Source organism: Delphinus delphis, chromosome 9 (genome assembly GCF_949987515.2).
Source record: "Delphinus delphis chromosome 9, mDelDel1.2, whole genome shotgun sequence".
NCBI lineage: Eukaryota > Metazoa > Chordata > Mammalia > Artiodactyla > Delphinidae > Delphinus > Delphinus delphis.
This window is the reverse complement of record NC_082691.1, coordinates 100,049,727-100,110,674: the sequence shown is the minus strand read 5'-3', so window position 1 is coordinate 100,110,674 and position 60,948 is coordinate 100,049,727. Positions and strand designations below refer to the sequence as shown.

General features: G+C 46.9%; 2 protein-coding genes and 1 pseudogene across 3 annotated transcripts; all 3 read left to right on the top strand.

The window, feature by feature from the left end:
• The first annotated feature begins 3,207 nt into the window (after nucleotides 1-3,207).
• ZNF786 (zinc finger protein 786) lies at nucleotides 3,208-26,289 on the top strand. 2 transcript variants are annotated; one of them, XR_009520694.1, is made up of 5 exons: nucleotides 3,208-3,330; nucleotides 12,161-12,287; nucleotides 16,501-16,653; nucleotides 18,063-20,012; nucleotides 26,064-26,289. XR_009520694.1 is itself a non-coding variant. In XM_060021060.1 (4 exons), the coding sequence occupies exons 1-4, from the start codon at nucleotides 3,313-3,315 to the stop codon at nucleotides 19,883-19,885; spliced, it is 2,121 nt and encodes a 706-aa protein (XP_059877043.1). In that variant the 5' UTR covers nucleotides 3,208-3,312; the 3' UTR covers nucleotides 19,886-20,574. The 2 variants fall into 2 exon arrangements, 1 of the variants encoding a protein (XP_059877043.1); XM_060021060.1 differs by lacking the exon at nucleotides 26,064-26,289 and having other exon boundaries at nucleotides 18,063-20,574.
• Nucleotides 26,290-31,840: 5,551 nt separating this feature from the next.
• LOC132430572 (activator of 90 kDa heat shock protein ATPase homolog 2-like) lies at nucleotides 31,841-32,664 on the top strand (annotated as a pseudogene).
• A 7,746-nt stretch (nucleotides 32,665-40,410) lies between these two features.
• Nucleotides 40,411-59,892, top strand: PDIA4 (protein disulfide isomerase family A member 4). Its single transcript, XM_060021059.1, has 10 exons — nucleotides 40,411-40,813; nucleotides 46,568-46,751; nucleotides 47,949-48,154; nucleotides 49,902-50,040; nucleotides 51,004-51,209; nucleotides 51,334-51,492; nucleotides 54,240-54,391; nucleotides 56,346-56,502; nucleotides 56,799-57,032; nucleotides 57,979-59,892. The coding sequence occupies exons 1-10, from the start codon at nucleotides 40,726-40,728 to the stop codon at nucleotides 58,392-58,394; spliced, it is 1,941 nt and encodes a 646-aa protein (XP_059877042.1). The 5' UTR covers nucleotides 40,411-40,725; the 3' UTR covers nucleotides 58,395-59,892.
• The last annotated feature ends 1,056 nt before the right edge of the window (nucleotides 59,893-60,948 follow it).

Genomic DNA, 60,948 nt, shown 5'->3' with positions numbered 1-60,948 from the left:
TTTGTAGACTTTTGGATGATAGCCATTCTGACAGGTGTGAGGTGATATCTCATTGTGGTTTTGATTTGCCTATCTCATAATTAGCGATGTTGAGCATCTCCAGATCTTCTGTCCATTGATGTAAGTGGGGTGTTAAAATCCCTTACTATTATTGTATTACTGTCAGTTTCTCCCTCTATGTCTGTTAATATTTGCTTTATATATTTAGGTGCTCCTGTATTGGGTGCATATATGTTAACAAGTGTCATATCCTCTTCTTGTATTGATCCCTTTATCATCATATAATACCCTTCTTTGTCTTTTGTTACAGACTTGGTTTGAAAGTATATTTTTTCTGATATTGGTATTGCTACCCCTGCTTTCTTGTCATTTCCATTTGCTTGAAATATCTTTTTCCATCTCCTCACTTTCAGTCTGTGTGTTTCTTTAGCTTTGAGGTTAGTCTCTTGTAAGCAGCATATAGATGGGTCTTGTTATTTTTGTCCAATCAGCTACCCGATGTCTTTTGATTGGAGCATTTAGTCCATTGACATTTAAAGTAATTATTGATAAGTATGTACTTATTGCCATTTGTTACTTGTTTTACAGTTGCTTTTGTAGTTCTCTGTTCTTCCGTTCTCCGTTTAGTTTCTTCCCTTGTGGTTTGATGATTTTCTTTAGTGGTATGCTTGTGTCCCATTCTCTCTCCTTTTTTGTGTAACTATTGTAGGTTTTCGATTTGTGGTTACACAGGAGCCATATATGTTTACCTATAATAATATCTACTTGTTTTAACCAGGTAGTCATTTAAGTTCAAACACATTCTAAAAGATCTTCACTTTTCCTCGCCTCCCCCACATCTTGTGTTTTTGATGTCATCTTCTACTACTTCATGTTTATCCCTTTACTGATTATTGTAGTTATAGTCAATTTTACAATTTTTTGTCTTTTAATCTTCATACTAGCTTAAGTGGTTGATCCTCAGCCTATACCATATATTTGTCTTTACTGGTGGGATTTTTCCTTTCCTCTAGATTATTGCTTCTTGTAATAGACTCTTCTTTTCCACTTAAAGAGGACCCTTTAACATTTCTTTTAGGGTAGGTTTAGTGCTGATGAACTCAGTTTTTGCTTGTCTGAGAAGTTCTTTAACTTTCTTTCAATTCTAAAGGATAATCTTGCTGGGTAGAGTATGCTAGGTTGCAGGGTTTTCCCTTTCAGCAAAGTTTTAAATTTTAATTTAATTTAATGTATTGGTCTATCCTTTGCACTTTGTACTTTTTGTATCTTAAGACTGTGTGTATAAAAATATTCAAGCAATATTATTTATGGCCACAAAATTTTTAAACTGCCGCTAAATACTTCACACTACCCTACCTGTTATGGGCTTAATTGTTTCCAAAAATTGTTTATTTGAAAAATAAAAATTTATTTGACTGCACCAGGTCTTAGTTGCAGCACACGGGATCTTTGCTTCAGCATGTGGGATCTTTTAGTTGTGGTATGAGGAATCTTTCTGGTTGTGGCACTTGGGATCTAGTTCCTTGACCAGGAATCAAGCCTGAGGCCCCCTGCATTGGGAGCGCAGTCTTAGCCACTGGACCACCAGGGAAGTCCCCCAAAATTCATTTGTTGAAGTCCTGACCCCCCAGTACCTCAGAATGTGACTATATTTAGAGATAGGGCCTTTAAAAAGGTAATTAAGGTAAAACAAGGTGTTATGGGTCAGCCCTAATCCAATGTGACAGGTGTCCTTATAAGAGGAGATTGGGACCGAGAACACCCAGACTGAGGGACAACCATGGAAGGACACAGGGAGAAGCGCAGCCATCTGCAAGCCGAGGAGAGAGTCCTCAGAGGAAACAAACACTGCTGACACCTTGATCTTGGAATTCTGGCCTCCAGAACTGTGAGAAAATTAATTTCTGTTGTTTAACCCGCGGTTAAACAGTCCATGGTACTTTGGTATGGCAGCCCTAGCAGATTAATACACTACCTTAAATTGCAGCCATTTAAAAGTATAATTATGAGATTATGAGAAATATGGAAAACCTTGGTATGGTAAGTGAAAGATAAAAAGACAAAAAATTATGTGTGTCTCAGAACCATATAAAAAGAACATGTCTGTGGACAGAGACTGGAAGTCTATATGAAGCAAAATCGAGCATTTACATTAGAATACCAGAATTATGGACAACTTTCACTTCTTTTAAAATTTGCTTTATTGTTGCTAAATTGTATATATACAGTATTGTTCCTTAAGAAAACCTTTAAGTTAGGGATAGCAATTACATATATCTAAGCAGTTCAACCATACTGGCTGCTTAAGAGTGAAAGGCAGAGTAAATTTAAGATCCATTTCAGGGCTTCCCTGGTGGCGCAGTGGTTAAGAGTCCGCCTGCCGATGCAGGGGACACGGTTCTGTGCCCCGGTCCGGGAGGATCCGACGTGCCGCGGAGCGGCTGGGCCCGTGAGCCATGGCCGCTGAGCCTGCGCGTCCGGAGCCTGTGCTCTGCAACGGGAGGGGCCACAACAGTGAGAGGCCCGCGTAACCGCAAAAAAAAAAAAAGATCCATTTCATATTTAGGTTATAGACCATTTCTTGAATTTTATAGACTGTGAGTCATGTTCCTAATGTAAGTCCATGGGGCCAGCGATGTCATGACTCTGCCTGACTTCCTGAGGATGAATACCCAGCCTCCTCACCCTCGGCAGGACCATTCTGAGGGATGATCTACACCCTCTGAGTCCCCAGCAGAATGGACTCCCAGTTGCCGACGGGGAGACCTGCTCGTTAATGCTTAATGCCCCTTGATTTCTCACCTCCCTGACTTGGTTCCTGAGATCACCTCACAGATGACGCCTTGAACCTAATCCTTGACTGGGGTTGGCTTTGGGGAGGAATCAAACCCCTGTACTCCCTCTCATTGTTTCTATCTCAGTTAATAGCGAGTATACTATCCATCCATTTGCAGTTGACGCTGCATTTCCCCCTCTTTCCGTCTGCATCTCCGTCTCCCTCCTCTGGGTCCCCCAAGAGAGTGCGAGGATCGGTCACCCCCGGACGGCTGCGGCTGGCGACTGACACCGGTCTGCACGGCGCGGGCTGCCACTGCAGACAGCGCTCGCTCCTCCAGGCCGCAGGGGGACGCTGTGGGGCAGAGCGGCCGCGAGTCCCAGCGTGCACCGCGCCTGCGCTGGGCCTGCAGGTCGGCGAGGAGCGGCGGGGTGGGAGGCCGCAGTTGCCGCTGCCGCACGGAAGGTGCCGCGGGCAGCCGGGACTCCTGGCTTGGCTGTAACCCGGTCTGGGGCCAGGTGGGACCGCGAGGGCCCATGGCCGAGCCGGCTCCGGTAAGAGGGGCTCCCCGCGCGGACGCCCGGCTCGGGGATCTGGGCGGGTCCTCGGGTTCCGGCTCGGCGGGCCGGCATCCTGGGGTCCTCCCGGGGCGGAGGCGGACGGGTGGGGCGGGGTCTGAGGGTCGCGCTTAGCGCCTGCTGTGAGGTCTGGACCCTGAACTGAGCCGGTGAACGCCGCCCCTTGGGCTCGTCCGTGTCCAAAGCCCTAAACAAAGCCGATCGTGGAACTGGCGGAGTCTGGGCCGGGGGCGCCTGTGCGTGAGACGGGCGGATGAGAGAGAGGATCGAAGTTGGTCTGGGGCCGGCAATGCGTGTTAACTAGTTCAGCCAGTTTTACATTATAGTTACTGAATTTAGAACAAGTGTTTGAAAAGATTTAAGATTCTGAATGGTTGAAATGATGGTTGGCAGGGACTTAAATGGCAGAATTTAACGCTAACGTGTTGAAGTTTGTGTTGAGTGTAAGAAGGAAGGAGGACACGTTGGAAGGAAGAAGATATAAAAACCTAAGTAGGGTACACACTATTTGATTATTTAGTGTTTTGTTGAAATTGAGGTTTTATGTTTTTCTCTATAAGCTTACATAATGAGCATTTTTTCAGATTACTAAATGAATTCATGAGATCATTACTTTTAAGATACCGTTAACAATCTCAACAAAAACCATAATTCCTAGGACTAAATATATAAAAGATATGTAACACCTTTTTTTTTTTTTTTTTTTTTTTGCGGTACGCGGGCCTCTCACTGTTGTGGCCTCTCCCGTTGCGGAGCACAGGCTCCGGACGCGCAGGCTCAGCGGCCATAGCTCACGGGCCCAGCCGCTCCGCAGCATGTGGGATCTTCCCGGACCGGGGCACGAACCCGTGTCCCCTGCATCGTCAGGCGGACTCTCAACCACTGCGCCACCAGGGAAGCCCCTGTAACACCTTTATAGCAAAAATTATTAATAACAGGCATACCTTGGGGATATTTTGGGTTTGGTTTCAGACTGCTGCAATAAAGCAAGTATCACAGTAAAGGAAGTCACGATTTTTTTGGTTTCTCAGTGCATATAAAAGTTATGTTTATACTGTACTGTAGTGTGTTAAGTGTGCAGTAGCATTAAGTCTTAAAAAACAATGTACAAACCTTAATTAAAAATACTCTGGCTAAAATTGCTAATCATTGTCTGAGCCTGGAGCAAGTTGTAATCTTTCTGCTTGGTGGAGGGTCTTGGCTCCTTGTTGATGGTTGCTGACTGATCAGCGTGGTGGTTACTGAAGGTTGGCATGTGGCAATTTCTTAAAATAAGACAACAGTGCAGTTTGCTGCATCAGTTGACTCTTCAGGAGTCATTTCTCTGTAGCATGCAATGCTGTTTAATAGCATTTTACCCACAGTAGCACTTCTTTCAAATTTGGAGTCAGTCCTCTTGAGCCCTGCCACTGCTTTATCAACCAAGTTTATGTAATATTCTAAATCCTTTGTTGTCATTTCAACAATCTAAATGGCATCAGCAGGAGTAGATTCCATCTGGATAAACCACTGTCTTTGCTCATCCATAAGAAGCAACTCCTCATCTGTTAAAGTTTTATCATGGGGTTAACAGCAATTCAGTCACACCCTCAAGGCTCCACTTCGAATTCTAGTTCTCTTGCTGTTTCCACCACATCTGCAGTTACTTCCTCCACTGAAGTCTTGAACCCCTCAAAGTCATCCATGAAGGTTGGAATCAACTTCCAAACTCCTGTTAACATTGATATTTCAGCTTCTTCCCATGAATCATGAATGTTCTTCGTGGCATCTAGAAGGATAAATCCTTTCCAATAGATTTGCAATTTACTTTGCCCAGATCCATCAGAGGAATCACTATGTATAGCAACTATAGTCTTATGAAAGGTATTTCTTAAATAATAAGACTTAAAAGTCGAAATTACTCCTTGATCCATAGGCTGCAAAATGGATATTGTGTTAGCAGGCATGAAAACAACATTAATCTTATATATCTCCTTCAGAGCTCTTGGGTGACCAAGTGCATTGTCATTGAGCAGTAATATTTTGAAAGGAATCTTTTTTCCTGAGCAGTAGGTCTCAATAGTGGGCTTAAAATATTTGGTAAATCATGTTGTAAACAGCTGTGCTGTCACCCAGGCTTTGATGTTCCATTTCTAGAGCACAGGCAGAGTTGATTTAGCATAATTGTTAAGGGCCCTAGGATTTTTGGAATGGTAAATGAACAGGGGTTTCAACTTATAGTCCCCAGCTGCATTTAGCTCCCAACAGAGACTCAGCTTGTCCTTTGAAACTTTGAAGCCAGGCATTGATTTTCCTCTCTAGCTATGAAAGTCCTAGAAGATATCTTTCTCCAATATTAGGCTGTTTTGTCTATATTGAAAATCTGTTGTTTAGTATAGCCACCTTCATTAATTATCTTCGCTAGGTCTGGAGAACTTGCTGCAGCTTCTACACCATCACTTGCTGATGCACCTTGCACATTTATGTTTAGGGGACGGCTTCTTTCCTTCGGCCTCATAAACTGTGCTCTGCTGGCTTCACACTTTTCTTCTGCAGCTTCCTCACACGTCTCAGGCTTCATAGCATTGAAAAGAGTTAGGACCTTGCTCTGCATTAGGCTTTGGCTTAAGGCGATGTTGTGGCTGGTTTAATCTTCTCTCTAGACCACTAAAACTTGCTTTGTATCAGCAGTAAGGCTGTTTTACTTTCTTATCATTTGTGTGTTCACCGAGTAGCGCTTTAATTTCCTTCAAGAACTTTTCCTTTGCATTCACAACTTGGCTAACTGACACAAGAGGCCTCGCTTTTCAGCCTGTCTCAGCTTTCCATGTGCCTTCCTCACTAAGCTTAATCATTTCTAGCTTTTGATTTAAAGTGAGAGATGTGTGACTCTTCCTTTCACTTGAACACTTAATAATGTAGGGTTATTAAGCGGCCTAATTTCAGTATTGTTCTATCTCAGGGAATAAAGAGGCCCGAGGAGAGGGAGAGAGATGGACCAGTCCGTGGGGCAGTCAGAACACACACATTTTTTTTAATAACTTTTTTTTGATAAATGTATTTATTTTTGGCTGTGTTGGGTCTTTGTTGCTGCGCGCGGGCTTTCTCTAGTTGCAGCGAGCAGGCTTTCTCTAGTTGCAGCGAGCAGGCTTTCTCTAGTTGCAGCGAGCAGGGGCTACTCTTGGTTGCAGTGTGCGGGCTTCTCATTAAGGTGGCTTCTCTTGTTGCGGAGCACGGGCTCTAGGTGCGTGGGCTTCAGTAGTTGCAGCACGTGGGCTCAGTAGTTGTGGCTCACGGGCTCTAGAGCACAGGCTCAGTAGTTGTGGCACACAGGCTTAGTTGCCCCACAGCATGTGGGATCTTCCCGGACCAGGGCTTGAACCCATGTCCCCTGCATTGGCAGGTGGACTCTTAACCACTGTGCCACCAGGGAAGTCCCAAAACACATACATGGATTGATTAAGTTTGCCGTCTTATATGGGCACGGCTCATGGCACCCAAACAATTAAAATGGTAACATCAGGGCTTCCCTGGTAGCGCAGTGGTTAAGAATCCGCATGCCAATGCAGGGGACATGGGTTTGAGCCCTGGTCTGGGAAGATACCACATGCCGTGGAGCAGCTAAGCCCGTGCGCCACAACTACTGATCCTGCGCTCTAGAGCCTGCGAGCCACAACCACTGAGCCCACATGCCGCAGCTACTGAAGCCCGCACACCTAGAGCCCGTGCTCCGCCACAAGAGAAGCCACGGCAATGAGAAGCCTGTGCACCGCAACGAAGATTAGCCCCCGCTCGCCACAACTAGAGAAAGCCCGCGCACAGCAATGAAGACCCAACACAGTCAAAAAAAAAAAAACGGTGACATCAAAGATCACTGATCACAAATCACCATAACAAATACAATAATAATGAAAAAGTTTGAAATATTGTGAGAATTACTAAAGAGTGACACACAGACATGAAGTGAGCAAATGCTGTTGGAAAAATGGCACCAATAGGCTTGTTCGACACAGGGTTGCCACAGACCTTCAGTTTGTAACAAATGCAGTACCTGCATTTTTTACAAAGCACAAAGCACAGTAAGATGAGATATGCCTGTAAACAGGAGGTAAATCATGCCCATAAATGGGAAGACTAAATATAATAAAGATGATACTTTCCTTCCAAGTTAATATATAAATTTACTGCAACTTCATCAAAATGGCAGTAAGATTTTTGTAAATTATATAAACGGATTCTAAATTTCGTTTGGAAAAATAAAGGTCAAAATATGATGCCGAAAAGAAGAATAACGGGGACTTGCCCTAGCAGATAATAAAATTTACAGTAAATCCATAGAATTAATACAGTACTGTTTTGTGCAGGGGTAGACACATGGAGCAGAAGAAACCCAAAGAGGACCCCAGAGCAGAGTACTGAGTTGAATAGTGTCTCCCCCAATACATGTACTTCCCCGAACCTCAGATTGTGACCTAAATAGGAGTAGGGTTGCTGCAGATGAAATTCGTTATGATGAGATCATACTGGAGTAGGACAGGTTCTTAATCCATCATGAGTGGTGTCTTTATAAGAAGAGGAGCAGAGTCACAGAGACCCAGACACACAAAGGGAGAAGGCCCTGTGACAGTGGAGGCAGAGATGGAACTATGCAGCTGCAAGCTGAGAAATGCCACATATCAACAACCACCACCAGAAGCAAAGGGAAAGGCATGGAACAGATTCTCCCCTAAAGGCTTCAGAGAGAGCATAGCTCTGCTGACACTTTGATTTCAGATTTCTAACTACCAGAACTATGAGAGAATAAATATTTAATGTTTTAAGCCGCCAAGTTTGTGGTACTTTGTGACAGCAGCCCTAGGAATCTAATTCGGAGAACTTCAGAAGTGGTGTTGGGACAACTGACTTTTCCATTTGGAAAAAAACATTAAGGTAGATCATTGCTGTATACCATAAAAAAATTACGTTCCAGATAAATTAAAAATCTAAACATGAAAAGTAAAACTTCAGTCTTTTGGAAGGAAATGTAGGATATCTTCATAATCTTAGCGTAGAAGAAAATTTCTTAAACCACAAAGGGCAAAATGAACTAAGAAAAGATTGATATATTGCATTACAATTGAAAATTTATATACAATATAAATATAAGACAGCTTAAGTAAAAATAAAAGCTAAGAGATACACTAGGAGAAAGTATTTGTAAACTAATGTAGTCAACAGTTAATACACAAATTATATAAAGAAATCTTAGAAATGAAAGGACAAATAACCCAGTAAAAATACAGGCAAAGGATATGAACAGGCAGTTCATAGAACTAAAAGCAAATGGTCAATGGATAAAAGCATGAATTAAAAATTGTGACATTCAGACAATGGAACACTATACAAAATTAAAATAAATCAGTTCTATGTATATCAAGATGGACAGATCTCAAAATGTTGCATGAAAAATGCAAGTTGCAGTATAATAAAGCATTTGTGTATAAAAGACAAAGCAATACTATATATTATTTATAGATACATATGTATATTAAAAACATGAGCTGAAAACGTACCACATGCATCAACATGGTTGTGTCTCAGAAGGGAGGTGAATAGGACCGAGTGTAAGAATAAGATTGAAGTGGGGACCGAGGGGGCTTTGAGTTTTATCTGTCAAATTCAATTTCTTGAGAAGGAAATCTGAAGAAAAAATGTTAAATTTGTTAAATCAGTGGTAAATACTCAGATGCTTGCTATAATGTACTCTGTAATTTTTTGGATCTTTCACACTTCTGAAGATTAAAGAAATAAACAGTGAAGCCTTTTTGAGCATTTTTGGAAAACATTTTAAAAGTAATGAATTCTGCCATCATACATCATATGCATTTCTAAAAATCACAGTGCAATGCAAAATCATGCAGTAAAAACCACAGAGCTTATGGGAGAAATGGGGTTAGGTACACAACACTCAAAAAGCTTGTCAGTGACAAGTTAAAAAGAAAAGATAGAAACAATAAAAACAGCACAGTTTTATGCATGTTAAATGATTAAGAAATAATTACCTTAAAAACAATCTGAAATTTGCCTGTGGAAGTGGGTGTAAGAAGGGATGGAGCTTTTGAGTTATTGTGAAGTAGTGGAAGGGACATTATCTGAAATTAGATGGAAAGTTGTAACACCAGGTGTGAATAGGTAGGGCTCACCACAGGGTAATCTGAGGCAGCTGGTGCTTGAAGGGTATGCATGTGTGTGCTTTGTATATTCCTATTCAGTTCAGTTCTCATAGTAGCAACCAGAACTCTAAAATCCCTAGGAATGAATCTGTCAAGAATTATTTAAGATCTATATGAAGAAAACAATAAATTTTACTAAAGAAAATAAAAAAATCTAGATAAATATATGTTTCTGGATGGGAAGATCCCATAATTTAGAGACCCACTTCTCTCAAAATTAATTCATATACTTAGTATATTCCTATCAGAATCCCAATAGAATTTATATAAATTTGACAAAATATTTCTCCTGTTTATTTAGAAGAGAAAATAGACAAGGAAGGTCAAGACAGTTTCCTTTAAAAAAGTGATCAAGGTGGTGGTAGATGGCCATATCCTCTTAAATAGCAAATCATTTGATAAAACTATAAGAATTAAACAGTCCAGTATTGGAGCAAGAATAGACAAAACCACCAGTGGAACAAAAATATAACCAAGTATAAATGGAAAACTAGTTTATGAAAAAGCGATCCCAACACAATGGTAAAAGAATTGTCAGTAAGTTTTGTGACAATTTAATATCTCTTTGGAAAAAGAATTATGTGCCTTATTGTTATAATATACCAGAATATCTTTTATAATTTTAGAATAGGGAAAGTCTTCCAAATCAAGGTACTAAACCCTGAAGCCACAAAAGAGGTTCTAGTAAGTACAACAGTATGAGATAAAAGCAGTGCACGTACGTTGAAAAGAGATGGGGAAATTATCTGAGAACTATGATTGGTTCCACCAAAACCTTAATACTATTAGAATTGATAAACAAATATGGTACATTAATTGGATATAAAATAAGTTTACAAAAATCAGTTTCTTAAAAATACTAGTAGTAATGATTTGAAGTGGCAGAGGTGGTCCCATTTATAATTGTTGGGAAAACTACACAATACCAGAAATAAAGTTCATAAAAAAGATTCAGAACATTTATGAAGAAAATCATTAAGTTTATTAAAGGATAGGAAGCAAGATCAAATGAGTGGTAGAACATGTTCCTAGATGAGCTCAACCTTTCCTAAATACACATATAAATTTAATTAAAATTGAATCCCAATGTACTTTTTTTTTAAACTGGACAAAATTATTTTAGAATTTGTAAGGAAGAATGAATGTTCCAGAAATTAACAGCAGTAGCTTGACAAAGAATGGGTGTGTGGGGGGGGGCACTTATTGCATAGGTACTGTAATCAGATATGTATAGATAGTGTAACAATATATAGATTCACATACATGTGAAAATCTAATATATGCAAAGGTGAAGGTCAGGATTTCAATCTAAGGAGAAAGAGTGGTGCATTTATTAGTGTTCTGTGATTGGCTGTCCATATGTACATAAATAAAGATACCAATATCATCTGTAGAATTAAGCTGCAAATCTAATTGTGAAAAAAATTCAGTAGAATATTTGTATAATTTTTTGATTGTGACAAATACAAAAAATGAAAGTAAAAGCTGGAAACAATATGGAAAAGACTCAGGTTTTAACTAAATAAAAGGGTCAAAATGTTCTCTTTGGCAGAAGAGAAAGTCAAAATACAAATGATAAACTAGAAGAAAATGTTTGTTAACTAGTCAAAGGATTATTAACCCTAATGTAAGAAAGTTAATTCAAATTATAGGAGCCCACTAAAACGTTGAGCAAAGGATGTCAACAGGCATGCACAAAGATAAGTGGAACCCCCCCTCCCCGCCAAATATGAAAATGTTGCTAAGCCTCACAAATGAATGCAAATTAAAATAATGAAGTACAGGGGACTTCCCTGGTGGTCCAGTGATTAAGACTCCGCGTTCCCAATGCAGGGGGCACAGGTTCAATCCCTGGTGGGGGAACTAAGATCCCGCATGGCTCACAGAGAAGCCTAAAAATAAATAAATAAATAAAACAATGAAATAGAATATTTTACCTATCATGTTGGCCAATAAACAAACAAACAAATAAGGTTTCAGAACATCCTGTGCTGGCAAAGGTGTAAAGAAATGTCTCTTATTAGCAAGGGTAAAAGTGCTGGATTCTTTTTGGAAGGCAATCTAGTGGTATCTCGTAAACTGAAGATGTTTCTATCCTTTGATTTAGTAGTCCTCCTTTTTATTTAGCCTTTTCCTGCAGAAGTAAAACCACTAATATATAAGGAAGCATATCAGAGCACTGTTGGTAATTTATAAAGGAAATGGAAACAATATATGTGTCATCAGTGGAGTATGTGTACCCATGGAATATAATGCAATTAACAAAAAACCGATTTTGCCTATGTAAATTGACCTGGAAAGATGACATGTTAAGTGAAAGAAGTTACACAGTGATTTGTTCCCATTTTTGTTTTAAAAAAGAAGAAGAAAAATGAAAGAGGTCCATGCTATACATATGCATATGTAGTTGGAACAGGCATAGAGAAACAAGTGGAAGGGGGTGGCCATGGTCACCAACAGAACCACATGATGGGAGTCAGGGAAGGAGCAGTTCCCAAGGAAGAAGCTGCCTAACGGACAAAAACACTGTCCACTGCGAAACTCTTAAATTGATGAAAAGGAACTGGAGTTTTGAAGCAATTATGACTGCATGTGTATTATGCCTATAATTTCAGTTACCTCTGACTTTTGAGGATGTGGCCGTTTATTTCTCCGAGCAAGAATGGCGGGATCTAGAGCCATGGCAGAAGGAGCTTTACAAGCAAGTAATGAGAACCAATTATGAGATTCTTGTTTCTCTAGGTAAGAAGTGTTTAACTGTGGCTGAGGCATGGAACTGGGTCCTGTTAGGGGTTTCAGTCACTCCATACTCCTGTTTGTCAGGTAGCCAGATTGCTCAGAAAATAACTCAGAAAGGCATTTTTATGCAGAGTCTTTTGTTAATATCTGTAAGCATTGCTAATCCTTACTCAAGGGTAGATGTTGCTACATGAGAATATTTGTGACAGCATGTAATGTAAGGTGGTCAGAGATGACGGAATATATGTCAGGCTTTTAATCATGATATACTTCCAGGTTGCCATGATTTTTCAACATGGATACATACCTTGCCTATATCCATAAAGTACCCTGTATATCTTTAACCTAGGATGTTCCTACCTGTCAACTTTTACAGTGGTGTCCATATACCTCAAAAAAGCTAATGTTATTTTTCCCTGCAATGAGATTTTGGAAGGCTATACATAGGTGTTTACCCGCAGTTGTTTCTGCATGGTTACGGTAATGGTGTTCTTTTTAGTCTTTTTGCTTACTTAGTCTTTGTATTTTACTATTAAATATGGTTTTTAAAAAATCAGTCTGTTTGGAGAAGCATCAAAATGAATGATAAGTCTTTTGCCTCACCCCTCACTCAGTTAATTCCCCAAAGGCAACCATGTTAATCATTTCTGTTTTAGCTTTTACTGCAGTTTACTACAGTCTATTGTACTTACACCTGTATTTCTTGGTTATTGAGTTTAACTCCTTACTGTGAAAAATGAGGGTTTCACGTACTTATACTATCCCTCTTCTATCTCCTTTCTCCCCCTTCTTCCGAAATTTTGATAGTTTTTTAAAAATTTTTTTAACTTTAAAAAAAAATTTTATTATCTATGTTACAAATATTTCTTTCCAATTTGTTCCATACACACACACACACACACACACACACACACACACACACACACACACACACACACACATACACAGATACACACACACACATATATTTGTTGTTTTATCTTTTGGCCACACTGCGTGACTTGTGAGATCCCAGTTCCCCAACCAGGGATCAAACCCATGCCTCCTGCATTGGCAGTGTGGAGTCTTAACCACTGGACTGCCAGGGAAGCCCCTGATAGTTTTTTAATGCCTCTGTTGGCCACCTTTATAATTTAAATAATAAACTTCTAGATCATGTTTCATGAACTTTACATTATATCTCTTTATCTTTCAGTCTACGAAGGTAATTAGTTCTCCTATATTCCCTCCACTTCTCTTGCCAGCGTCTGACATAATTAAGATTTCCAGTTTCTATACAGTGTTTCTGAAACATTAATACAAGATATTACATTATTTTCATTGTTAGTGAAGAACCAATTAAAGTAATTGAATCAATAGAGAAAAGAAAAATAATCTTGTGACATGAACCCTGTGCCACCCAAAAAGAATGTTCCAAGCATCAAGATCAAATGGATGTGGACTTCTATGGTGGCGCAGTGGTTAAGATTCCGCCTGCCGGTGCAGGGGCCATGGGTTTGATCCCTGGTCTGGGAAGATCCCATATGTCGTGGAGCAACTAAGCCTGTGCTTCACAACTACTGAGCCTGCGCTCTAGAGCCCACGAGCCACAACTACTGAGCCCACGTGCCACAACTAGTGAAGCCCATGCTCCTAGAGCCCGTGCTCCACAACAAGAGAAGCCACTGCAATGAGAAGCCCACACACCACAGTGAAGAGTAGTCCCTGCTCGACACAACTAGAGAAAGCCCACGCGCAGCAATGAAGAAACAACAAAAGATCAAATGGATGTGAAGTGGTGTATCAATGTGGGTTTGGTTTGCATTTCCTTAATGGTTAATCATGTTGAGCATCTTTTCATTTGTGTATCTTCTTTGAAGAAATGTCTATTCAAGTACTTTGCCCATTTTTATAGTGGGCTATTTGTCTTTTGTTGTTGGGTTATAAGTGTTCTCTATTTGTTCTGAATACTGAACCCTTATCAGATATATGATTTGCAGATATTTTCTCCGTTTCTTGGGTTACCTGTTCCCTTTTTTTTTTTTTTTTTTTTTTTTGGTGGTACACGGGCCTCTCACTGCTGTGGCCTCTCCCGTTGCGGAGCACAGGCTCCGAACGCGCAGGTTCAGTGGCCACGGCTCATGGGCCCAGCCGCTCCGCGGCATGTGGGATCCTCCTGGACCAGGGCACGAACCCATGTCCCCTGCATCTGCAGGTGGACTCAACCACTGCGCCACCAGCGAAGCCCCCTGTTCCCTTTTTGATGGAGTCCTTTGAAGCACAAAAGTTTTAAGTTTTGATGAATTCCCATTTATTTTTTCTTTCGTTGCTTGAGCTTTTGGTGTCATATCTAAGAAGCCATTGCCTAATTCAGTGTCACAAAGATCCACTCCTATGTTTTCTTCTAAGAGTTTTATAGTTTTAGTGCGTATATTTAGGTCTTTGATCCTTTTTTTTCCTTCTCTGATCCGTTTTGAGTTAATTTTTTCACACTGTGTGATATAGGGATCCAGCCTCTTTTGCATATGGATATCCAGTTGTCCCTACACCATTTGTTGAAAAGACTATTCTTTCCCCCATTGAATTATCTTGGCACCGTTTTGGAAAACCAATTAACAGTAAATGTCAGAGTTTATTTCTGGATTCTCAAGTCTGTTCCATGGATCTATATATGTCTAGTCTTATGCCAGTACCACACTGTTTTAATTACCATTGCTTTAGGATCAGTTTGTCAATTTCTGCAAAAAAAAAAAAAAGGCAGATGGGGTTTGGGGAATATGGTCATCTTAACAGTACTGTCTTCCAATTCATGAACATGGGATATCATTTCATTTATTTAGTACTTTTTTTTTTAGGACTTTTAAAATTACTTTGAACAACATTTTATGATTTGTATTGTGTAAGTCTTATGTTTCTTTTATTAAATTTTTTCCTAAGTATTTTACTCTTTTTGATGTTCTTGTAAATGGACTTGCTTTCTTAATTTTTTTTTGAAAAATTGTTTTATTTTAAAAGATGCTGAGAGTTCAACCCAGATGAAGACTGAGAATAGGTGTATGGATTTATTTTTTTAATTAATTTTTATTGGAGTATAGTTGCTTTGCAATGTTGTGTTAGTTTCTGCTGTACAGCAAAGTGAATCAGTTATACGTATACATATATCCCCTCTTTTTTAGATTTCCTTCCCATTTAGGTCACCACAGAACACTGAGTAGAGTTCCCTGTGTTATACAGTAGGTTCTCATTAGTTATCTATTTTATATATAGTAGTGTATATATGTCAATCCAAATCTCCCAGTTCATCTCACCTCCCCTTCCCCACTTGGTATCCACATGTTTGTTCTCTACATCTGTGTCTCTATTTCTGCTTTGCAAGTAAGTTTATCTGTACCTTTTTTCTAGATTCCACATATAAGCGATATTATATGATATTTGTTTTAGGTGTATGGATTTAAATAAAATACAGTGATTTCTTTTTTCATGAGAGCAGCCTTGGAATTCTTTTGGGGTTGAAGTCAGATTTCAGAGGGCTAATGTATATGTCACTCTGACATTTTATCCCTAAAATCCCTCAGCATTGCCCAGCTTATCCTCTTTCTCTGATTTGGACCATCTACTATAATCTCCTTTTAGCAATCCATGAAGCATACTTTTGGTTCTTTTAAATATATATATTACTGAAAGAAAGTTTTACTTGAAAATACACAGCGTAAACAGTTTTTACAGGGAAATGGGTATCTTGTAATATTTTAATTCGTTCATTTCATTCATTGCAACCCCCTTCTATTCTAGCAGAACTCAACTGTATTTTAGGTTGCGATTAGCACTGTCACTGGAAGTAGTTCTCAGAATATTTTAGCTGAAGCTCCAGTTCTTATTTTCATATACCCCCTATTCCCAAGATATCTCCGGTTGTCTCAGGGGTTGTCCCACAATTCTCAAAGCACAATACTGGTGAGTTTTAAGAAACCTGTGACAAAATGCAGCATTGCTAGATATATTGGGACCAAGACAAAATCAAACACAGAGTCATCTAACAGGTCCAGGTAGATTAGGAACCCACTGTTATAATGTGTGGGCAGTTCTGCTTTTCTTTGTGTAAACCTATAATCTATTTTTAAAAATCTCTTCTCATACATTTTCCCAGGAGTAAATTTGAGAATTTAAAAACAGCTCATTGTGCTTTAAATTTAGTGCTCAAGGAAACCGAACTACCCTGTTTGACTTTTCTGTACAGATGATGGACTTCCCAAACCAGAACTAATATCCTGGCTTGAACAGGGGAGAGAACTCTTCAGGATCTGGGGAGAATCACAGAAATCAGGAAACATAATTTGCACCTCTGCTGATTTGCATTTGGATCCAGTTATTGAGGGACAGCTGTTTATGGGTGAGTATTAAGAAATCAGGGCCCTGTCCTTAAGACATCCCATTCAGGTTTCTTAGCTCCAATTCTCTGACCTTGACTTCCTGTTTGACTGGACTGAGGCTTAACACCTGGTATATTCTAGAGAAAGGCAGTAAAGCATAGTTGTTAGGATTGTGGGTTCTGGATCCTGAGTCTGGATCTTGCCTTTTCCAGGTGACCTTGGGCAAGTTATTCAACCTCATAGTATTTCAGTTTCCTGACCTATAAAGTGAAGATAATAAAAGTACCTACATTATAGGATTAAATGGGTTAATGTATGTAAACTGTCACAATGATACCTGGCAGCACAGTAAGAGTTCAGCAAATATGAGGTATTCTTAGTAGTGGGGGGAGGAATAGAGCCTCCTCTTTTGTTTCTTGTCATGATGGGAGAGTCTGAGATTTTTGGATTCTTAAGGGTCAGTATTAAAGTATGGAAAGAGAAAGTCAAATGGGAGCATCATTCCAAGAAATGTTGTCAGTAGTTTATTTAATTTTTAGCTGCTGCTTTCAGGAGAGTAAAAGAGTTTTTCTTCACAAATTATTTCACTTTTCACTGTCTGTTAGCAATTCTTCCAAGAAACCTTTTTACAAGGCTGGTAGGAATAGAGATGAGGAGGGAGGAACATCTGGTCTTAGGACAGCTCCTGGAGTATATGGAATCATAGTGTTAGCCAGGGCCTGTCAGTAACACTGCCGTCATTATTTTATCTTTTTTTAAGTCTTTATTGAATTTGTTACAATACTGCTTCTGTTTTATGTTTTGGTTTTTTGGCGAGGAGGCATGTGAGATCTTAGCTCCCTAACCAGGGATTGAACCTGCACCCCCTGCACTGGAAGGTGAAGTCTTAACCACTGGACTGCAGGGAAGTCCCTGTCATTATTTTTTGACTCCAGGAATGTCTGCGCATCCAAATGGGACAAGTCTGGTGGCCCTGAGGTCATAATAATGGTGAACATTTACAGGGAACATGCAGTGTGCCAGGCCCACGCTAAGCCCTTTACCCACGTTAACTCATACAGTTCTCACAACGATCTTATGTATTGTTTCCATTTCTACAGGAGAAGGAACTGAAGCCAGAGATGAGTTTGACAAAGCTTACACAGTGGACAAATGGGATTCGAACCCAGTCTGATTCCAAAGCTTAGGCCCTACATTTGTGACTTACATGTTCTCTTTTCAATATTATTCTAAGATAGGTCTGTTCAGTTTAGTTTCAGCAGACTCGCACCAAACTCCTGGTCATGAAGCTGACCCCACTGAAAGGAGCTGCCGGTTTAGTTCAGTGGAAGCTGGGCTTCCAGGCCACCTCAGGTCACTGCTACGGCCACATAAGCCTTGGTCTTGTCACAGGATGGGATACTGACTGAAGTTTTCTTTTCAATTTCAGGAAGCCAGCAAGCTGTGAAACCAGGAGAAGGCCACTGCCATTTCCAAGTAGATGCTCTTCAGAGCCAGCGTTCCTCTGAACCCTTATTAGGAAAAACTGAAGATGTTTCCTTCAGGCCTGACCAAGTCGTCGCCCTCCTGAATCCACAAAGACATGATACTCGGGCTCTAGTTCCAGTAGTACACAGCTCCAGGGAACCCACCCAAAGAGACACAACCGTAAGTCCCAGGACCCTAGGTCCCCCAGGCTTCCAGGAAACCTCTGGGGAGGGCCTCCAGCACCCTTGCCCTGTCTGTGGGGAAGGCTTTTGGAAAAACCTCTCAGAGCAGCACCAGGGGCGCCACTCGAAGGACCTGCTACACAGGGCCTGGAATCAATTCCGCAAACAAACCGAGGCACAACAGCCGCTGAGCATCCCTCGGGGACAGAGGCACTTCCGCTGTCCAGAATGTGGGCGAGGCTTCCGCCGGAAGTCGTGTTTGCTTAGACCCCTGTCAATCCACCCTGATGAGAGCCAGCTGCTGGGCAGCGAGTGTGAAGTGTACGCCCACCACCTGCGCGCGGGGCCGAGGCCTTCCCAGTGCCCCGGCTGCGACGAGCGAGGCCCCCGGGGCCCTCCCGGCGCGGAGAAGCCAGGCTCCCGGAGAGAGGGTGCCGGGGCCGCCTCCGAGCAGGCTGAGCTCCCGCGCTCGGGAGAAAAGCCGGGCCTGATCCCGGCTGGCGAGGAGCGCCCGGAGGCTCTCGAGCCCGGCCCCGGCACGGAGAGGCCGGCCTCCTGCGGCCCGTGCGGCCGGCGCTCCTCCCCGCAGTGCGGGCTTCCAGACCACACCCACGTGCACAGCGCAGAGCGGCCCTTCCGGTGCGCCGAGTGCGGCCAGGCCTCCCGCCAGCACGGGCGGCTGCGGCTCCACCGGCGGCTGCAGTCAGAGGAGCAGCCTTTTGCGTGCCCGGAGTGCGGCCTGGGCTTCCGGCTGAGGAGGCACGGCGGCGAGAGGACGCTCTCCTGCGGCGAGTGCGGCCGCGACTTCGCCCACCCGTGCAAGCTGCGCGAGCACCTGCGGGTTCACAGCGGAGAGCGGCCCTTCGGGTGCCCTGAGTGCGGCAAGAGCTTCCGCCTAAAGGGCATCCTGAAGGCGCACGAGCGCACGCACAGCCGCGAGCGGCCCTTCCAGTGCGCGGAGTGCGGCAAGGGCTTCACGCGGCCATCCAAGCTGGCCGAGCACTTCCGCGTGCACAGCGGCGAGCGGCCCTTCGGCTGCCCCGACTGCAGCCGCCGTTTCCGTCTCAAGGGGCAGCTGCGGAGCCACCAGCGCCTGCACACGGGCGAGAGGCCCTTCCCGTGCCCCGACTGCGGCAAGAGCTACCGCGTGAAGGCCGACATGAAGGCGCACCGGCTGCTGCACGGCGGCCGGATGCCCTTCTCCTGCGAGTGTGGCAAAGGCTTCGCCAAGCAGTCCAAGCTCGTGGAGCACATCAGGACGCACACAGGCGAGAAGCCCTTTCAGTGTCCCCAGTGCGACAAGAGCTTCCGCTTGAAGGCGCAGCTGCTCAGCCACCAGGGCCTGCACACCGGTGAGAGGCCTTTCCGCTGCCCCGAGTGCAATAAAAACTTCCGGGAAAGGGGCCACATGCTTCGGCACCAGCGCATCCACAGTCCCGACAGGCCGTTCGCCTGTGCAGACTGCGGCAAGGGCTTCATTTATAAGTCGAAACTCGCCGAACACATCAGAGTGCACACGAAGTCCTGTCGTGCCCCCAGTGAGCCTGATGTTAAGCAGAGGCTCAGCCAACTGTTTGCGATGATTGAGGCCGACTGGAGTTGAGGCCGAGGAGGGTGCCCTGCGGTGCTCGAGGCCGACTGGAGTTGAGGCCGAGTAGGGCGCCCAAAGCGGTCAGCAGAGTCGGTATTGCCAGGGAGTCCACAGCCAGCGCAGCCAAACCCAAAATCTGGTAAGACAGATGGAAGGAACAGGGGCCCTTTTTTGAGCAAGAATGTAATACAGGTTAGGCATGTGAGAAACCACAAAGATTCTCATTTAAAACATCACCAGCTGTGTTTTCTATCCATTGATAGAAAACAGTGGATAGAAACAGATAGGTTTGTTCTTCCCACCATCTGAATGGGTCATTTTCCCCAATGTGCTAATAAGCTAACTCTGAAATCCCAGCTTGAATTTAGACAGCAGGAAATCCCTCCAGTACTGTTCTCAAAGCTAAAAGGATGGGGTGACTGTTAAATGTCAACTCTTCTTTTTTTCATAGTATGATGATAAGCAGGGGGTTTAACCCAGCGACTTTTGTTGCAGGCCTGATATGATAGGATTTGGTTTTGACTTATTTGTAGCTAATAGCAACAAAATGAGTTCTCCGACTCATGGTTTGTCTATGTGAATGCTGAAGTTTCACAGCAGGTTTCATAGTGATTATGCATGGTTACCCTTAAGGAAAAGCTGATAATTCAAGCAAAATTTGATTAATCTGGGTTGAAGAAAATAAAACCAAAGGTGCTAAGTTGTATGGGAGTAGAGTTTTGTTTTTTTAAATTGAAGTATAGTCGATTTACAATGTGTTAGTTTCAGGTGTACAGCAAAGTGATTCAGTTATACATACATATATACCTATTTTATTTTCAGATTTTTTTCCCATACAGGTTATTATAAAATATGAGTATAGTTCCTTGTGCTATACAGTAGGTCCTTGTTGATTATCTATTTTATATATAGTATCCCAAACTCCTGATTTATCCCACCCCACGGAGAGGGGGTAGCTAGAGTTTAGATAAGAGATTGGGACAGGAGGTAGATTTGGGAGTTCCAGAACACAGGTGCTGTTTGCAGCTGAGAGAGTGAGTGAGATTCCCAAGAGTGACTTTCTAGGCAGATGACTAAAGTCTGAGTTAAGACAAAATAACAAAGCTAAACAGCTTTATTAGGGAGCCTGACAGGCAACAACAGTTTCATGTAGAGAGTTTTCAAGGAAACGTTCAAAGTAAACATAATACAAATAGAAGTCGAGGAAAATACCCCATTTGTTACACTAGGTGAAGGCTGTGTGAGCACACAATGTTTATACCCCAGGGACAGAGTTGTACTCCATCCAGAGAATTCCTGACTTTCAGAGGGTTTATGTTTCATTTAAAAGAATGGCTGACCTGAAATTCTAGGGATGATAGAAAATGAGATGTCAGTAAACTGTAATAGACATTACTATAAAGCAATAGTTCAAGATGATTTTCTCTGGAACACTAGCTCCAAGTAAATAAGTTAAACAGTTCCCCCCTACACACACACAGAGTCTGTGACTCTCAAGAGGAAAACATAATGTATAGCATATTCTGAATATATTTGACCTTGGTATTCCTTTCTGTCTTTTTTTTTCCCCAAAAAAAACCCCACTATGATCTTGTGGACATCAGTAGAGTTCTACAGGACTCATTCTGGAAAATATTACTGAAGAATAGTCCTGGCTCCAGCCAAGTAGCCCTTAGTCTAAGACAGAATATCAGGGGATGAACGCCCTCAGTTTTAGGTGACAAAACAGAACTTTAAGTCAGAATAAATCTTTAAGTGGTTTTAGAGCACCCTTTGTCTCATGTGATAGGACACTAACAGAGGTGACTGATGATATTAAGAGGTGATATGATTTAGGCAGGTTTATAATCATTAGACACACATGGCTATGTCTGCTGTGTTCACGAGGCAGTTGACCTTACAGTGCGTGAGGAAAGAAGGAGCCGTGGCCCCTGCTGCAGACTAGGGCCTATGGTGAGGGAGCAGGAGGGCGAGGAGGAGCAGGGTCCGTAGTGGGGGAGGGGGAGGAGAAGGGGGCCTGTGCTGGGGGAGGGGAGGAGGAGGATGTGGCAATGAATCATGTAGAGGCTTTGAGGGAGACTGAAGGCTAGGGCCTCTAGCTCGGTGTTCTCACATATTTCCTGTTATAATTGGAGGATCTCAGAGATAGTAAAAGATCCAGAGTGTTTGAATTTTGTTAGAAACTGGAAGGGTTTTGGAGGAAGTTGAGAAAAAGGGCACAACCCAACTAAACCCCAGTACCCTAGGCTGCCCACGCTACAAATGAAAAAGATACCAGAGTGGTGTTTAACAAGTAGAGGGATTTCTGGGAAGGAAGGTATTATAAGCACAGGTTCCTAAAACTTCTCTTCCTTTCCTGCCCAAAATTCCTAAAAAAAAAATATCACTGCTGAGATATCCTGGTGAAATCCCTGAACTTCCAAAAATAAGAAGGAAAAAAAAAAAGTATCCTGTCACCTACAAAGGAATAAGAACTCTGATTGGCGCAACAGTGAAGATCATATTAAAGGGACAGAATGGTTTAAAAAAAAATCCATTTAAGTCAAGAAGACAAGGTCTCTGCTGAGCCATTATTTAACATTATAGAATACATCATATTACTGTGTACCTGGAACATCCAAGAGAATCAGCTAGGTAACTACTACAAGTAAGAAAAATGACCCTATTCACAAAAGTCCAGTTACTGTCTTGATTCAAGATAGGAATTAAGCACACGCTTATGTTTGTCTTCTGCCTCTCAGTATCCCATTGAAATTATAGTAAAGGGATTTTTCTTCAAAGGCTGTAAATCCACAATAAAGAACAGAATTCCGAGGAGACCATCACCAGATGAGAAATTTCAATAGATTTCAGAAAGTTATTAAAGAATGGTATCTAATGAAGAGGATCACAGGACTGAGCTGAGGGGACTATTGATTTGCTCAGAAGAAGCTCAGCCTGGGGAGCCAGGCAGGATGGAGTCTGGAAACCAGGGCATTAACTGAAAGTCTATTACAGTGAATAGTCCAGCCCCACTCCATCCCTACTACTACCAACACCAGAAGCAGGAAGTGTGTCTGGCAGCTAGGTATTTACCTTGTAAGGGAAAAAAGGAAAGGAACAAAGCATCTGGGGATAACTAGAACTATATGGATATTGTCTGAGATAAAAGCCCTCCTCATTCTAGCATGACTCCTAAGCAATCAGTCACGTTGGAGTAAACTGTCATACAAGACCCACCCATGGACACAAAGATCCTAATTGACTTGTCTACTGTTGCATTCTCAAATATGGACAGGCAAGATTATCAAACATTTGGAAAAAACTTTTACATGAAAGAGAAAGACCAAGACAAGCAAGAAAAAAAGTACGTCAGACAAACCATAGCTAATTCAGGAAATAAAAGCTATATTTTAAAATCTCTAATAAAAATATTCAGAAAAATATAACGCTTACTATAAAACAAGAACATAATGTTATGAAAAAGGAAGCATCTGAAAAGCAAATTCTAGGAAGTTTAAAAAAAAGTGACTGCTAAAATAAAAACATCTCAGGAATTCCCTGGCAGTCCTGTGGCTAGGACTCGGCACTTTCACTGCCAGGGCCCCGGGGTTCAACCCCTGGTCAGGGAATTAAGATCCCGCAAGCTGTGCAGCACAGCCCAAATAAAAAACCCAAAATAAAACAAAACAAAATCTCATAGTAGTATTAAAGAAATCTCAGAGAAAACAGAACCAAGTTTCAACACATAGAAAATAAGAGTAAATGGGAGAAAATGAATTGTGCAAATACTAGCCTCTGCCCATTTTTCTATAGAAAAAAATGCATATCTATACATATTATCTTAATCATACATACATATATGACATAAAGGTAGGAGGGGAAGAGAGTGGGAGAAAGAAGCAAATAAAGGGGGGAAAGTACACCAAAAAGCCCCTCATGTGTGATTATGCATCTATATAAAAATGTATGTGATTACAAGGAAACTCTGAAATTTTAAAAAGTAGTAATATAAAAATAAAATACAAAACTCAGTCCTAAAGGAGGGCTGGACACTCCTTTTAATTCTTTTTAGAATTTTAGAGTTTTAAAATTCCAGTCTCTAATATTACAGAGAAGGAAACCAAAGCCACAGTGTCTCATCCACAATCTCATACCTAGTTAATGGCAGGGCTGAGACCGTGCGGGTCTTCTGAGTCCAGGGCAGGGATCCTTCCATCACACTTAATTGGAAATCCAGGAAATGCATGTTCTGTGGATAAGAAATACTAACTGCTTAAACAAACAAAACCAGCACAGTTACCTAAACCAGGGAAGGAAGATTACAGAGAAAAAGAACAGAGAAAACCACAAGTATTCAGTGTAAAAAATCACATAGGCAAAGGGAGATTATTAGCAGCATCTTGGAAAAGACCAAAAGATTAATGAAAGGATTCTTTTTTAAAATAGGGAAGAAAAGCCATCGGAATGAATGGAAACCCTTTATGATTTTAGGGACAAAGAGATTATTTAGGAATAAAATAGAATCTTCTTTCTGACTGAACGTAATTCACTACTTCACTCTTGACCAAGATAGCTTCTGGGGGGAGGTTTCCATCACCCTAAAATGTGAAGCTTGGAGTTATTAACTAAAAATCCAGAAACTTTTAGTTATAATTGACAAAGGGGAGTTTATCACCAGAAGTTTTAAAATAAGTTAGGAACAAACCAATCACTCTCATGGAAACTAGAGGGCTTTTTATCTGTGACCCCACTCTATGAGAATAACACCCCCCCCCCCGAAACCAGTATGATTATATCCTGATGAGAGTCACCTGGTAAAAAGTACAGAAAAGGATGTACTCACCAAACACTTAAAATAAGTTGTTGAGGGAGAGGCAACAGTTTCTATTATGCCTGTGTGGTGTATCAAGGGAATAAAAGGATAGCTTCTCACCACATCCACTTGGATGTCTAATAGACTTCTCAAATTCAACATTTCCAAAACCAAACTTATAATTTTCCTCCCTTATCCTGTTCCTTCTGTAGTCCTTTCCATCTCAGCAAATGGAAACTCCACCTTCTAGTTTCTTAGGTAAAAAATCTTGATACTTTCTTTGACTTCTCTCTCTCTCAAAAATCTCACCTAATCCATCAACATGTCCTGAGAGTTCCATCTTCAAAATAAATCTAGACTCTTAAGTCTTCTTACCACCTCCTCTAAGACAACCTGGCTCAAGCTGCCATCACCTGGTGCCTGATTATTTCAATAGCCTCCTCACTGATCTTCCTGTTTCCACCATTGCCTACCCACAGTCTGTTCTCCAGAGAGCAGCCAGAGTGATCCTTTAAAAATAAAAGTCAGGTCATGTCATTTTCCTGGTCAAAACCCCCAATAATTTGAGGGTCAACAGATTTGAAGAAGCAGAAGAGACCAAAAAGGAGAGAACAGTGAGGTGAGAGGGATCCCATGAGAACATGGTGTCTCACTAGCCAAGCAAGGAGAGTATTCCAAGAAGCAGGTCTGCTGCTAAGGAGTACAATGAGAACAGGGAAGTGGCCAGTAGAATTGGCAACATTGAGATAAATGTTAACCTAATCAAGAACAGTTTCATTGGGAGCCGTTGGGGCAGAAAGGCAAAACTTGGTTGATTGGTGCAGGAGTGTGAATAAGGAATTGGAGACAGGCTACACAGAAAACTCAAGTTTGAAAGAAGTTTGGTCATGAAGGGGAAAAGAGAATTTGGCAGTAGCAGGAAAAGTTATTGATAATGGAGCATGTTTGCATGCTAATGGAGGAGGATTCTGAAAGAGGAGGAAATTGATGTCGAGAGGAAAGATAATAGAGGAAGTGGAGGAATTGGCTTTTGATGAGGGAGGGACATTTTTCCCACAGTAACTGGAGGATAGGAAAAGAGGAGGAGAGGGACTCTGTCCCTTTGAACCACTACCGTCTCCCTTTTAGTGTGCACTGTGCATCTGCATTACGTAGACATTAACTATATCCCCTTAGAAGACACAGGAATGCCTACTCGCCAAAAAAACCTCACCCAATTTCCTCCTGGCACCAGCAGGTTAACTCCTTAGGAGTTAATGTTCCTTTCTCAATCCTGTAAGAGGTCACAATAACCCACTACTTGCCTCGTTGGACTATGTAAACTGTCAATACGGTACTTTGATATATAACCCTTTGTCTCAAAAATCTATATAACTGTGCTTTGCCTTCTGATAGGTGGAACAGCCTTCAGAACTTTCTGCAAGATGGCTCTAATAACAATTCCCACATCTTTATGAGATTGACTATTAAGTTTTTTCACTGTCGAGAAGTTTGGTGTACCAAAAATTCAGGCAGAAAAAGGCAACCTTACACATGATCCAATTCCCTGATTTATATGCCCATCAATTTTAGGTCCAACCTTGTGTAACCCCCAAAAGAGGAAGGGGCGGGATTTCCCTAGTGGTCCAGTGGTAAGGAATACGCCTTCCAATGCAGGGGACTCGGGTTCGATCCCTGGTCGGGGAACTGGGATCCCACATGCCAGGGGGCAACGAATACTCCGCACCATAACTACTGAGCTCGCGTGCCTCAACTAGAGAGCCCGCGTGCCACAACTACAGAGCCCACACGCCCTGGAGCCAGCGTGCCACAACTAGAGAAGAGAAAACCCACAGGCCACAACTAGAGAGGAGACCGCGCACCATAACGAAGAGCCCACATGCCTCAACGAGAGGCCACATGCCCCAACAAAGATCCCGTGTGCCACACCTAAGATGTGACGTAGCCATTAAAAAAAACCAAGGGGTCGGGGGGAGCAGAGTTTAAATTGCACTCCTCCCAGAGCCTGGGAGATATGGACCGGACGCGCAGCGCTATGACCTGCCTCTGGAGACTCTTGGCTCCTCCTGCCTGCAGGCGGCGCGGTAGGAGCCCAGTCCCCGCGCCAGAAAGACAACGTTCCCAGGGTGCTTTGCGTGTCCCCATGGCAACGGCCCCCGCGGAGCGGGGCTGACCGGCGCAGGCGCCACCCCCGAGCGGTCGGTAAGATCGTTTGGTCGTCCGCCGCGGCACCAGCGCGGCATTTGAAAATGGTACCCCGCGCCCAACCGAGGCCTGGAATCCGGCCGGGGACCATCCCGGGGGCGGGCTCAGCGGCCGCGCCCCGGGTCTCGGGCTACGCAGACTCTGCAAGTGTCAGCGGTGACATCTCGGCCCGGCAGAAGGGGCGGTCCGCGGTGGCAGGAAGAAAAGCCTGCTCGGGCGGGAGCCGGGCCTGGAGGAGACGCGGTCCGGGATCCTCGGACTGACTGTGAAATCTGCAGCCCTAGCCCAGCAGTCTAACCCGAGCTCGCGCGTTGGAGTCCAGAGGGGGCCGTGCAGGGAAATCCGTGCTTTCAGCCGTGGTTACTAAGTTCCTCGAAGCAGGGACTGATTTTTTTTTTTTTTTTTTAATCTTTGTTACCCATGCAGTGTGTTTCCACAGTGGGCGCTCTACAAACACTTGTTGAATCAATGAATTAACGAATGAAAGAGATGTACACATAGCCACTGATTTTACAGTCAGCCCAGGGCTTTCTGAGTGTTGCTGTTTCTCTGAAGCTCAGCTTGTGTGCTGGGAGTACTGTTAGTAAGGTACAGAGTGGAAGAAAGAACAGGGAATTACGGCTGAGAAAAGGAAAGGAGTCCCATAGGGGAACATAGAGTATAATACTAAATTGCAATGATAGGGACTGTCACTTCAACATGTAGTTTTTTAGAAAATGATGATGACGGTTGCAACTCTTATTTTAGTTTCAAGTCTTTCAGAGATTCTCAGGGGTGACAGTAACTCAGTTTCCTGATACTTAGCTTAAATTGAAACAATGTTTCCCAAGAAATATGACAATTAATTTCTTACTGCCTTTTCCCTAACACACACACACAAAATGGTATTCAGAATAAAATCTTTAGGGATCATAATCCAACTCCCTCACTTTATAGATGAGTAAAGTGAGTTACAGAGAGGTTGAAGTGACTTGCTCCAGGTCATATAGCTAGTGACTGAGAATACAGCCTAGGTTTCTTGAGTTCCAGTTCTATGCTCTCCCTCCTTTCTTTCAACATATTTATTGGAACTTCTTCAAAAAATATTAATACAGTATTGTTTCTCTTGGGTTGTGGCTGCTTAATCAAGCTTCTGTTTTACATTTTCCAAGTCATCAGGAAGCTATAGGGCATTTTCCTTATTCCCCTTTGTCATCTTCTACAGAAAGTGGTTTGTTTTTCTGGTGCAAATGGTCTTGAAAAAGATCACTGATGATTTATCATTTCTTTCTGACATTTGTAACATGATCTTGGGGCAAATAGTTTTCAGTTTAAATTTCATTTCAGTGGAGTCGAACTACCAATTGTAGAAGTCTCTGTAAATGCAACTTTCTGTATTTCTTAAAAACACATGAATGGGTTTAAAGATATCTCACAGGAAATGCTGAAGACAGTTCTATGCATACTTTATCACACAGTATTTTAACACATTTAAATGAATATGTCCTATGGTAGGTAGTTACGTGACTGTGTCTTATGCTATGTGCTCAAATGGCTTTTTATTTTATTTTTATTTTTGACAGCGTCACGTGGCTTGTAGGATCTTAATTCCCCACCCATGGATAGAACCTGGGCCCCTGGCAGTGAGAGAGCTGAGTCCTAACCACCGGACTGCCAGGGAATTCCCTCAAATGTCCTTTTAATTGAATCAAACTCTTTGTTTCAGGTCAAGTTTCTCCAGTTAGAAATGAGTGTCTGTGGCAGTTCCAATGACTGACTTCTTTATGAGTTCCCCCCATCCCCCCACTGTTCCTGTAAAACAAGGGCCTGTACATTCAGTATTCCACCTTTATCAGGGTATAAATTCGCTTTGTTTGCAGCAACTGTTGTTTTGGAAAGAGGACCAGCAAAACCATCACAAGCTCTTCTTGGAATTGTATCATCCAAACCTTGCCCATTTTACATATTGAAAAGTCTGGCTTTTCAAGATCCGTGTCGTAACTTCTCGCGTGATACGAACAAAGGTAGAGAAGGCTTTTAAACATTACTGATGAGAAGTGTGAAGCCATCCTGAGACAGAAGGAAATGCGTTTGGGGGTCCAGATGGCAGTGCCCTTTGATGACGTGGTCATCTGTTTCTGAGCCCAGGAGTAGGAGAATCCGGATAAGCGTCAGAACGAACGCTCGTGGTGCATGCTTTACATGCATGGGATGAGGCGTATGCATGAGGCTGCTCTCTCTAGGCATGAGACGTTTTTGTTGAAAATTTGAGAGTGATTCATGAAATCAAAGGCTAAGCAAGTCTCAGCAGGTCATCCATACTTTCTGTTTGCTACTTGGTCAGCCTTTAACGAGACAGCAAACTTGATGTACCCATCCAGCGTCTTTTAAAGTCACAGATACTTATATTTAAGTCACTTTTGCAGTTGGAGATTCAGCATTCAGTGAGTCGTCCACATAGTGGTGAAAGCGTCACTGGATAGAAAATCATGCCCTTAGAGTTTTCATGCTGACAGTGCTGATGTTGAAAGGTAGTAGAAAATGCCACCTATGAGAGAAGAAAACTACCTGTACTTGTGCCATTTGAAAATTATGTCATAACTTCCTTATTCTATGAGAATGACTTACACAGGGGAAAAAAACACCCTCCTTCCTGATGGATATGAATGAGGAAGGATGCAGCCCTAAGAAATGCTGAACCAGCACATGGAAGCGAAACCTTGTCCTGGTAACATTGTTTGAACCCCGCATTAAGTGGTCCCTGAACTTATCCTACCCGACTCTTCACGTATGTGAACCAGTAACATTTTCTTACTGTTTAAAATGTTTTGGAATTGCATTTCCTCTTACAAAACAGAGTCCTAAGAGACACAGAAATTGTTAACAGAATGAGGGTTTGTGAGTAACAGATCCTAAGGCATGAAATTGGCTGCACAGAAAAAGAATGGGGGAGGAGTGATGATTGTCCGGGCTGAGAAGGTGACAGTCTTTGTTAGGTAGTAACTGTCACCTCTTCTGTCTTGGGACTCAGACCGTGTACATACTAATATGAAGCATTAGGGACTTGGTAGGGAGAAAAAAATTCAGATGTTGCTGCTTGCTTGTTTTCAGCCCTCAATATGTTTCTAAAAAAAAAAAGAGACAGTCTTAGGCTGTCAAGACCTTGATACTTTTCAAGGTTACAGGGCAGTTATTTTGTAGAATGTCCCTCAATCCGGCTGTACCTGATGTGTCTTCATGAGTAGGCTCAGTTTATTTGCCTTCAGAGGGTTAGCCAAGATGTGATGCTGTGTTTATCTCACTGCATCTTATCGGGTGGCGCATGATTTCAATTCGTTCCATTACTGAGGATGTTCATGGTGATCACTTAAGGTAGTGTCTGCCAGACTTCCCCCCTCTGTAATTAACAAGTAGTTCATGATTTTGTGGGAAGGTACTTTGAAGTCATGTAAATATCCCATTCCTCATCAAATTTTCCATTCGTTTAGCCACATATTTTATATCTGTATGGACTCATAATAGTTTCCTATTTTTATTCCTATTTTGTCCAGTGGGTTATAATTCTATCAGTATTTATTTTGAGGCTCTCATTGTCCTAAATTTGGCCAGAGGAAGCCCCCTTACACAGGCTTCTGTGTCCTTTTGACTTGTTCTCATCATTCTTGAGCAACTTCCTTGCTATCTCTGTCACAGGTGTGTCTTCTATTTACCCTGTTCCAGCACTGCAGTTGATCATTTCTCCCAGGACCCCTGGTTCCTTGTAACGGAGAGTGGGTTAGAAGCCAAGATCCGGCACTAGTTGTGCCCATTGCTATTTGAGGATTGCTACTCCCAGACCCTCTCAGTGGACAGAGCTAGGACATACATACATATAACACGTACACATGTTTACATTTACACTTATTTCCACATCTATTTTTACGAATGATTCCACACCAATACCACTACCACACCAGTGTCCGTTCTAGTTTTGTCCCTTCCCGTATCGGTAATTCTCATCTCCAAGAGTGAGCTTTGCTCCCATTATCTGTAATATATTTATTTATCTGATCAGTCCTCCTGTGAGTAAGCCACCTCATGGGGCCACTGCCACCCCTTCCCCCCCCGAGCAGAGCCCCAGTGGGGCTCTGACATCCTGCTCTGGGCCACCCCGCCCCCTCCCATCCCCACCTGCTGTAGATGCTTACCTTACTCAGCTCTACTTAATGATTTTGGAACTGAATTGTTCAGGAAAGGAAGGGAGGAGAAAGAGGAAGGAAAAGAAAGAGGAGAAGGGAAGCAAAAGGTGGTGACACTATTAATGGAAATGGTTTAGTTGACAAAATGAATCAGTGTAGAAGTGAAAAAGATCAACAGAGGTGATAAATTTAATATGTGAGCGGATATAGGACTGAAATCAACCCCCAAACTGAATCTAGTACAGATCTGAAAGTCATTTAAATAAAAGTGATTCTAATGCTATAAAATTAGGAGTAATTTACTAAGATCATAAACATCAACAGCCAATTGCAGATGGCCGTGGGCTGGGGTTTGGAAAGCACACCCAACCCAAGGGCAGCACCAGGAGGAAGGGCAGTCCCAGTCATTCAGCAAACGACGATGTGGCCGAGTATTGTCCCTGCCCTCGAGAAGCTCACAGTCAAATGGAGAGAAAGATGAATAATGGGCAGATAGAGGAAAGTGGAATAAGCGCCAGGCGAGAGGGAAAGCAGACGCGTGAGGACAGCACCCAGGAAGGGCACTTAACCCACATTCAAGGGGTCAGGGAAGTTGTCCCAGAGAAACGACACCTCAACTCAGTCTTGACCAATGAGAAGCAGGTTGCACCTGTCCAAGAGGTAAACTTGAAGTTGATTAAAGTGCAGGTTAGACAGTCTAATGAGAACCAAGGAGGAAAGCAATGCATATTTTCGATGAAAGGGCTTCATGTGTGGTTTATGATAGAAGGAAGATTCCAGTCATTGGAAGGAGGTAATTAAGACTAACACATGTTGAGAACATCCAGCCCTTGGATGATAGGAGATGTTGCCCACAGTCCTACAGAGGGAAGCCAGGAGGGGAACAAGAGGAGAAGCAGGTTCAGGGACGTGGCAGTGAGCCAGGGCTTGACAGAGCGGGATGCCACCAGCTGGTCCAAGGGGAAGCTCTGTGAGCTCCTGGCGGGCACCACTGTGGAGAATGAGGCTGCCGGTTGCGAGATCAGTGAGCTGAGGCAGGTGGAAGGTGAGGCTTCCTGCAGCCGCGGCAAAGGAAAGCTGATTTTCCTCTATGAGTGGAACATCACATTGGGCTGGAAAGGTGTAATTAAAGAAGCTGGTGCGAAGCACAAGGGGTTGATTGAAATACCCAACCTGTCTTAAGAAAATGAAGTAGATGACACTGAAGTGAACGTGAGTAAGAAGAAAGGAGATGGGGATATACTTGAAAGATCTTATGAAAACTGCAGACACCGCCAAGGTCAGGGAAGCCCTTGGAGATTACCTGAAGGCACTTAAGTCGGAATTCACAATGGGAATGATTTTACAAACCAAAGCTATGGCAACCCAGGAATTGACTGTTAAAAGGAAACTGAGTGAGAATACCTTGCAGATTCAGGCCTCCTCTCCAGTGGCACTGGGTGTAAGGATTCCCACTATGGCACTGCACATGACGGGACTGTTTGACACAGCTATCGAGCAGCTGTACAGAATCTTCACTGTGAAAGATTTGGTACAAAAATTTTCTAAATCTCCTGCTGTATTAGAAGCTGAAAAGGGAGGGAAACTCCAAATGTTTGATGGGAACATCACCGGTAAATATATAGAATTGTTAACAAATAAAAAGGTCATCCTGAAATGGAGATGCAGGAACTGGCCAGAACACTAGGCACTAGTTGCACTGACTTTTGTGCCTACTCTAGGGCAGACGGAACTACAATTGGACCGTGAAGGAGCTCCTGCCTGTGAAGAAGAGAAACTCAAATTCTGTTGGCGGAAGCAGCATTTTGAAGAAATAAAAGGTTTACTGCAGCTGAGAAGATTTTATAAGGGCATTACTTTTTGTAAGCAGAAAAACATTTGGTAACATTTGGTAACAAGTGGTAACATTTACCACTTCCCTCTATCATTCCTTTAAAAAAAGAAAACAAATACTCTTAATTTATACTGGATTAAATCCATGAATTTATAACAGAATAGAAAAAAGAACACTAACACGTGGGACAGCTCTAGCCCTCCAGCCGCCCCCCTCCTGGACCATGTGCCAGGTTCCCCACTGTCTTCGGGCATCTGCTTCCTAAACTACAACCAGTCACCTGCTCTGCTGTTTTCTTGGACCATGTTGTCCAGGCCCTTAGAGAGCAGTTGGAACAGCCTTTTGGTTCTGAGCAGCCCAGCCCTATCGTTTGGGTTAGATGCCGATGAGAACTCTTCCCTGCAATATTCCTGACGTCGTTTCTCCTGGAGTACTGTTTCTACTACTACCAGAAAACAGACACCTCACTGGGCTTTTTAGTCATGTGAGAAGTATGGTAAGATGGGTGCCCCAGTTCCAAGTAAAGCTTACAGTGCTGGAGTGTGGATGGTTTTATTTCCCCTTCCTGGCATTGAAGGGTCCTCAGGTTTTTTGGGTTTTGTTTTGATTTTCTCTCTCCCAGTGTCTTGTGCCTTTAGTGAAATATGGGAACTTTGGCGCCCCTGGACGTGCTTTCAGACACAAAGCTGAAGGCAACCAATCCACCGCATTGTGACCTTTCGAGGTGAGAAAACACACTGTTCCCAAACCAGGCTCAATATCCCAGGTTGAAATGGGACAAGAGCTGCTCACTCTTCCAGGACAGAGGGGAAAGGGAGAAGACAGAAAGGGCAGTTACCCCCGTGCCGGGAGGCTTGGATTTGAAGAGCATCAAAGTGTGGCTGTTTTAGGGTAAGAAAGAGTTGGAGCACTGACATTTGAGTGTGTGCACTGAGATTACATGAATTGCTTTTCTTAAGTCTTCTTGTCATAGTGGCAGCATGTAGAATTCTGTGATTCCAGCCTGTAAGATGAGGCCTTTCTTTTTTTTGTTTTGTTTTGTTTTTTGTGACGCGGGCCTCTCACTGTTGTGGCCTCTCCCATTGCGGAGCACAGGCTCCGGACGCGCAGGCTCAGCGGCCATGGCTCACGGGCCCAGCCGCTCCGCGGCATGTGGGATCTTCCCGGACCGGGGCACGAACCTGTGTCCCCTGCATCGGCAGGCGGACTCTCAACCACTGCGCCACCAGGGAAGCCCTAAACTCTTTTTGACAATAAAAAAAACCTTTTTAGGTACCTCATGGAAAGTGCATATTATTCTCTGTTGATAAATCTAATATATATTGTTGTTGTTCCTTGTCTTCTTGTTCTCTCTTCCATGAAATTCTTCTCATTGCAGCAAGGTGATCACTCTTACTTCTCTTGTATCCTCTGACAATCCCTAAAATGTTGCTTTCCAAACTTTCATCCTCTACTTTCTTCTCACTCAACATCCTCTCCATGGGTGATTTCATCCACTCACACCTCACTTACCCATCACATACTGGCATTTCTCCTAAGCTCAAAACCCACGTTTACATCTGCCTACTGTAGCTCTCTTCTTGGATGCTTCACAGGCATCATAAACTCAACACACCCCAAACTGAAATCATTCCCGGCTTCACTCCTCCTCTCGTCCCTGCCTGACAGTAACATGTTCCTCCTTATCTGTTCCCCATCTCATTGAAAGGCACTACCAGCTGCCCTGCTGACCCTTCATTCCTCTTCCCCATATGTCTTGGTCAATCACCAATTTGTACACTGATTCTAGTTCCTTATTATTACTTTAATATTCCTACGTTGCTTCATCCCCGCTACCACCACCACCTCTCACCTGGATTAGCACGAGACCATCTCCTCACGGATAGACCATCTCCTATCCAGTGTTCCTGACTCCAGTCAACTTCCACTGCCACATGCCCACCAGAGTGATCTTTATAAAATGCAAATAATTCCATGCCACTCCCCCACTTAAGATTTTTCACTGACTTCTTATTGCCCTCAGGCTAAAGGCTTTTATTTTCTGGACCCCTGCCTCCAGCTTCATCCCTGTTGCACCTCCTCCCACTATATCTCAGGTTTACTAAATAACCTGCCTTTCTCCAAATTCTCCATGTTTCGGTTATTTGCATGGGCCTCGCTTACATAGAATATCTCTCACTATAGATTCAAGCTATATTATGTTTTCCATCCTTCATGTTCCAATTCTTTGCATGGACTTCCCTATATCCACCGTCTCCACCTGTCTAATTCAAGATATAAAGCCACACTTAGGGGGAAGTTTATACCTACATTAGAAGATAAGAAAGGTCACAAATCAATTACCTCAGCTTCCATTTTAAGAAACTAGGGGAAAAAAGAGTAAGTGAAACCTAAAGTAATCAGAAGGGACATCCCTGGTGGCACAGTGGTTAAGAATCCACTTGCCAATGCAGGGGACACGTGTTCGAGCCCTGATACGGGAAGATCCACATGCTGCAGAGCAACTGAGCCCGTGCGCCACAACCACTGAGCCTGTGCTCTAGAGCCTGCGAGCCACATCTACTGAGCCTGTGTGCTGCAACTACTGAAGCCTGCGTGCCTAGAGCCTGTGCTCTGCAACAGGAGAAGCCACCGCAATGAGAAGCCCATGCACCGCAAGGAAGAGTAGCCCCCGGGGCTTCCCTGTTGGCGCAGTGGTTGAGGGTCTGCCTGCCGATGCAGGGGACGTGGGTTCGTGCCCAGTCTGGGAGGATCCCACATGCCGTGGAGCGACTGGGCCCGTGAGCCATGGCCGCTGGGCCTGCGCGTCCGGAGCCTGTGCTCCGCAACGGGAGGGGCCACAACAGTGAGAGGCCCACGTACCAAAAGAAAAAAAAAAAAAAAAAAAAGAGTAGCCCCCACTCGCAGCAACTAGAGAAAGCCTGCATGCAGCAACGAAGACCCAATGCAGCCTAAATAAATAAAATTTATTTTTAAAAATTTATCAATATCAGCAGTAAGAGAAGTGACCTCACTACAGATTCTACAGTTATTTAAAACATAAAAAAGAATATTATTAACAACTTTATGACAATAAATTTGACAACTTATGTGAAATGGACAAATACCCACTAATTACCAAAGCTCCCTTGAGAAGAAATAAACTGAATAGCCTTAGTATTTATTAAAGAAATTGAATTTATAGTTAAGATCTTTCCCACAAAGAAAATTTCACTAGAGAACTTTACCAATTCTCTAGTGAATTGGTAAACTATTCCAGAAAACTGAGAAAGAGAGAATACTTCCCAACTCATTCTGTGAGGCCAGCATTACTGATTTATCAAAGCCAGATAAAAATATAACAAGAAAATTAAAGACCAATATTTTTATACATAGATATATAAACTTAATAAAATTTTGGTAAATCAAATCCAACAATATATAAAAATAATAATACATCATGACCAAGTGCAGGTTGTCTCAGGAATGCAAGGTTGGTTTAACTTTTGAAAACCAATCAATATATTAATCTATATGAACAAACTAAAAAAGAAAAACAATATGATGTATTCATGATTTAAAAAAAAAATCTCTCAGAAAACTATGAATTAGAAGGGAACCTCCTCAACCTCAAAAGTGCATCTGCTACAAACCTATAGCTAACATCAAATAATGGGAAAGACTGAATTCTTCCCCTGATATCTAGAACAAAGCAAGGATATCTTCTCTCACTACTTCTCTTCAGCATTGTACTGGAGATTCTGGCCAGTGAAATAAGGAAAGTAAAAGAAATGAAAGGCATCCGTAACGAAAAGGAAGTAGACTGTCTATTTGCAGATGACATGATTTATGTAGGAGATCCAATGGAATCTAAACAAAGCTACGAAAACTGCTGTGAGTTTAGTAAGGTTGCAGGAGACAAGGTCAATATACAAAAATCAATTGTATTCTACATACTTTCAATGAACAATAGGAATTTGAAATTTCTAATTTCAAGTGAAATTTAAAGATTCACTTAAAATAGCATAAAATAGGGACTTCCTTGGTGGTCCAGTGGTAAAGAATCCACCTTACAATTCAGGGGACACACGTTTGACCCCTGGTTGGGGGAACTAAGATCCCACATGCCACGGGGCAACTAAGCCCGCACAAGCCACAACTACTGAGTTCGTGTGCCTCAACAAGAGAAGAGAAAACCTGCAAACCCCAACTGGAGAGAAGCCCGCCCACTACAATGAAGAGCCCACGCACCACAATGAAAAATCCCGTGTGCCTCAGTGAAGATCCTGTGTGCCACAGCTAAGAACCAACGCAGCCAAAAATAAATTAAATAAATATATAATAAATAAATCTTTAAAAAAATAGCAAAAATATATGCAAGATTGCACACTGAAAATCACTAGTCACATAGTAGGTACACAATAAATACTGAATGAGTAAAAAGTTGGTAGGGTCTAAACTCAAGGCTGTGAGGTCTGACTCCAGAGCCTCTACTCTTAACCTTTCACAGCAAACACAGTAAATATTTTTTTGTTTCTAATATAAAGGTATTCTGTCTTTAAGTTTTACTATTTAATTTCCACAAGGGCATTGGTCTCTTTAGTAACAGCTACCAAATGTCTGGAACCTAGCATTTGGTGACAATACTACTAACATAACATCAGTTTGAGTCTTAAAACATCTTCTTAAGAATTCGTTCACCATAGAACAATGAGAAATGGTGGCCAAGACCACTGGCTTAACAAACAAACAAAATGGCTGTGCAGGTTACCTATATTTGCAAACTTGGAAAGAATGTCTTATCACAGACAATCTCCTGCAAAAATGCTGGCTTAGTCTTACTCTCAATGTTTGGCCACACTTGTAGTGTGAACATTTTGCTGTTTTGAATCACATCAAAGGCAGTAAATACTCCAAGCTATTGGAAGATTCAATAAAAGTTGCAGTAGCTGAATATCATTACATCCTAAAAGGTAAGGATAGAGTCTGAGTACCATGTCTCAGCTACGAACAGGATGGAGTTAACGAATATGGTAGGCATTCTCAGGCAGCTGCCTGAGCAGCTAAAGGAGGTCTGAGTGTGTGCATGGGACCTCATTTCAGTCTCTCATCTTCATGAGTCAAGGTGGACCCTTCAAGGGAGAGCTCAATTCCTTCAGAAGACAATGTAAGAGCGTGAGAAAATGAGTATGATGATTTTAAGTTAAAAATGTAAGCTAGAAAAGTACATGCAGATTGTATCTCTGGCTACAGTAGCGTTTGCCTGAAGAGGCAGAGATTTCTGAAAACGAATCCCTTTATTTCCGAAAACTTCAGCTTTTCTTTCCCCTTTCTACTGAAAGGGGACTATATCAGAACCATGGGAAAGATAGTCAGGACCATTCCTGAGTTCTCCAGCACATAAAAGAAATGGTTTCATCCCACAGGGTTTAATTCCCCCAAAAGATTGATCATAAGCCTCATGCATTCAGGGCATGCAGATGTGCAGCTGCCTGGTTTCAGTTTACAGTTTTCTGACCATATATTGTTGGCTTGTGAAAACTGACGTAAGTGCCAAGATTGGTAATGATATTGTCACAGATCCACCTGGAGACTATATAATGGGGAAGATTATTTCCCCGTAGGCCTCTTCTCTAGAGAGTGCTATTTGGGAGAAGAGGGAAGCACATGCTCAAATTGATCTATAAACATAACCTAACAGTGTTAAATGGCAGGCCTGAGGACAAGCCAGGGGCCAGTTCTGTGTCTTAAAGGCAGCCTCCTATGTTCACAACTAGTTATAAAGATCTTGGAGATAATCACAAAAATCTCTCTCTCCATTCTGACCCTGAACACAGTGGTCTGCAGCCTACTTGTACCCATATAACCAAACCTGGTGATATTTGGGGATAAAGAAAAAGTGAGGAGCTTTTCAACTTGATAAACTAATGTTTTGCTGTTGAATGAACTGTTCATTCATTGTTCATTGCTCTAAATGTTTTTTAAAAAGAAAATATTACTTTAATTTCACAAGTAATATGTTACTGATTTCATATATATGTGTTTGTATACATACATATATACTGCATTTTGAGAGGTTTCCTCTCATACCTTGGATCAACAAAGGGTCTTAGTGAAATTGATTGTATTTGTCCCACTTCTGGGCAAATGGTATTCTCAATCCTCAGTTTAATAAGGATTCAGAGGAAACTACCAAGAAAGATAAAAATTTTGGCTGGGCACACTATCTTTCTGAAGAGTTTCTTTTTTTTTTTCTGTGGTACGCGGGCCTCTCACTGTTATGGCCTCTCCCATTGTGGAGCACAGGCTCCGGACGCGCAGGCTCAGCGGTCATGGCTCACGGGCGCAGCCGCTCCGCAGCATGTGGGATCTTCCCGGACCGGGGCACGAACCTGTGTCCCCTACATCGGCAGGCGGACTCTCAACCACTGCGCCACCAGGGAAGCCTCCTGAAGAGTTTCTTAAAATGGTATTCAACTGTTTGATATTCTACATTCAGAGCATTCTGATAAATCACTTAGTGCATACTCATCCTGTCGTTACAGTTAATTGAATAATGTCTTCCTGCCCTACAAAATTGAGGGGAGTATCATCAGATTCAGTAGTTCAATAGAAATTTATTAAATTTAATAAATCAAATAAAAAACTTTCTAATTACTAAAGCCTGTGAGTAGTTAGCTTTCTTTCTTCCTGACAATCTGTATACACAGAAAAATACTTCTGGACCCTCGAGTTTTGTTAATTTGACCTATTTGTCTTCCGTAACTCTTCAGGCATACGAATCCACAGGTGTTAAAGAAATCTCAAACCCTAAAACACATCACGGCTTGACGTACAAAAATCATTATCTATCTTAATCTAGTTTTTTTCCTCCTAAATTGTCAAGAGGGAAGACCTCAAGCCTACATTTAGACTTGTGTAAACCTATAGATTTTGCGTAAAATCAGGAGAAACTGATAACATGAAGCAAAGTTTAGACACGCACCTGATGGCCTGCTCATAGATGAAACCCTAGAGAGAAGCTTCCCCAAATCCTAGTTCTAGATTCACTTTTACTGCATGCGACCCCCGTCCCTAGGCCAATTTGTGTTTTAATCCAGCAAAGAAATGCCAACTTTCATTCGCGCAGGCATAAACCAAAAAGACCACGAACATGAAGCCGACTCCGGAGTCCCGTTCTCTCTCTTTCCCACCAACAGACTAGTTCGGGCCTCTCCGCCGCTTCGCTCTTGAGCCCTCCCCCCCACCCCGCCGTCCCCCAGAGTTGCGCACACGTACCCTCTCACCAACGTTCTGCTAAGGACACGTGTTCTTCCTGCCCAGATCAGCAGCCTGGAGCCCCGCCCGCCTCGCATTTCCAAGGCCCCGCCTACCGCTCCACCGGCCAATTGCTCCCGAGCCGTAGCCCGACCCCGCCCCTCCGGCCCCTGCCCGCCGCTTTTGTTCTCCCCCGCTCCCTCTCTCAGCCTGTGCGCTCCAGGCAAACCGAGTGGCAGCCGCTGATTGGAGGCCGCGGCGCAGCCAATCAGAAGGGGGCACCTCACGGTAGCGCTCTGATCTTTAAACGCCGGAGCCGCGGGGCCTGCGGAGGAGGCCAGGGAGGAGGATCTGCGCTGAGGACTGTGCTGGGGACTGTGTTGGGGAGCTAGGACGCGCACTTTGGCGCTCGGACGCGCACTTCGACGCACGCGGCCCCCGCCCCAGGTCGGGCTGGGATTGGCCGGTCCGCGGCTTCCCCGCCCGCAGTCAATTGCCGGCTAGGTCTTCCGGGGGGGGGGAGTTTCTTTCCTTACTTCTCGTTTCTTTTCGCGAGACCGGAGCCAGAGGTTTGGGATCGCCCAGTGGCCGTCGGCGCGAGGAGGCCGAGCTCCGCATCGCCGCGATGAGGCCCCGGGAAGCCTGGCTGCTCGTTCTGCTCTTAGCCCTGGCGCAGCTGCTGGCAGCGGCGAGCGCAGAGGGCCCGGATGAAGGTGAGCGGCGGCGGGCCGGGCCTGTGGGCGGGGTCGCCGCGCGGACCGCCGACGTGCTGCAGTTTGAGGGCGGTAGCGGGGGACAGCATCGCTTGGGAGATCCGGGAGAGGAGGGCGGCGAAGCGGCCGGGGCTGCCACTGAGGCTTGAACGCGGACAGGATGTAAAGTGCCTTCTTTGCATGCTGGCTCCTTCGCCGTGATTCTGCTCAGGTTTTCCTCGAGTCCAGGCTGACTTCCCGCTCCTGGGAACGGGAGCTTGGGAACTGGTTCAGCATTTGAGGCTAACACGTCCAGGGAGTGTGAAGGGAGAGGGGCCTCTGGTTTCAAAACAGATTTTAGAGAAGGGGCGAGGGCACGAAGCCCCAAGTGGGAGCTCTCGGGACAACCGTGGGCAGCAAGCATTTTTCGTCTCAAAACTGTGGTTTGTAGATTTGTATATAAGTAACTCAAGGGTTCTGGTTTGAGGGAGAAAGGAATGGCTTGGTTTGCATCTTTTGGAAACCGGAGATAGCATTCCTTTTGCGAGCATTTATTCAGCACCTACTGTGTGTTCCGGTCACTGCGCTGGGTTGTGGGAGTTAAGGATGAGTGTGGCCCCTGCCCATAAAGCGCCCGCTCTGGGAGGAAGGTTCGCAGCTACTAGTCATCACTCCTGCATTTTTCTTTGAAGTCGGCTAGCTAAAAAATGGTGTAAGAGAACTTGGAAAATTGGAAAGTTTTAGTCAAGAAAAGAGTGCTAATTCCTAGAGAACAGGGCATCGCATTACTGGTCTTAAACTTCTTCCTCTCTGGCCTTTCTCTAGGTGACTAGAGTTTTTTCCTGTTGAGTTTGTTCCAATATAAATAAACCCCTTTTTCTAACGTTAGTGTGTAAAGGAACTGTGAACTTTATACTCTTTTAAACAGCTTGAGTAACTTTTATGCAAGTCAATGATTCAAGAGTCTTTACCCACATAGAAAGGGAGGTTAAAAACCAACGCTTGGTGAGAAGAACACCTACCTGCCAACAGGAACTAGAGAGTAGTGTCACCTACAAGTGTCTTAGGACCTTTATCCAAATCACCTGGTGCTTATTTAAATACAGAGTCCCAAAATACACCCAAGCGGACTGCAGCAGTGGGCCCTCGAATCTGCATGTTAAACATTTCATTGATTCATGGGCAAGGTAAACTTTGGGAGGTACCTTAAAGTTTGAGGACCAGTGGAGATGGAGGGTAGTTTTTGGAACGTAGCCAAAGAGCAAACTAGCTTTGTCTTGGTTCTGATCCAGTGATTCTATTTTGCGGGGATTCTTAAGAGGCCTGGAAGGGTGGCAAACATGGGTGGACACCAAGGGCTATTAGGAAGAGTGAATCTGTCATTTTGGTCACAGGTCGCTAATGCACTGGAGACCCTGGGAAGTAGCCGCCTCTGGGGTGAGCCCGGGAATCTCTGCAGTTGGGTAGGGGGGGGCTTCTAGTAGTTACCTTGACTCTTTCCCATCCCTGGATCTTCACGTTCAGCTTCTATCACAGATAACCCATCCCGTGGATTTATTTTAGGGCCACACTTGCCTCTACCCCAGATGGTCCCTGTCCTTAGGGGGTTTTCCCTAAGGAAAACCTTTTTTTTTTTTTTTTTTTTTTTTTGCCTCACTGCTGGGCATGCAGGTTCTTAGTTATTTTATTACTTATTTATTTATTTGGCTGCACCGGGTCTTAGTTGCAGCATGCAGGATCTTCGTTGTGGCCTGTGAGCTCTTGTAGTTGCGGCATGTGGACTCTTAGTTGCGGCATGCGGGTTGGAGCCCGGGGCCCCCTGCTATTGGGAGTGCAGAGTCTTAACCGCTGGACCACCAGGGAAGTCCCTTGCTTGCTTTCATTTAGGATTGGTTTAGATTTTAAAGTAAGTGGAAATTCACTTGGGTACAGTGCTGGGGAACTGTCCAGTTGCCCCTCTCTTTTCCTTTCTGGAAAGTAATTATCAAACGAGTCCGTGTAAAACTTGGGGCATCCTGGGAAGAAAATCCTATGTGTCACCATGGCATAGCAGCTGAGCGGTCAGGACCCTCCACTCAGTAGCCTTGTGCCTTTGGGCAGGTGACTAAAGCTCTCTGTTTCTTCCTCTGTAAAGTGCATGTAGTGTGTTTCCCTCGGGGGATGAGAGAGTGTGCTTAAGTGCCCAGCATGGTGCCTGGCGCATAAAACATATCAGTTAAATGATGTTATATCTGATAACAAATTTCTCTTTTTCTATTCAGTATTGACCTAATGGTAAGATTTACCCAACTTTTATGGGCACCTCCCTGGTGGGGGCTGGAAGACCGGCCAGCTGAGGAGGCAGATGAGGACATGCTATAAGGAGCCGCTGGTGTCCAGCCTGGGCAGGATCCAGTGTTGTCAGATGTACTGGTGGGAGTGGGCAGGGGTTGCAGTGACCTGGTTAGAGGAGGGGCCTACATTTCAGGAGTGGCCTTACTGGGTGAGCTAAGCAGGCTGTGGAGATGATGCAAGAGGCTTCACTGACTACACGCAGGGGAGGATGGCACCCTTCCAGAAGGTGCTGGAAGGCTTTGGATATATTTCTATCCTAGAATGTCCAACTTTAAAAGTGAAGCCCAGTGAAGAGTGGTCTCCCCATTAAACTGAGATATTTTCCTTGTCCGGATGTGTGGGGTTTTAGTCCATGGGAATATAGAGCCAGCACCTTCTCCAGCTGCAGAGGAGTCAACCCTGGGGATTGTCTGCAACTTGGGGAGGAATGGAAAGGGGAGCCACGCCTTAATGCTATTGAGGATCCTTAATTATGTAGGGAATGTTCTGCCATTTTGTTTATCCTTAAAAATATAAACTCAAAGTCAATTTTTAAAAAAGTGTCAAGAAATGAATTCACTGTTTGGAGCTCTGTCCCAGGATAACTCATGGACCCCCATTTAATTGTGAGAGCCCCATTACCAATAGTGCTCTCAGACCACTTCGGGCTGGGTGTAGGTAGGAAGGCATCTTTGCTTTTCCATTTTGTAAAATTCACCTTATCCCTGTGCATTGAGCAGATAGCCGAGTCCCTCTTCCTCCCTGAGCTGTGTTTCCTAGCTTGAAGAGAGGATTAAGTTCTCCCGAGCCTTCTTTCCACCCTTCCTCCAGTCTTTCCGTCTGCCCGCAAGTAAACTTGATTCTTGGACTGAGCTGAGCAGCCAGGCGGTGAGAGTGGAGATGCACTGCCTGGGGCATCTACCTAACTGCCCACAGCAGGGCTTCTGGGCCGTGGGAGCACCCAGATCGGGGGCAAGGCGTGTGGTGCTTCCTAGGTCCCCGACAGGAGCAGAGAACTTGCATGACATCCCCACATTAAGCCCCCGGGTTTGCAGCCCTGATGTGGGTCATTTTGGGTGGGACTTTCAAGTGAGGGGCGGTCAGACTAGCCTTTTGAAAGCCACTGTGACAAGGTTCTGCAGGCCGACATGGGTCAGCTAGTACTTATCCTGCAAGTTTGTTGTAGGCAGTGTTCCTGTACCGGGAGCCCCTAGCCAGCCGGCGTAAACCCGGAGGTTCTCAAGCGTTACGTCCTAGGATTCCCGAGGACCTGGGTGTATCGTGTTGGCTGCCAGTCACCAGTGGAAGGGGATTCAGTGTGACGTGAGTGTAAAGAAACGAGCTGAGGCCACAGCCCTGAGAGGTGGCGTTGGGGTTGAGCCCAGGTTGTCTTCCTCTGGGTCCTGCCCCCTCCACGTCCAGGGAGCCTGGTTCTCATTGCTCTCCCCAAGCCTCCTGCTGACAGTGCTGGGGGCCTGGGGCTTCTGCAGGCCTGACCACCACGCAGGGTCCCTGATGAGGAGCAGGGAAGTGGCGAGGTGGCTGGGGAGCTCGGGGAGGGCGGGAGGAAGACTGCGGGCAGGGCCGGTAACCTGCCCCAAGAAACATGGGAGTCTGCTGGGTATGTACTCCTCAAATTGGTGGGTGTTCTTTTTGGATTTTAGAGCCGTTTCTCCTGCCTGCGCAATGGAGTTACTTCTGCCTTAAGTTGGGGGGGGGATGTGAAAGGAAAAAGCAGTGGGTGTTTGAAGGGACAATGTGGAGGAAAGTGGGGCTTAGCGGGGTGGGGTGGGTTTTTGATTTACTTTTGACAATTAGTGTGCAGATTGGTAGATTTTAATGATACCGAGCAAAGCTGCCACCCTGCCCAGACCAGTTCCTGGCTTTTCTGAGCACCTGCAGAGCCAGCACTGGATCAGTTCAGGGGTGGCTAAGATTGGTCAAGTCCCAGGGGTTCCCGGATCGCGAGGGCAGGTTTTCGAGCCCTGACCTCAGTCCCGCTGTCGGTGTTGGTTTCTCTCCTGGGAAGCATCTCCAAAAATAAATAATTGGCTCTGAAACATTCTGCCTTTGGAGTTGATGAAATCGTGCTGGCTGCAGTTCTGTTTGCTGGCGTGGTAGCAGCTGGGGAACCTGGGTAACGAGAACTGCCGTTCAGGATTTCTGGTACCTGTAGTTCAGCAACAAATTCAGTTGAACCTTGATAATAAGATGTGCTCATATGCTTGCGTTCTGGAAAGAGTACTTTGCTTCCAGGCAGGGCGTCCTACAAAGGTACGAACAGGAAACAAGTGCTGGTTCTCAGCTTTTCATTCTGGAGGATGGAATCCTAATCCATTTCTGAAAGGGGTGGCATTTTTACCTCATACACATAAAAAACAGCCCCACGGGTGTTACAGTCCTTCAGCAAAAGGCTGAAATGTGAAGGGAGGAGTGTGGGGCATCATATTTTACTTACAAAGTCAGCCCGAGTAACCTCCAGGGTGGAAAAGTTGAGACCAGTACTTGTTTCCTGTTTGTACTGATCTGGGGACCAGGCAGTCAGTCATTCATTGGGCAGGGGTGGGGGGGGATTAGATGCAGTCCTTCCTGCCTGTGGAAGCAGAGAGGGTGAGGAAGAGGAACACGTGTGTGAAAGTTAGCCTGGCCCTTGAGCACAGACGTGGGGGGCCCACGAAGTGAGGAGCCTGAGGCGCACAGCGTGCATATGGGTCAGGAGCCTTGCGCGGGGCAGCCCAAGGGGTGCATCAGGTCTGTGCCTGGGGAGCAGGACGGCGGGTTCTCTGTACCTGGGCTGGAGGCCTGCAGAGCAGGGCCGGGGAGGGAGTGCTCCGTCTGGAGAGGGGGCTGGTCCTGCCCTGCGAGTCCTGCTGCAGTTTTTAGACTTTAAATTCTAGACCTGTAGTCAGTTTTCAGCCGTCTTTTAGTCATGACCTCCCTTTAAGTGGAATCTTAAGTGGCCACCCGATATGCAAATTCCTGGGGTCGGGGAGGCCCCCAGGGACCACGCAGGACTCGTGACCATTTTGAGGGTTTTGGGTTCTAGGGAGATTTTTTTTTTTTCTTTTTAAGTAAAGTTACGTATTTATTTATTTTTGGCTGCGTTGGGTCTTCGTTGCTGCGCATGGGCTTTCCTCTAGTTGTGGCGAACGGGGGCTACTCTTTGTTGCGGTGCGCAAGCTTCTCATTGCAGTGGCTTCTCTTGTTGCGGAGCACGGGCTCTAGGCACGCGGTCTTCAGTAGTTGCGGCACGCAGGCTCTAGAGCGCAGGCTCAGTAGTTGGGCGCACGGGCTTAGTTGCTCCGCGGCCTGTGGGATCTTCCCGGACCAGGGCTCGAACCCGTGTCCCTTGCATTGGCAGGCGGATTCTTAACCACTGTGCCACCAGGGAAGTCCCTCTAGGAAGATTTTTAAGGAGGAGGGTCACCATTTTCCTAACCAGTCTGGGTATTTTCTGCACAGATTCTTCTAAGAAAGAGGATGCCATTGAGGAGGAAGACGAGGAGGAGGAAGATGACGAGGACGAGGACGACGGCGATGACTTGGAAGTTAAGGAAGAAAACGGTGTCTCAGTCCTAAATGACGCGAACTTTGATAACTTTGTGGCTGACAAAGACACGGTGCTGCTGGAGTTCTACGCTCCATGGTGAGGACCCACGCTCCACCCCCCTCAGCCAGATGGACCAGGGGTTCCTCTGTGTCCCAGGCTGGACCCCTCAGAGTCATCCGGACGCCGCAGGGTGGGAGTGTCCGGGTGCAGGAACCCAGACTCCTGGTTCGGGAGCGCCAGGGGCTCAGCATTCTGCCAATTTGCATTGAGCGTCCGACGAGCCAGCCCTCACAGACCGCGGACCCCGCTCGTTTCAGATCCAGTGCTTAAAAATGTGAACACGTCCTCTGCTAGTTACAGCTGGGGGCGGCTAACGAGCTGTGATGACACAGAGACCTGCGTGGGTGACAGGCGCATCCCTCGTTACAGATTCCGCCCTCCACCCCCTCCTCCTGCCCGGAGTCTGGTGGCTGCCCAGTGCAGCCCCTGGGGCCTCCCATAGGAAAGGTGCATGGGCCCTGGGGGAGCAGCCCCTCTTTTCCCATCTTTCACCCTCACGGGGCAGCCAGTCATAACTCTTGGGCTCCTTCCCCCCACCTCTCTTTTGCTGTTTTTTCCATCTCACAATCCCGTCTTCTTTTTCCCCTTTCTCCTGCCCTCCTTGGTTCACTTCGGAGGCAAAGTAGTCAAGACGTTCTCACGTTGTTTGTCTCGCACAGTGTGAGATGCTTTGTAAAAGTATCTAAACAGCCCTTAGGACAGGCCTCTGAGGTTACATTGTTCCTGGTTTATAGATCAGCCGTTCTCAGACACTTTGTTCTCTCAGGACCCCTTAACACTTAATAATTGAGGACCTCAAATAGCTTGTTATGTGGATCATGTTTATCAGTAGTTACCGTATCGGGAATTAAAACTGAGAAATAGAAAAGGCCATCTTTAAATAACAGTAGCCCTCTTACATGTTCACATCAGAATGCTGACATCATCGTCGATCACGTAGCCTCTGGAAAACCCTGCCGTATGCTTCTGAGAGGAGTGGAAAAGACGGCATCTTTCAGGAAGAGTTTTCTCCTCACACTGGGGTGTAGATGTTGAAAGCATGTTCCCTCAGCAGAGCTGAGTTTCGAACCTGGATCTGTTTGACTTTCAGCTGCCTTGGCCTCCCCTGTTTTGTGTTTCTTGTTAACTGCAAACATTTTTGGTCCCAGTGTCCCCGTTTGTGTGCGTGTTGCTGGATTTAAGTCTCCATGGATACAGTTAACCTGCTTCTTCTTCCGGAAATCTAATTCTCAGGTGCGGGCATTGCAAGCAGTTTGCTCCAGAATATGAAAAAATCGCCACTACCTTGAGGGAGAATGACCCTCCCATTGCTGTCGCCAAGATCGACGCGACCTCGGCATCGGCGCTGGCCAGCAGGTTTGACGTGAGTGGCTATCCCACCATCAAGATCCTTAAGAAGGGGCAGGCCATCGACTACGAGGGCTCCAGGACCCAGGAAGGTGAGCGGCTTCTGAGCTGCTGGTGGAAGTCGGGGACAGGGCTCCCTCCCCCTGGAAGGGAAAGTGGAGGGGGTGATGGGAGGGGAATTTGGATATTAGAAAGGAAGCCAAGCTGAGTGGACGGGGAGTGATCCCTGATGGAATGTTCGCGGAAACTTGGATCAACGTAAACTTGTCCTTGCATGGGAGGGGATATCTTCTTCCATTGGCGACCATGAAACTCAAGGTCTGGAGCTGGTGTGTTATAGGTCATGGGTCTTGGTAGTGCGCTGGAGCGGTGCTTCTGAATGTCTAGCTTGTATCCGACTCACGGGGGGTGGGATGGGGTGGGGTGGGGTTGAGGGGGCTCATTTAGACAGACTGTCGAGCCCCAGCCCAGAGCTTCTGATTCACTAAGTTTCAGGTCTAGCCCAATAACCTGCGTTTCTTGCGAGCTCTAAGGGCTTGCCGAGCGTGCAGGTCCAGAGCCCCACGTTGGAACCACTGGTGTGCGGAGCCAGACAGTGTTTCTAAAACCAGGCCCGACGGGTCCCTGCCTGGCTCACATCAGACACTAAATAAGTTTCGTTAAATGAATGAGAAAATAACATTGTGGTAGCCTTTAGCGTATCTCTTAATCACTTAAGAAGAAAGATTGCTTTGTGCTGCATTTTCCATTCCCAGTATAGCGTAGTAGAAATAGCACCGAATAGGTTTGGGGTCTTCATTGCCATCACGTAGCCCTGTGTCCCCCACAAGGGCCTCCCTTGCTGGGCCTTGGGCTCCTCATCACGGAGTGTGAGGTCACGTGGACTTGATCTCAAGGTTCCCTTTGAATTGGTACGAGAGTCTGTCCTGTGACAGACTTGTGTATTTGGAGGTCTGCGCTTGACACCTGCCAGCTAGGGACGTGGCCCAGTTTGGAGTCTTGAGAGCAGAGTTTGCCTCAGTGGCCTCCCCAGGCGCCAGCCCTCCCAGTGCGTCTTAATAATAATGGGGCTCGCCTGCGTTGATGGCCCCAGGGCCTCGGCTCTGCCTACACCGGCAGGTGCTGCTGTGCGCGCTTCAGTCTGAAAGCTCGTGCTTTGCGGCAGTGGGTCTCAGACCTGGCTCCTTGGTAGATTCTATGGCAAAAAAGGAGAGAAAAAGTTTGCAGCCACTGCTCCTAAGAACCCCTTGGAAAGTGCTTTGCGAGAATATATTCAGTGTCCCAGGCCTGGCGTTGAATCCATCTCCGGGGAAGCAGGCCACAGAAGGGCCGTTCGCAGTCTGCAGCCTGAGCGGCGTGGGAGCTGCTGCTTCTCTTTTCATTTTCCTCCAGTTTGGTTACGTTTTATGATGCGTGTAACATGCCAGTGCTAGATGTGCGTGTCTAAATACATATGTATTTGTACGAGTTAAGAGGATGCCCCCAAAACTATTAATAGGCATGTGTGGTCAAACACTGGGAGATGACCTCTCGGGGTTCAAGTGCAGTTAGAACCCTGGCGTGTTAGGAACGGAAGTCTCATTCGTCGGGTTGGGCTTGGACTGTCTCGAGCAGTCCGCAGCGGGTGCATGTGGCAGGGGACCCATGACGGACAGCTGCTGGAAACAGTGGGCCTCTGGTTCTTAACTGTGCAGAGTGGCCCTGGCTGTAGATGTGACTGGATTTCAGGAAATCACATGGATCCTGTTCTGTGGCCCCGCTCTCTCTCTTCGCCCCTCACCACCTGCCACCCCTGGAGCGGGGGCCTGCATGTGCTCAGTCTTGTGTTGTTTCTTCCAGAAATTGTGGCCAAGGTCAAAGAGATCTCCCAGCCCAACTGGACACCTCCACCAGAAGTCACACTCGTGCTGACCAAAGATAACTTCGATGAGGTGGTGAATGACTCAGGCATCATTCTGGTGGAGTTTTATGCCCCGTGGTAAGATGGTGTCTATCACCTGTTATCGGATACTGGTCAGGCCCGTCCTGTGTTCGGTACAGGCACGGGCCGGGGGTGGCAGAGACAGACTCCCGCACGTGAGGCAGGGCTAGCCGAAGAGCAGGCGGGTGCAAAGTCCCCGCCGTGCACAAGTGGGCAGAGTGGGGCGCTGCGTGTTCCGAGAGAGGTGGTTTCACAGAGTCTTTCCTGGGGGGTAGGATGAGGCTAAAATATAGGCCTGAAGCGTGGAGCCTGCAGGGAGAGTAAGCCACGTGGGCCACATAGGGGGGCCACCCAACGATCTGGGGCCCCTCGGAGCTGGAGGACACAGCCGTGCGCCAGGCAGTGCCCGCTTCCCCCCCGGGCCTTGCTGCCTCCCTCCTGAGATGTTTGAACCTTGGTTTTCTCTGTCTTCGTCTCTGCTCTCGACTGTTCCGGAGTGAATCTTGGAAGTTGACCCTGACTCTTGCTTTACACTCAAGACGTGTTCCCTTCTTGTGCCGGAGCCCCAGGGCCCCTAGAGCTTCCTGCCTTTTGTCCCTTCCCCTCACCGCCCCCTTCACAGGCTTACGTCCACTTCCTGCCCATCCCTTGTGTCCCAGCTCACCCTCACGTCCTGTGTGAAGTCACCACTGACTGGTATCCTTACCTGTCCCAGCTCTCCAACCAAGAAAATTGTCTTGGCCTTTCCCACGTCTTACCCCATGTCACGGTTATGCCCCTGTCCACCCATGTCTCGGGTGTGTGTGTGTTGTGTGCGTCCCCCCACCCCCATGAAGGAGGAGGCCACATCCTGCTGGCCCCTGGGGAAGGCCCGGGCCCCGCCCTCACCCGGGGGCATCCCGAGGTTGGCCGGATCTCTCCAGTCACCCGGGAGTGCGGGCTGGGTTTCTGCGCTTCACTTACCTGGCAGGTGGCATCCACACCAGAACAGGCCCCTGACAGAACTGCTTCCTCTCGCAGGTGTGGACACTGCAAGAAACTGGCCCCCGAGTATGAGAAGGCCGCCAAGGAGCTGAGCAAGCGCTCTCCCCCAATCCCCCTGGCGAAGGTCGACGCCACCGCAGAGACAGACCTGGCCAAGAGGTTCGACGTCTCCGGCTATCCCACCCTGAAAATCTTCCGCAAGGGAAAGCCCTTTGATTACAACGGCCCACGGGAAAAATACGGTACTGCCACCTCCTCTGGCCTCAGTGGGGAGGGAAGCACCTGGTGCGTGTGGGCGCCGGCAGAGCTGTGGGGACAGTGCCCTACAGCCCCAAGCGGCCCCTCAGGCGTGTGCTCTGCTCCCAGGGATCGTCGACTACATGATCGAGCAGTCCGGGCCACCGTCCAAGCAGATCCTGGCCCTGAAGCAGGTGCAGGAGTTCCTGAAGGATGGAGACGATGTCATCATCGTTGGGGTCTTTAAGGCGGAGAGCGACCCAGCCTACCAGCGGTACCAGGACGCTGGTAAGGAGTGGCCCTCTGGGCAGGGCAGAGTGCCCAGGCCCGGGCCCTCTGAGGTTGCTGGGGAGTCTGCTGCTTCTGTATAAAACTCCTGGGCATCGACTTAGGGGATGGCTTGATGGGAGAATTGAGATTGCATACGTGGGAACAGGCTTTCCTTTCTCGGCTTGGGGCTTGGTTCTCTGTTGCTTTCATTGCACGTGGGTGATATGACCTCTTACTAAATAGATGAGAGGGCTGCACAGTCCCCCTCCTGGCCTCTGAGAAGGAGGGGAGGGGCACAGTCAAGTTCATCCAAGGTCATTGTCTACCTCCCGCCCCTTCCAGGGGCCCCTTCCCAGATGCAGTCCCTCTGCCAGGGGTAGGGTCTTGACCGGAAAGTGAGGGTTTCTGCATCAGACCTGGGTTCGAGTCCTGGCTCTGCCAGTGTTCGAATACCGTGACCACAGTCAGTGACTTGATCAGCTCGGAGATCTCACGTCCAACACGGTGACCTGTCCTACTTGGAAGGCTGTTACATTAGTTGAGATAAATTGGAGGAAGTGCTTAGCAAAGTGCCTGGGGATGCTGATTGCACACTGAATGCTGGTCTTGCCGGGCCGGGAGGCAGAGTTTATCACCAGCAGCTGTCAGTGGTGTCCCGTGGGGGCTGGCATCCTCGCTCCCCGGACGGTCCCTAGGCCATGAACAAAAGATGGCTTTTCAGGGACGGTCAGGATCCTCTTGGTCCTCATCAGCTCCTGAGTGCCCTCCACCCCTCATCCCACGTCACACACACCAAAACAGTTTGCTTTTCTACTTCGAAGGAGCAGTTATGATCTGCTTGCCACTTAGTGCTAATCTCTGCTGCGCAGTCACGGTTGTGCGTTTGTCAAATGCAGATTAACGTTGTAAAACATACAGTAGAGCTAAACTCTGTGCTTCCTCGGTCTTCACTGATTCAGTCAGTAACCTTGTCACCCAGTTGTGCTAGAAACTTGCAGAGGGGTCCCCTAGCCCACCCAGGGCCACAGGCAGCCACGGAGTCCCCAAACCTACACATTTATGTGCATGCAGATCCCCGGGGATCTTGGCAAAATGTGGGTTCTGGGGCTTCCCTGGTGGCGCAGTGGTTGAGAGTCCGCCTGCCGATGCAGGGGACACGGGTTTGTGCCCAGGTCCGGGAGGATCCCATGTGCCGCGGAGTGGCTGGGCCTATGAGCCATGGCCACTGAGCCTGCACGTCCGGAGCCTGTGCTCTGCAACGGGAGGGGCCACGGCAGTGAGAGGCCCGCGTACCGCAAAAAAAAAAAAAAAAAAAATGTGGGTTCTGGTGCTATACATCTGGGTGGGCCCGGTGCTGCCTGTCCAGCTGCCTCACTTCCAGTCTGACATACGTGTGACCCCACGTGGCCGGTCAGGTTAGGCTCAGGCAGGGGTGACGGTCACTGGGCCTGGGGTGTAGACTGTGGGGAAGGAGCCAGAGACAGTCCTGGAGATGCAGCGTGGACGACAGGGAAGCTGATGGGGCAGGAGCAGAGGGGAGGCTGGCGGGAAGAAGGGGTCTGTGAACGTGGAGGGCGGGCAGGAAGTTCTTGAGTCGATTCTGTCTCTGCACCCAGGGCCACCTGATAACAAATACCCGGGGCGCCTGGCGGCTTAGAACGGGGGTGCCTTCTGGGTGGGCCACCTTGTTTCATTCTTACAGTGGTCTGAGAGGTGCCCTGTCCTGTTTCTACAGAGGAGGGACTGGGGCTCGGGGAGGTGAGTCACTGGCAGGCCTGAAGTCACACAGTCGGCAGGTCGAAAATTACGATTTCAGTCGAAGTGTGTCTCAGCTTCCAAAAGCTGTGAGCTTGTCCAGGTCTCCCCTGCCTCCTGCAAGACACGTACTGTGCCCTCAGCCACCTGTCCCTATATATAGCCAGTCAGAGGCTGCCCTCGGGTGGGGCGACGCCTCACCCAGTGCTGGGACCACACTCCGCTCAGGGTGCGTGTGGATGCCTCAGCGAGGACAGAGCAGAGGGACTGAGGTGATTCCCCTGGGGGGTCCGGGGCAGGGGTTGACAGGCCGGCCCACGGGCCAAATCCGGTCCTCATTTGTTTTTGTAAGTTCCCTTAGAACACAGCACACCGGACGGTTTGCACGCTGATCAGCACAGAGCTGGGTCGTCATGACCGTGGGGTCCACAAAGCCAAGATAGTTCCTGTCTGGTCCTTCCCATAAAAGATTGCCAGCCCCTGTTCTAGAGTATCCTCAGTCAGTGGGGGTGCATTGGGGAGTTTCCTGAGATTTAAAGTATGTACAGCAGAAGAACCGCAGCCCACAGACAGGCCACCCAACAACTCGGGGAGGAGCAGTCAAAGCCCTGCAAAGGGTGCTGGGTGTGAAAACTCCCTGTGGGGATGGAGGGCTCTTGTGACGGACGCAGGAGGATTTGGGCTGTCTGTCCAGGGTTATGTGCTTCTCAGCATCAGAGGCCACAGACGACCGTAGCGCCTGACAAATTAGCTCTGAGTTTTTCTGTGAAGATTGTTTATTTTTAAAATAAATTCCAAGATATATAGATTTTAAGGGATTACATCTATACCAGGTTGTAAACTCCAGACTCCTTTCAAGTGTTTCAGCTCTGGATGTAGTCCACACGGCATTCGTGGTTAAGAACACATTTTCTGGGCGTTTGCTTTGACTGATGGTGGGTAGTGAGTTGAATCTAGATCATTTAAGCAATTTAGTAAGTCGTGTATTTGTTGTTCTGTTAATTTTTCAGCTAACCACCTGAGAGAGGATTACAAATTCCACCACACTTTCCACACTGAAATAGCCAAGTTCTTGAAAGTCTCCCCGGGGAAGTTGGTCATCATGCAGCCTGAGAAATTCCAGTCCAAATATGAGCCCAAGAGCCACGTGATGGACATCCAGGTGGGGGAGGGATGCCAGCCCCGGGGCATCTCATCGGCATGGTCTCTTGGTCAGGGTTCGCGGGAGGGACGGCGGTCGGGGGTTGGGGTCACACATACCTCGTGGGTCGTGGGGCCTTGGCCCCTGGCAGAGCTCCACCTGCTTTTGCCAGAAGGGTTCCCCCGGTCTTTATAGCTCCTGGCAGGCCAGCAGCGGCCTGCGTGGCTGGTGTGGCTCCTGGCCAGCATGTGCTGGCTGCTGGGTCTGAGCCAAGCCTCACTTGCCGCCAGGTGGCTTGGGCGCTGAGGCCTAGGAAGCGATGACGGGCCTCTCTGTTCACTGGGTGAAGCTGTGGGACGTGGCACGTGGACTTGGCCTTTCTTTCCTCTATGTCCCCCCACTCTCGGTCTTCCTAAGGGGGTGACACACTCATCTCTAGAGGGGCGGAGGGAGCTCCCAGCCCAGGGTGAGCCTGGGTCCAGCTTGGTGTTCCGAGTGCTTCACAGGGGCTCCGCACTCCACTGAACAGATCTTCAGGTTTGGAAAAAACCTTACACCTTGAATCCAAATATTTTATTTGATAGAACGATGCAGAGAAGTGAGCCAACAGGCTGGAGGTCCTACAACCAGTTAGGAGCAGACTAAGGAGAGAATGCAGGTGTGCTCCGTCCCCAGCCAGGACGTGTGGGGGTGGTCTCATCTCTCCCCCTGCCCTCCAGCTTCTCTTTTTAGCATCCAGAGATACTGGCTCTGGGTCCGCAGAGGGGCCCTGATGGTACAGTTCTGTATGGTGTGTGTGCTCCTGGGAAAGGGGGGCTGTCTGCAGCTTTCAGTAGATTCTTGAAGGGATCCTTGACCTGAAAAGGTTGAGATCCACAGTCTGTTGTACACATCACTGCTACTTTGCTCTTTTGGTATTATTTATATACCGTCTGGTTGCAAAAATTATTTCAGGCTGCTTTGTAAAAAATGCACACAACAGATAAAATGTGACTTTAAAAAATTGATTTAAAAATTAGGACAAAGGGAAGACAAGGGCAGGACAGGTAAGATGAAGCCAGGTGTAAAGTCAGCACAGGCAGCACTGCTGTGAGGGGAGCCTGTTGGCTGCAGACGTAAGCGAGGAGGGCTCTGGCCTTGAGTTCAGATTCGGGCCCGCGGGGGCCAGGTGCTCAGCGCGGGAGCACATTTGTCCTGGGTCCCTCGGCTTTGAGCTCACCTCCTGAGTGATGGTTGGTCCAGGGGCCGTCCTGATGAAAGACACCCCACAGCCCAGCTGCCCTCTGCCTCGTCCCTGCTGCCTCCTCCCACCTGGCCCGGCCTGCCATTTCTCAGCGCCACCTGGGACCACCTCCTGACCATCGCTGCAGATGGGACATGGGCCCTAGGGGGAGAGAGCAGTGGTCGTCCATCACTTCCTGCTGGGCAGGCAGCCGCACCTTGTTGGGCCTCGGTTTCCTCACCTGTAGAGCGAGGTGGCCGTGCCGCCCTCACGTGCAGCTGTGTGGCCCCATGCTCTTCCTGAGAGACACTGCCCGCACCCCTGCCCCCGGCTTCAGTGTCGCGGCTAGTCAGGGGCAGGCTTTCTCCAGGCAGAGCTCGGAGCCCCAGCAGCGCTTCGCATCACGGCACCGTGTTCCTTGTCCGTGCAGTGGCCCAGAGAGGCTGCTGTGAGGATCAGACCAGGGGAAGGTGGGACCCTGTGCCCAGTGTAGCCCGTGTTAGCGCCGCTGTCATCTGGGAGCCGGGCCTTCCCCCAGCAGAACCTGATTGACCTGGACCGCAGGCCCCCACCCAGAGGGAAGGGCACGTGGCCTCTGCAGTTGCCCGAGAGGCTCACTTCGGGTTCCCTGGAGGAGGGGCCCCAGCATCACTGGGTGGACTTGAGTGGGGCCCCTGTGCCCGTCTCTTGGAGCAAATGGCTTTTCCCATCGACAGCAACAGACAGCTGCACCTCACCTGCCCCCTTTTGCAGGACTCCACGGAGAGCTCGGCCATCAAGGAGCACGTGTTGAGGCACACGCTGCCCCTTGTCGGCCACCGCAAGTCTTCCAACGAGGCCAAGCGCTACTCGCGGCGCCCCCTGGTGGTCGTGTACTACGGCGTGGACTTCAGCTTCGACTACCGCGTCGGTGAGGCCCGGGTTGGCGGCTGGGGTGTGTGGTTACTTACGGCTTCAGGGGCTTTTTCCTCCCGGGCTGTGTCCCTACCCCCTTCCCTCTCTGCTTGAGCACGAGGGGAGCTTCGAGTCGAGTTGGGCCCTCTTAGATTAGAGATGCGGGGGCAATCGGGCGAGGCCAGCTCCCAACCCCGACCCGCCTGCGGGCAGGGGCCCTGGGCTGTGGCCCGAGGCTGGTCCGGGGTCTGCGCCCGGCATCTGGAGCCTCAGCCGCTGCGGCCTGGCTCACAGCCCTCGGTGCCCTTTCAGCCACTCAGTTCTGGCGGAACAAGGTCCTGGAGGTGGCCAAGGACTTCCCCGAGTACACCTTTGCCGTGGCCGACGAGGACGACTTCGCCACGGAGGTGAAGGACCTGGGGCTGAGTGAGAGTGGGGAGGAGGTGAACGCGGCCATCCTGGACGAGGGCGGCCGCAGGTTCGCCATGGAGCCCGACGACTTCGATGCCGACGCCCTCCGCGCCTTTGTCAGCGCCTTCAAGAAAGGTGAGCCCCCCCGTCCCATCCCCCCACCATCCTCCACCTCCGCGGCCCCACCGGCTGGTTGTCGGGGGCCTGGCCCAGGCTTCCTCCTGGACCTGAGGGATGGGAAGATGGGGATGGAGAATCCCTGTTCTTTTGCTTTCTCTGTCTCTTTTTTTTTTTTTTCATAATAGAATAAAAGGCAGGCGTCTTAGAAATTTCAAGAAACCTTTTTTTTTTTTGCGGTTACGCGGGCCTCTCACTGTTGTGGCCCCTCCCGTTGCGGAGCACAGGCTCTGGACGCGCAGGCTCAGCGGCCATGGCTCACGGGCCCAGCCGCTCCGCGGCATGTGGGATCTTCCCGGACCGGGGCACAAACCCGTGTCCCCTGCATCGGCAGGCGGACTCTCAACCACTGCGCCACCAGGGAAGCCCAAGAAGCCTTATTTTTAAAATATGTAAAGTACAACAGGCTTTTGGACTTAGACGTAAGTTTCATGTATGAGGAAAACTTGCTTTGGCATCAAGGCGAGCGTCTTTCTCACCTGGTTGCGCACATGGCCCCAGGTCCCCAGCGCTGGCGGCTGACGGGCAGACCTCCTTGTCCGTCACTGCTCAGTCTACTCCCCACCGTGGCTTCCAGCCTGCAGCGCCCACCCTCCTAGTAACCCCTCTGCATCGGGAGCATCTCTTGTGACAGCCTCACTGAACAGGACCCAGCGTCTGCTAGGCCTTGTGGGGAACTACCTGCACCCTCTCTGGCCTTTGCAGGGACTGGGAAAGTAGAAGACGTGAGGAAACCAAAGAACTGGCAGTGGGCTTCTGGAGACAAGGCCCTGGCTGGCCCTGGCAGCGTCTGACTTGCCATGTCCTGCACGTCAGGCCAGCCTCACTGCCTGGTCCAGTCAGAGCCACCAGGGTCGGGGCTTTTCGGCTCTCACACTCCTCCTCTGCTTGCTTTCCTCGGCAGGAAAACTGAAGCCAGTTGTCAAATCCCAGCCAGTGCCCAAGAACAACAAGGGGCCGGTCAAGGTCGTGGTGGGGAAGACCTTCGACTCCATCGTGATGGACCCTAAGAAGGACGTCCTCATCGAATTCTACGCCCCCTGGTGCGGGCACTGCAAGCAGCTGGAGCCCGTGTACGCAGCCCTGGGCAAGAAGTACAAGGGACACAAGAATCTGGTCATCGCCAAGATGGATGCCACGGCCAACGATGTCACCAACGACCGCTACAAAGTCGAGGGCTTCCCCACCATCTACTTCTCCCCCAGCGGGGACAAAAAGAACCCAATTAAATTTGAGGATGGAAACAGAGATCTGGAGCATTTGAGCAAGTTTATAGAAGAACATGCCACAGAACTGAGCAGGGCCAGGGAAGAACTTTGAAGGCCTTGAGGGTCTGCTCAGGGCAAGCGCGGCAGGGACCAGACAGCGAAGCTTCCAGCACTCGGCATTGGAGCCTGAGCCAGCTGCGAGCCCGGTGGGCTTGCTCAAAGGCAGTCTGTCAAGGTGTTTTGGTTTGTCTTGTGTTTTAATTTTTTATACTTTGGTATTTCACCTTATGCTCTGATACTGAATAGATACGAATGACTCAGTAGATTAGTCCAGAATTTTACAGAGGATACATCTATTTTTACCATTATTTGGGGTTTGATTTTTTTTTTAACTTTTTCATCTTCTTTAATATATTTCTTCAAAGCAGACAGTTGAATCTCTTCTGTGTGAATGTTTTTCTCTGTTTTTAATTTAAAATTTAAGAAGCCTTTGCCAAATCACGTCGACTTTTCCTTTTTGTTTGATTGTCACCTGAGGAAAGCTTAGCTGAAGATGGGACTGTTGGTGTTTGGTTTTTTTTCTTTCTGTTGTGGCACAAAGTGAGAACTGTCGCCGAGCACCCTGCCGAGGACGTCATTCCAGCCCGACTGATCTGCCACCTGGTCCAGGGAGAAACAGCATCTCTGCGGGCCTGGGCGTCACCGTGCCTTCTCCTCCCAAATCGAGGACCGCAGGCAGGAGCGTTTCCCAGGTGCTCCCAGACCCTGATCTGAGGCTCAGCCTCCGAGAGGCCGCCTGCCTCTTCAGAACCGCTGTGGCCAAGGAGAGATGAGCTGGGGCACAGGTGGAGACTTTAGGGTGATAGGACGATAGGGTAGGCTGTTGTGATGGAATAAAGAAAGGATTCAAAATGAACCTCCATCACCGTCCTAGAGAACATGGTCCCGCCCTGGAGCCTCAGCGTGCTGGAGATGGAGAGGCCGGGCCTGGAGGGGAGGCTCCCTGCCCGGCCTGCCTGAACATCCAGGGGTGGGGTGGCATCCCAACCCGGGTAGGGGCATCGATGGGCTCTGCTCTTGGTTGTTTGTGGGTGGGCAGTGGTGCACTCTGTCGGGAGGGGGCAGGGGTGGAGGGCAAGGCCCTGAGCACTTCTGGAGGCTGGAGGGAGGGGACAGGACAGGACAGCACGGGAAGCTGGACCGGCCTGCAGGGTTCTGGGCGATTTGTGTGATGTGAGCTTCATTCTGGGAGTTCATTCACCGAGATGTGCCATCCCCGCTCACCTGTTCCTAATTTTGCTGAAACAGAAATCGTGAGCTGGGGGCGTCTCTTCGAGCAGTGGCTGGTGGGTTTGCTGCAGGGGTTGGGTGGGGCAAGAAGCAGCCCCAGGGGAAGGGACAGCCGTGGTGGGCCTTTCTAGATGATCTGCTTTCAAGTTGAGTCTGGCCAGGGTGGGCGGGGGTGTCTGGTAAGTCCTCAGAATCCCCAGTGTGGCAGGAAGTCCTCTGCACCCTCCTGGATGCCCTCTTCCCTCAGGAGGACAAGCAGGCCCCCTTCAGAGACTTTGTGCCAGAAGCTCACAGGAGTAAATGTGGGTGTGGGGCTTGAAGGCTTTTTTTCTTCAACCGAGAGGCACACTCCTCCAGCACCGCCTCGGGCTTCCGTGCTGGTCTGGGAGGCCTCACACAGCACACGTGAGGCCTGGGCTCTAGGAGGGAGTAAGTGTGGTCTCATTTGAAGTGAGGTGTCGGGAAAGCCCTTTTTGAAGTGATGTTTGAGCTGAGACCCAAGGATGAGTTGGCTGGAGCCCGGCTGAGGTTGGGAGTGAGTCATTTCTCAGTGTGTCCCGGGACCTGCAGCGTTGACACTACTTGGATGTTTGTCAGAAATGCACGATCTCGGGCTTGGCCCCAGACCTGCTGAGTCAGAATGCATTTTAAGAAGATCCCAGGAGACTCATGCCTAGTGAATGCAAAGGCGGAAGTCAAAATGTATCCTCTTCTGAAATAGAATCTGGAAACCAAGTTGCCCAATGGAGTGTCAGGTAAACTCACCCTATATCGACTGTAGAGAGTAGACCCCTGGGAGAGAATCTACCCCAGGCTGGTTAGGGAGCTGATAGGTTGCTAAAGGAGACAGGTGAGTCCGCCGATGACAGTCCAGTGCGATCAGTGCCAGGGTAAAGATGTGCAGGCAACGGGAGCCCAGATGGCAGGCACTGGCCCAGCCTGGGAGCCTGAGCAGCCCTTCAGAGAGGCTGACCCGGGAGCCACAAGGAAGAGGTGAACTTTCCAGGTTGAGGCAAAGCAGGTGCAGAGGGACAGAGGCGAGGGAGGGAAGCAGTGATGCGAAAGGAGGTGGAGCTGGACCTGGAAGAGGCGGGTGCCCTAAGTCAGGAGTTTGACCTTGTCCTAGAACTTTGCAGGGAACCCCTGATGGTTTTAAGCAGGGAAGTGCTGCGATCAGATTGAGAGATTAATCATGGGAGTGACAGGTAACATTTATTGGGCATTTAGCAAAAGCCAGACCCTGTGTCCAGCAGTTTGCCGGATTATCCCAGTGCAAGTGATCTGCAGGGTAGGTGCTCTTGTGCTCACTTTACAGCTGAAGAAAGGAAGGGGGCATGTGTCTGCAAATGCGAAGCTGGGGTGTGCTGCTCCCCCAC

Excerpts from the sequence above, each read along its gene's own strand:
- ZNF786 (XM_060021060.1), top strand. Across the intron at positions 12,288-16,500 it reads TGAGATTCTTGTTTCTCTAG|ATGATGGACTTCCCAAACCA; the intron begins GTAAGAAGTGTT and ends TTTTCTGTACAG. Across the intron at positions 16,654-18,062 it reads TGAGGGACAGCTGTTTATGG|GAAGCCAGCAAGCTGTGAAA; the intron begins GTGAGTATTAAG and ends TTTCAATTTCAG.
- PDIA4 (XM_060021059.1), top strand. The coding sequence starts at position 40,726 with ATGAGGCCCCGGGAAGCCTGGCTGCTCGTTCTGCTCTTAGCCCTGGCG. Across the intron at positions 40,814-46,567 it reads CGCAGAGGGCCCGGATGAAG|ATTCTTCTAAGAAAGAGGAT; the intron begins GTGAGCGGCGGC and ends TTTTCTGCACAG. Across the intron at positions 51,493-54,239 it reads CCAGCGGTACCAGGACGCTG|CTAACCACCTGAGAGAGGAT; the intron begins GTAAGGAGTGGC and ends TTAATTTTTCAG.